The 72,089-nt window shown below is 40.5% G+C and overlaps 1 long non-coding RNA gene across 1 annotated transcript; it reads left to right on the top strand.

Annotated features, from left to right (window-relative positions):
• Positions 1 to 41,998: 41,998 nt before the first annotated feature.
• LOC308547102 lies at positions 41,999 to 67,243 on the top strand. Its single transcript, XR_013997446.1, has 4 exons — positions 41,999 to 42,290; positions 57,962 to 58,060; positions 58,570 to 58,705; positions 64,931 to 67,243. It is a non-coding gene; the product is annotated as an uncharacterized lncRNA (long non-coding RNA).
• Positions 67,244 to 72,089: the final 4,846 nt, after the last annotated feature.

Genomic DNA, 72,089 nt, shown 5'->3' with positions numbered 1-72,089 from the left:
ACAGCAAGATTTGCAGTCTCTGCCTCCTGGAGTTCAAGGGCATCTTTTAATTAACCAGTTTAATAACTTGCTACAGTACTGAAAGCCAGATTACTCTTCAGAAACAAATTGAGCCTGACATGGCTCTGCTTTAGCCCCACTGGACTATATTGCTGGTCACCGAGGCAGAGGAAAGCATTCCAGCTTTCCATGACCTCAGTCAGAAGCGATGTGTGTCGCTTTTGTTCACATTTGGTTCTCCAGAACTGGAACATGTTTTAACTGAACTGAAAAGGGCCAGGAAATGTAGAGGAGAGATGGAATTTTTAGCCTTGCCTTTTTTGCCACACACTCCGAATGACTCCTGAGTACTTTCTGACCACAGGTCTCAGCTTTTGCTCTGAGTGATCCTGCAGTTGTTGGTGAGCAGGGAGGTGGGTGAAATCACCCCCTGGATGGACCTCATGCTGCACAGAAGAGCTTGGGTTGGCTGAGACACTCGCTCATGGCTTGGACTACAGTGGGCACAGGGTGCAGAGAGCAAAGAAGAAAGTATTGTACAAAGAGAAGAAGGATTTTTGTGTTTTGCTGAGACATTTCCCCTTTATCCCTTTGGGCTTGTCCAAGAATGGAGTTCCCCTGTGTTACAAAGTACAATTTAAAAACTGGGTGAACGTGACATCCCAGGATCTCATGATGGTGAGTCCAAGCACATGTTTGTGCGTGTGTGCATGCGAGTGTGCATGTTCACCTAAGCATTTAAAAACAGATGCTGGGATTCCTGCACTGGGTCTATTATTATACCTGCTGTCTAGAAAAGATATTGAAGTTCAGAGACATAAAGCAACACTTCGAAAATCCACAGCTAGAAAATGTCAAGATTGGAATTTGAACCCAGGCCTTCCTGACTCTCACATGGGAACTCCTCTCGATCACCCTCCACTACCCTCTCCACACCTGGCACTTTTTTTCTTTTTCTTTCAATCTTTTGTTGTTGTTGTTGTAATATATCATATGCTAGAATGTTTTATTTCCCATTCCTCATGCTCAATACCCAGTATCCTACTTTATGAAAAGAAGAACAATCTGATCTAGCATAAGCCTTATGCTGGTTGAAGTTTTGTATTGTGAGTCCCAGCAAACCCCTGGGTGTGAACTCTGTAGCAGAGGATGCCGTGTATGTGGTATCTCCCCCGGCACAGCCAGCCTCCTGCCACATGAAGGTGAGTGGCTACATCCAAAACCAACCTCTTCTGAAAGGTGGCCTGTGCGTTGGGCTGAGTGCCTCTGTTTTGGGACACTGCCCAGTCCACAGCTGAGCTGACCCAGAGAGGGCATTCAATGTGAGGGTAGCCTGGCCAGAGACTGACCAGAGCCCCATAAGGGGTCCTGGTGCTAGTCTTTGGCCAACCGAAGCTTGATATTTATGCAGAAAGACAATTGGTGATTTGGTAGCAGTTCTGCAGTGGGGGTTGATGTCTGAAAAGAGGGCATCATGGGAATCAGCTGAGAGGTCCAAGTGGAAACTGTGAGGGGGTGGAAGCCACCGAAGGGGAGTGGGCAGAGTGCACAGGGCAGGGGTCAGAGGTGAGAGAGCCATTGAGTCCTGTTAAGGGTGGACACGAGGAAAATTATCTATAAACACTGAGCCTGCTTCCTATACTGTGTGTTCTAGTTCTTTCTATAAAATCTGGTGGTCAGACTTTTCCTGGCTAACTCGAGGCTGGGCACGTGGCTGGCATTTCTGTCTGCCTTGTTTCCACATGACATTGCTCTTCCTATGGGCAATCACACTGCTTCTTATAAACAAGGCCTAACACTTAATTTTTTTTTTTCTTTACAATTACCAGCCCCCCCCAGAACTTTGAAACAGATTTGTTTTGAAATTTAGCAGCTCACCTTTATATTAACTTGCTATAACTGCATTGGGGGCAGGGGTAGGGATGTGGCCCATATTTATGTCTCGGTTATTTCTGAATGGAAAAAAAAATTTTTTTACAAAAATAAAAATAATTCTTTAGTTTATTCCAGCAGTTCAGCTAACTGTTTCTTAGTGAGAAAGCAATAGGTTTTGCTTCTGGTGCAATTTTTTCTTACATATCTGTGGAAAAAGAAACTCTTTAGCTCTCTTTTCTCCAACGTATACTCTGCCAGTAGTATCCTTTCTTTTCTTTCCAGATAGTGGACAAAGACAGACTTGCTTTCCACTACTCCAGGGGTCTTCCCCATAAAGAAAAAGCAGACGTAAAAATACCGGGGAGTGAGTCTTTACACTCGGACTGATAGTAAGTGGGATAAGACTTTAGCTTATCTGCCGACGTTAAGCAACGCATTGGCTTGGGGCTAAAAAACAACCACCTTCTGCTCTTCCCTTTTCCTTAACGCTGGTGTTCAGCAATTGCTGAACAATTGCTGGATGAAGTTATTTTATTCATATTTTATAGTAGAGCTCTATTGTAATGCTGGGATCGTGGCCAAGAAAATGAAGGTTTTCAGGAACACAGAGTTTGACTCACACCAGACGGGGCTGTGTGTGCAGCTCTGAGAGGGGGCCTTCAGCTGATGGCACTTGCACCCTAGGCTCGAAATTCTTGGTTTTAAATTCTTACCCCAGAATATGTTTATTGATTTGGAGAGAGATAGAGAAACATCCATGTGAAAGAGAAACATCAATTGGTTGCCTCCAGGACGTGCCTCGACTGGGGATCAAGCCCACAACCTGGGAATGTGCCCTGACCTGGAATCGCACCCGTGACCTTTTGGTGCCTGGGATGACGCTCCAACCAATTGAACCACCTGGCCAGGGCCGGGATTCTTTTATTAAGCTTAGATTTTTAGTAAATCTGACAGAAGTATGAGTCATATTTCAACTACTTATCTATTTATGCCAAAAGACTGCAATCTGATTGCCACCGTAACGGTAGCGAACACCCTTATCTTACGGCAATGCTCGTTTCTGTTTTGTGGACACAACAATTAAGATCTAGTCTCTAGTATTTTTTTTAAGTCAAGTGTCCTCAACTGGGCGGGAAGAGGGTCATAAACTCGTGATGAGGCTGCCATAGTCTCATCCCCCCAGTTTAGAGAAGGGACTCTGGAGCCCAGACAAAGTGATGTGTCAGGATCACAAGGCCAGTAGGTGGTGTTTTACCTAATAAATGAAGAAGTGGAATAGGCTTGGAAGTACTTATTCCTGACCCAAAGCTTACCGCAGTGAATGCTCTAAGTTTCCCTGCAAAACGGGGGGTGGCTATAACACATCTTCAGCTGAAATTTGTTCAAGGTTCACATTGGTAGACTTAATTTTTTTTATTGAGGTATAGCCGGCCTACAATATGGTATTAGTTTCAGGTGCACAACATAGCGATTCGACATAAGCACTCACAGTGTGATCACCGGGATAAGTCTAGCACCACCTGCCGCCGTGCAAAGTTATTGTGCGGTTATTGACTATATGCCCCGAGCTGCACCCCGCATCCCCGAGACTCAGTTATTTTATAACTGGAGGCCCGCACCGCTTACCCCCCTTCTCCTTTCCCACCCCCTCCGCCTGGCAGCCGTCATGAAAGAACCACTCCTGGCGTAAATCCCCTGGGCTCAGGTAGAATGACATCGACTTAAAACCATCTTCCAATGAAACATGAGGGACAGCGGCTGACTAGTGACACCGTGCAGGTGCGGAGCCGGGACAGGCTGGAGCAATGGGTGCTCAGCTGAGTCAGAGGCAATTAGCACGCGCAGCTTCCTGGGCGCCTTCAGTTAGCACCTCGGTGCGCCCGGGCTGTCCTAGTGGGAGGATGATGTTTTGGTATAATTAGGAAGTGAAGTGCGAAAGGAGATTCACTGGCATGAAACTTAAGTAATTCTCATGAACTTCTAGATATTTGGTTGACTATCCCGGGATCTTCCTAGCCAGCTCCACCCAATGGGTTTGTTCGCAGAGCTGGACATATTCTCATGTCCAAGCTGGTAGCCACGAGCCACACGTGGCTAATGGGGCCAGCACGGAAGAACTAGTATCTAATTTAATCAATTTAAGTAGCCACATGTGGACAGTATAGAGCAACTTGTTCAAATCTTTGGAGCTGCCAGATTAAGTCACTTCTCAAGTGTGAGAAGAAAGGGGGTCCTGCTTGGATAGTATTTTACACTTGTATAATGGCTTAAAATTTATAACATTTTCAAAACAACCTTGTGATTTCTGTTATTGTTTTCATTTTGCATTTGACATAATGGAGGCCCTAACGGTAGGTCATTTATACAAAGCCACCCAATTCATAAGAATATTTTTATTTTTGGTTTTATTATTAATTTTAGCTTTACTGCATTTTGATCAGAGCATATTGCCTGTATTATTATTATTATTTTTTCCTAATCCTCATTTGAGGATATTTTTTCCATTGCTTTTCAGAGAGTGGAAAGGAGAGAGACAGAGAGAGAGAGAGAAACATTGATGTGAAAGAGACACACACAGTTGCCTCCCGTGCGTGCTCCGACTGGGGCCGGGGATCAAGCCTGCAACCAAGGTACATGCCCTTGGATGGAACTGAACCCGGCACCCTTCAGTCCACAGGCCTATGCTCTAACCACTGAGCTAAACTGGCCAGGGCTGCCTGTATTATTTTAACATTTTGGAATTAATATGATTTTCACTGTGACCTAATCTAATGATCATTTCTATGGTGGCTCTGTGTAAATATAGATTGTGGTTTTCATTTCAGGGAACAGAGGTTGATCTATATTTATTTAGTCCTCTTTATTGTCATTTAGGTCTTCTATATTATTGTTTATTTTTTTCTTCCTGATCTGTCAAAGACTAAGAGAGGTGAATAAAATTCTCCACCTGTGTTTCTTTTTACAACTCCTATAGCTTTTGTTTTGTGAATATTTTGTTTTGCTATATCTTTTGGTGCTTTAAAATCTTCACTGTGAATATCTTTCAACATTACCGTTGACCCTTGAACAACATGGGGTTAGTGGTGCAGACCCCTGTGCCGTCGAATATCCATGTATAACTTTAGACTCCCCCCAAACTTAATTACACATATAGTGAACTTTTGTCTTATTTAATTTTTTATAGCATGAATTAAAACTGACCTGGCCCTGGCTGGTGTGGCTCAGTTGGTTGGGCGTTGTCCTGTGCATGGAAAGGTTGCTGGTTGGATTCCTGGTCAGGGCACACACTGGGGTTTCGGGCTCGATCCCCAGGCGGGGGTGTGCAGGAGGCAGCCGATCAGTGTTCAGCTCTCACATCGATGTTTCTCTCTCTCTCTACTTCTTCCTTCCTCTCTCTCTCTACAAATCAATAAAAATCTTAAAAAAACACACCTGACCTGATATTAAGTTACAACCTACTCTTTTCTTCCCATCTTGGCAAGCCTGAGAGCATCTTTAAATATGGTCAGCCTGTTCCAATTCTCAACCAGTTTGCTTGCATTTTCACCATTTCAGACATGTCTGAGTCCACAAGAGCCAAAGGTGACACTTTCAGGGCAGCCGTATGGACATGTCAGGGAGGACAGGGAACTTCATCCCTGCACTCAGCCTCCTGCTGGCTTTTAGAAACTTTTAGAATTTTGCTAATTACAGACATCCACATGGCACCCAGCCTCTGGCAGTTAAACACAAATTGAAGCAATTTGACAAAACCCTGATGTTAAAAATTCATCTATCTTTTCACATCTTTTTCTTGACTGGAATTTGTAACATGCTTCAGTGGCGTGTTAGGAAAGTCAGACGAGTGCTGTCAACATTTGCAAGGAATTCCAGCTTGGACGTGATTTGCCAGTGACTCCGTTCTCATGCTGTTCCTTACCTTTCCAAATAGTTCAAAAACAAAATGCAAACTACAGAGATTAGTCCCTTGAAATCTGTTTCTGGGAGTCAGCAAAAGTAATTACTCTTTAAAGGGGCTTTTCTTGAATTCCCTGTACCTCCTGATCCTTGACCCATTTTTTGGATTCTCTAAGTGACACTTTAAGAACACAAAAGGTTATAATTTTTTTTGGATTTCCCTTTTTTCCCTTCCTATTTCTATATTTTTTAATTTTTCAATTACAGTTTACATGCAGTGTTATTTTGTATCAGTGGTAGTGATTAGACAACCATGTACTTCACAAAGTGGTTTCCAGAGGTTATAATTTAAATACCAGAATTTTTCTTTTTTCCCCACATGTGTGACACACTCCACTGTCATCATAAATATCAGCAGCAGCACATAGTTGCTCTTTGGGGACAGAGTTTTAACTGAGACCAAACAAAGAATGTTCTGAACTAGCTTAACATCATGATTAAACCAAGCTGATGAATTTTATTTGACACAGAACCTGCAAAGAATGTAATGATGTCTCCTTTATGATATTCAGTGTTGCACAAAATGTTTGGATCAATACTCTGTTTGAGCTTTCAAAGTTTTCCTATTTTAAGTTTTTTCAAGGTGCACATAGATCTCTTTATTCGCCTCTGACAGACACTTGGGTGGTTTCTGTATCTTGGCTACCGTGAATAATGCTGCATTACCATGGGAGTGCAGATATCTCTTTGAGATCCTGCTTTCATTTCCTTTGGCTGTATATTCACAAGTGGGAGTGTTGGCTCATATGGTAGCCCCGTTTTTAATTTCCATGCTGGGTGCACCCAGGTACATCCCCGCTAACAGTACCCAGGAGTTCTCTCTTCTCCAAATCCTCCCCAACACTTGTTATCTTTTTTCCCTTCTTTTTGATAATAGCCATTCAGTCACTCTCTCAAACTAAAAAGCTTCTACACAGCAAAATAATCAACAAAATCAAAAGGCAGCTTATGAAATGGGATTAAATATTTGCAAATCATATAACTGATAAAGGGTTAATATCCCAAATATATCAAGACTCATACAACTCACTAACAAAACAAGCAATCTGATTAAAAATATGGCTAGAGGAACTGAATAGACATTGCTCTAGAGAAGACACACCAATAGCCAACAGGTACATGAAAAGATGTTCTTCATCACTAGTCATCAGGGAAATGCAAATCAGAACCACTGTGAGATACCTCCTCACAGCTGCTGGAATGGCTGGCATACTTGGAAAAATAATGCTGTTAGAGTTGACAGAAATCTAAGTAAATGGCAACGATGTTTTAAGAAGTATGGGCCTATTATCATTTATTATACAATCAGTATTGTTTCCCAGTTAAAGGATATCAAATTTTAAGAGGAACAATTAACTGAAGATGCTCACAGCTCCTAAAATTAACACATTTTTTACTTTTATGTTTTGCCTCCCAGTACATTTATATTTATTTTTTACTTAGTATAGTGGCATTTTCCATTCGCATTATTCAATTATTTAAGTTATATAACAAAACTAGCATATTTTCCATGGTGCTAAGTAGCCTTTAAAATTATTATTTTTAATAACTGTATAGGAGTTCATTGGCTTTCTAACACCGTTGCTTAATTGATCATCACGTAGATTGTTGCCATATTTTTATGAGTTTAAAAGTTTATGAAGTAAAAACCTTAGTACTTATAGCTTTTTTATGCTTTTAGTGCAGTTTCTTAGGAGAAATTCCCAGCAGTGGGATCACTGACTCATCGGATCTGAGCATTTTTAATCCTCTTGATAGGCGTTGCCAAATGGCTCTCCAGGAGGACTGTACCAATTTACATTGTCATTAGTGACGAATGAGTTTGACCTTAACCACAGTGGCATTAATATCCTATTATCTACCTCTCTTGTTTTCCTTCTGTAATTGAATGTGATAGATTTTAGATCATATTTGTCTTTGAAAAGTTCATGCCTATCAACAATTTTTGAACAAACTACAAACAAATCAAAAAGCAATGTAGCATGGAAGTTTTCTCTTTCATGACATCAAGCTACATTTATGGAACAGACTCTACGTAATCCCCTTGATGCTGAATCCGTTCTGAAATTGTTTTCTCTAGAAAAAAGTTTATTGCTGTAATTTAGATTTTATCCCCTGTGTATGGTGCCTGACATTTACCCTTTAGTATTGTTATTTGCAATTGTTTACCTAATGCTCACTTTATTTGTTATTTGTCAGAGGTGGATAGAATTTGCTAAATTCTTATTGAATATCTACTAAGGGCCCTAGTCTGAGGTTTAATGAAGTAATGCTGGCTGTAGAGTGAGAGGTTGTCCTTGCATATATGAGATTCTAGGGAGCTCTATAATTAACTCCTAAATACTTCAAATTAAGTTAAATTCTGGAGGCAGAGAATTCAGATTCAAATCATTGATTAGTCTTTTAAAATTTCCAAGGGGTGGGAAGTCCTACTGAACGGATACATTTCATGCAAGAGCAGTTCTCTTTTATCTAGGTAATTGAACTTCATTTTCTTAACTTGAAACTTTAGGAGGGAATTGTGAAAGAGAAAGGTGACAGCTCTTTAAGCATCCATATCAACTCAAATAAAACTGGAAATAATCAGTGCCATAGCTCGATAATCCCAGCACCTCAGTTGTGGTCATTTATTGCTGTGTAACAAATTATCCCCAAACCTAGTGGCTAAAACCAACCATGAGTTCTGTGGGTCAGTAATTTGGAGAGGACACAATGAAATCAACTTGTCTCTGTTGTGTGATGTCCTGGGTCAGATGAAATCTGGTATCACCCAAAGGCTCATTCACTCATTGTTTGGTGGTGGTGCTGGTTCTTGGCTGGCTCAGTCCCCCATTGCTAACATCCCAGAAAGAAGAAGCCATGTGGATATGTATCCTTATAAAGATCTACCCTTGAAGTTATATAGCATTATCTTCACAGTGCTCTTGGTCAGAGTGGACACAAGCCCCAACCCAGATTCAAGGGGATAGGGGACACAGATGACAGCTCTCGGTGGGAGGAGTGCTAAAGTCACTTTGGAAAAAAAACAAGATGAATGAGGGAGATATCGTTACAGCCATTTAGGAAAACACAATCTGTTACACTAGCGATATGAAAAATAGATTTGACATATGCTATTTTTTCTGAGCCTTGTAAAAACTAAGCTTGGAGGTGGTTTTTATCCAGGAATAGCAGAGCAATTCCTTTTGGGCCAATCCTCCTGCAAATAATAGTTATAAACTCTCCAAAGTATAAAAACCAGTATTTGGATATGGGAATGACGTTGGTTGACTCTGTGAGTACAGACCCTTGTTGGCATCATGCAGGATGGTTGAAACTCTGATAGAAATTTGCAGTCTTCCTGGCCTGAAAAGCCAGAGAATAGGGTGTGAATTGACCACAGAAGATAGAAAGTAAGGGGATTTCTGTCCCAGACAGAAGTGAGCCAGGGAGCTGATGACTAGCATTCTGCATATAAACTCACTTCAAGTCTCTGGCTCACCTCTGAACTATGTGTATGTGTGTGGATGCCAACCAACCCAGCTGAGGGTAAAAAAGCTTAATGTGATTTTTAGCCTCTACCCATAAAAGGGAATGCAGAACTGGGGGCTTTAGTCCAGCGAAGCTGTCTTCTAAAACAAACCAACCAACCAAATGACCAGCCAGTCAAACCAACCAACCAACCAACGAACCAACTAACCAACCAAACAACCAAAACAACCAATCATTATTCTTTTGGCAAAAATAATAGAATCCAGAGCCTCCATACATCTGGGTTTCATTCCTTTTGAACTGTAGACATATACCTCTGGAGTTGGGTCAATCTCTCCAGCTCTAGAGGTGTAAATTACTTTATAATGACTAACTCTTAGCCCTATTTCCCAAGTGACTTATTTCAGATGATAGATGAAGGGAGTCAACCCAGATGAGACTCACAGCACGCCCAGTTAGTTCATGGGCCCATCTTGTTGTCATTTCACTGGCTGCATTATTTAATTATAAATTCTTGGCACCTGGAAGAATTCCCACATGGCCTTTGACCCATGGGGAAGGACCACTGAGGTCATCTCTTACACTTTTATGTTCTTTTGCTCTTTACAAAGCTTCTCCATTCCTCCATGTTAGCATATTTTTTATGTCACATTTTCTGTGATATGTATGGTAGGAATTATCATTTCTGTATCATGGATGAAGAACCTTATCTTGACAGATTTTTTTTTTTTTTTAAAAGAGACATGAACTCTATTTTTTTGTTGTGAATATGGTTTCTCCTAAACATATACATCCTTTTGTTCAGATTCTCTCTTAAATCAGAGTTTTTTTAAATGGCAACATCATATCTACAATGGATTTATGTTTTTTCCTCTGACAGGTTTATTCATTACTCCTTTCCTCATTTTCAGCCATGGAAGTAATAGAAAATTGGAGTAACATAAAGCCTCAGCATATTTCAACTTACTTCAGAATGCAATAATGTAAATTTAAGAAAACTCTATGGACTATATTAAGATTCTCCATATCCTTTTTTAAAGCATAACAATTTCTAGGAAGTGAAATAAAATCCTTATATCACAATATGTAAAAATATTTTATGTAAATCTAGAATGTGAATAAAATTGTGAGTTTGGGCATCAAATACTTTTTAAAAAATCCTCACCCTGAGGATATGTTTTTATTGATCTTAGAGAGAGAGAGAGAAAGGAAGAAAGAGGAGAGAGTGAGAGAGAAAGAAATATCCACTTGTGAGAGAAACATTGATTGGCTGCTCCCATATGCGCCCTGACCTGGAATCAAACCAGCAACATTTTGGTGTACGGGATGATGCTCCAACCAACTGATCCACCTGGCCAGGGCTCAAGTACTTTTTGACATACACCATTGGGTAGAGACTTTAAAGATTTTAGTTCAGTCCTAGTCTTGGAAAATATGTTGAACTAATGATTTGCAATGACCTCTTAAATTTCTTACTTTGAGAGGCATACATAAACTGAGCTTGATTTAATTGTGTGTCTTATTTTTTGGGAATATAGACCCTATAACTTCATGCATAGCTCATCTATCTTTATAGGACTATGTTTGGTGGACTTTGAAATTACAGATCATGATCTTTTGCAAGAGAGGGAACCTCTCTTGCTCTGCACTGCCCTCTAGTGTTTAACATCCAGGGAGTGTGCCCTTGAGAGAGTTTCACTACTGGGACCTGTACAATGTACAGCTTTCCAGAAGCTGTAGGGAATACTCTGGGAAGAGCACACTGCTAAACTGAAGGTCCTGCTGAGCTGTCCCTCTGAGCTATGAATGCCAGATGACCACATTTAGACACTTTAATTGAACTGCTTCTGGCTTTCTCCAGGTTTTATGAGAAAAGGGACTTACATGTCTCAGAAGGAAGAACTATGCTGTCACCATGTAGTCAGAATGCTGGAAGTGAGTTTTACTCTCATGTGGGAATCTCTCTTAGCTCTGTTTAAGGTGGGTTTGTTTGTCACCTCAGATAGGGTCTTCTGGAGTCATTGTCTTCTGGAGACTCTGTTCATTTGCCCTGCTGATTACAGACTGGATTTGCAGTGAATGGCACCCATATAAAAACCCACCACCCTGATGTCTCTGCTCTTCATTGGAGCACTGACATGGAATGGGTGATTCTTCACAGCCACACAGTTTTTAGAATGAAATTGAAATTTCACACTAGAAACAGTTCATTCTTGTAGAATCTGCCCCTGTTGTATTGCATGTAGGAACTGACCAGCGTGGAGCTCACAGTTACCCCATAGCTTGTCCTATGTCAATAGATCACCCAGTTCACTGTGGTGATAAACTTGGACTGCAAATGCTACTGTGCTTTTAATCTAACACACTTATAGTTTGTCCAGGACACAGTCTTAGATTTTTCCCCCCAGGATCTTATGTGCATTTTAAAAATATTTAAGTGATATATGGCAACAACATTCAGTGTCAGCAGTTTCAGGAGATTAATCAGTTTGTGGAGGTAGAGTCTAATCTCTTGAAGGAATTTTTAATTTATCAAAATCTATTGATCTTCAACTATGTGCCATATACCTCCCATGAGGTGGTGGATTCAAATGATCTCTGTTTTCAAGGGGTCCAGTGTCTTGTTGTAAATAAATGTAAAATAATAATTCAAGGAAGATTATTAGTACAATAATAATCAAACTTCCCCTACCTGGGGAAATAAATAGACTTATAAGTCCAGAAAGCACAGAGAGCCTTAAACAAGAGGAACCCAAAGAGGCCCACAGCAAGACACATCATAATTAAAATGCCAAAGGTTAAAGACAAAGAGAGAATCTTAAAAGCAGCAAGAGAAAAGCAATTAGTTACCTACAAGGGAGCACCCATATGACAGTCAGCTGATTTCTCAACAGAAAACTTGCAGGCCAGAAGGGAGTGGCAAAAAATATTCAAAGTGATGAAAAACATGGAACTACAACCAAGATTACTCTACCCAGCAAAGCTATCATTTAGAATTGAAGGTCAGATAAAGAGCTTCTCAGACAAGGAAAAGCTAAAGGAGTTCATCACCACCAGACCAGCACTACATGAAATGTTGAAGGGTCTTCTTTAAGAAGACGCTAATGAACAAAAGAATCTGACAAACTAAATAGATCCAGAGACATTGACGCATGCAACAGATGATCATATTTCAGAAGGAAGAGGGAAGGGGGGTAGAGGGTGGGAAGAGATTAACCAAAGAAGTTACGTGCATATATGCATAACCCATGGACACAGACAATGACGGGGTGAAGGCTTGGGGAGGGGGTGGGAGTGAGGTGGAGGGGGTCAATGGGGGGGGGAATGGGTCACCTGTAATACTCTCAGCAATAAAGATAAATTAAAAAAAAAAAAAAGGACATATGTCAGGAGAGTGAATAGTTTTTTCCAGCTGGGAGTCAAATGGCTTCATGGAGGAGAGAAAGCATTGTTTACACAGTGTTGACTTTACAAAATCCTCAGGACAATGGTAGGGTCCCCATTTTACAGGAAAGAAAATGGGCTTAGAAAAATTAAAGATGTATCTAGTGTCACATACTAATGACAGATTTCAAAGGGGGGTGTGTGTCTCTTCTGATTTTAAAACCTCTTTCTCTTTTCAGTGAACCATTACCCAGGCCCAAAAGTAGAGATGGCAAACTATTCTATGAAATTGTGATTATTCTATCCCTTTTACAGATGAAAAAATGGGGCTGAAAATGTGTAAGGGACTTGCTTAGTATTAAACAGAGAGCAAAGAGTAGGTCCAGGATTTGTATGTAGGTCTTTTTTAACCTTTTTATTATGTGTAATTTGTTTTTGCTCTTTTTAAGAAAGAATTGTGGTTTGCACACTTACCATGAGCTTTTCCCTCTTATGCCCACATGAGTGGAGTCATGCAGTATTTGTCCTTCTGTGTCTGGCTTATTTCACTTAGCACAATGCCTTCCAGTTTCTTCCATGCTGTCATGCCTGGCAGGGTTTCCTTCTTTTTTAAGGTTGAATAATGTATGTATATTGTATGAATGTACCATTTATTTATTTATTTATTTATTTATTTATTTATTTATTTATTGTTAATTCTCACCTGGGGATATTTTTTCCATTGATTTTTAGAGGGAGTGTAAGGGAGGGAGGGGGAAGAGAGAGAGAGAAACATTGATGTGAGAGAGACACATCAATTGGTTGCCTCCTACATGTGCCCTGACTGGGCCTAGGGATCGTACCTGCAACCCGGATACAGGCCCTTGACCGGGAATCAAATCCACAACCCTTTGGTGTGGGGGTCAATGCTTTAACCCTGAGCCACAGTGGCCAGGGCTGTCAATAGTCATTATTGACCCACAATACCATCTGTTCATCACCACACTTGAATTCATTTACACTCCTTTACTGTCTGCACCCAGGAGCGTTTTGAAGCAAATCCCATACATCGTATCATTTCATCCATAACTATTTGAGTATGTGTCTCTAAAAAGAAAATAACTTTTGTTGAAGGACCTAGTCACAGTGCTGTGTTTATACATTTAAAAAAATCCCAGGAATGCCTTAGCATCATCAACTATCCAGTTAGTTTTTTCTTGCACATTTTATCTGTTGTGGATAGATCGAATGTTGCTAGTCTGTTTGAACCTGGATCCTAACAGGGTGCACACACTGATTCTCTTAGTAGGTCTCTTAAAGGATTTTTCATTTCATAGATTACATTTCCTTTTGTTTTTTAATTTTTACTTAAAATCGATTTGTTGAAGAAACTGAGTGATTTGTTTTGTGAACTTTCCTACTTTCTGAATATTGTTGATTGCATTCTCATTTTTAAAAAAAGACTTGTTCCTCCATGCCTGTGTGTTCATGTACTTGTGGTTAGAGTAAGAGGTTGCTCATTTTTAGGTTATAGTTTTAGCAAGACAATTTTGTAAGGCCTAAGCTTCCATCAATAAAGGTATAACATCCAGTTGTCTACTGCTGTGATCTTAGCAGTCATTGAGGATTACTGCCCAGATCCACAATTTGCTTAGGAGTTTGCAAAATGGTTATATTCTAATTATTTCATGACATCTTTATATGCTATCTGGAATACTTCCTTAGAGACAATTTTTTTCCCCTCACCAACTTTTTTAATACTCAGGGTACAGTTTTTACTGGAAAAACAACTTATGGATATGATTCTTTCTCTTTATTTACCAGTCTTTAGAATAATGAGTTGGTTTCCTAGCATCTTCCAAGGTGATCAATTTTTTTAATGATCATTGCAAATTCCTGGATTTTTAATTCATTTCAATCCACTGATGTGATTATTCTCATTGGTGCTCCAAGTGACTCATCTTTGTACAGTGGGAGCCACTTCAAGATGGTTCATGAACCCTTCTGACACCATTCCAATAATTTCCTTGACAATGGCAAAGTATTCAGATTCATTTTGTAAATTTCTTGTCTTTGACTTTTGTATCTCTCCTCTCTCTCTCTGTTCCTTCTCATCACACATAAGTGATAATTTTATTTAATTAAGCTTAATCTTTCACTGAGTGTATGTACACACATACACACACACACACACACACACTTCCTTTTCTTACATAAATAGTAATACAGTGCACATATACAAACTGCTTCTACAACTTGCTGTTTTCATTTAACAGTGTATCCTGGAGGTTACATATGAGAAAACGCTCATTTTTTTAAACAGATATGTAGTGTTCCACTGTAAGTATCTCAGAGTCAATTCAGTTCATCCTATGTTGATAGATATTTAGGTTGTTTTGACTTTTTACCATTTTAAACCATGCAATAAGTAGCTATGTGCATATATCTTTTGTATTTTACCATTTTATCTTTGAGATAGATTCCTAGAAGGAGGGCAAGCATAAATACATGTGTAATTTGCTAAATAGTGCCAATCGCCCTGCATGGCCTTGTAACATTTGCATTCTTGTTAGTAATGCGTATGTGTTTATTTCCCTGTAGCCTTCCCCCCAAAAATATGTGGTCAAACTCTTGCTTTTTAAATTTTTGGTCAATATGTGTGATAGAATATATCTATGTGATATAAATTTGTATTTCTCTTATGATGAACTGTTCTCTTATTTATGAGCCTCATATGTTTAAGTCCTATAGAATAGATATGATGACCATTCATATTGCCTTTTTAGAAACTGCCTGTTCACATCCATGGCCTCTTTTTTAATGGCTTTGTTGATCTTTTAATTTTGCTTATGAAGTTATATTTGCCATGACTTTTTAACCTGTATGTAGTCAAATTTATTAATTACTTTCCTTATTGCTTCCAGATTTTGAGCGGGAGGAGAGTTTCCCTTAATTCTAGGTTATAGAGAAATTCACAAGTATTTGTACTTGTGTAGTTTTATTTTATTTACATTTAAACTTCTAATTCCTTTGGAACCCTCACTGACTTTTGGTGTCAGAAATGAGTTCAATTTTTGTTATTTTCCATGTTACTCTCCAGTTACCCTGGTACCACTTATTTACATGCCCTTATTCCCCGCTTGATTTGTGACTCCACTTTTATTGAGCACTACAAACAATTGTGTTATTTCTGGATTCTCTATTTTTTTAAATCCTTACCCAAGGACATGTTTATTGATTTTAGAGAAAGAGGAAGGGGGAGAGAGAGAGAGAGAGAGAGAGAGAGAGAGAGAGAGAGAGAGAGAGAGAGAGAGAGAGAGAGAGAAACATCAATGTGAGAGAGAAACATCCATCGGTTGCCTCCAGTACCTGCCCCGACTGGGGACCGAACCTTCAGCCTTTTGGCGTATGGGACAATGCTCCAAACAGCTGAGCCACCCAGCCAGGGCTCTGTTCCTTTTTAATGACCTGCCTGTCTAGTCACAGGCAGCACCTGTTTTCATGATGGAGGCCGTGGGAGAGGCTTATGGATCCAGCTGGGGTAGCCCCCCAGCCCCCCACTGTTGCTCTTCCTTTTCAAGTGAATCTAGGTCTCTGAATGCCGAATGCAGTCTCTTTTCATGAGATTCTCCTAGATTCACTAGATTCTAGAATGTCACAAAAACAGAATGGTTAGACTCTTTGGAAACGAAAATAGAGAAGTAAAATTGTGCAAGAATTTGATGGCAAAATGGGGTAAAAAATAATTTTGTTTTTAGTTTTTGTTTTAATTAAAAAAGAAGAATGAAGCCCTTTTTCCTTTTATAGATTTTGTTAGAGAAGTGATAAGTGATTTTGACTTAGCAATCAAAATTTCCATTGCTTAATGAGCTCTGATAGACTATGAAGAGACACTGTGCTCAAAAACACTTGAAGAATTAGGATTTATTAGTGACAACCCCCCCCTAATCCCTGGTGGTGAAGCCCTGGATATTTCTGCGTACAATCTAAGGCATGGTGACATGGTTGCTATATTGGAATGTACTGGAGTGTGTGTGTGTGTGTGTGAGAGAAATTACTTTACCACTCTTTACTAGAATACAGTGGTCTCACTGTTCATGCTGTCAGTCTCAGAGCTCAATGATAATTTTTAACATGGTAATCTGAGGGGAGAAAATAATAATTATAATGTGTGGAAATCCTAAAGCCTGACAATTTTAGTTGCAAAGACTCTTGCTGAAGAATTATTTGTGCAAAATATAGGGTTTTCAGTTTGAGATCTACTGTCATAGGTGATCTTGTTTCCGAAAGCTTGATTGTACTTCAGCACAACATCTGTCTGATATAATTATTTTTGCAATGAGTGGGAAGAAGCATCCTTTCAGGATAAAAAAATACCAATGGCTAAAACACTTGAGGAGAAAACCCCCACATCTATTATTTTGGAATTGAATGTTGAAGCACTGAAGTGGTGTATAATTTTAGCATTTCACCCAAGCCTTTAAATACTAAAAACTGATTATTAAGTGCCCTTACCCCATGGCAAGCACTGCATAAGTCACTGTGGATATATGTCAGAGTAAGCTAGGGAGACAGAGACAGGTGACACACGAGTATAAGGTGACACTGTGTGGCCGTGGGTGTGGGCAGAACTTCAGTGCCTGGTGACTCAGGGAGGACAGCACAGTAGAGAGAATGTCTGACCGGATCTTCTGAGGCATTTACTTTGGAAATTTCTTGCATTTAAGGGACATTGCTAACTACTGTCATCTCATGTGGTTCTAGTGTGACTTTTATTTTTTAAATTGTGAGACTACTTCCTTTTCCCCTCCCAAAGCGATGGTCATTTCTTCAAAAACAACAATTATTGTAACACTAGCAGGTGAGATTTTTCTTCTAAAGGAAGTCGGCCCTGCCCAATCTGTCCCTTCCCTGTGTCCTGTCTCAGTGAACAGAGTCCCCATTTATGGCATGATCTGAGCGAGGCAACTCAAACTGAATCCAGCTCCTCTATGCAGAGGTTTTTGAAGTCTTGCTAATCTCTGAAATATTTGCTCCGTGTGTCCTCTGCTTTTCAACGCCAGCGGCCACTGCTCTGGTTTAGACTCCTGTCTTTCATCTGTATTATTGTAATCCGTTGAGCTGGCCACCCTATTGTTGCTGCCAGAAATATCAGTCTAAATTGTAAGGATCAAATCTTTCTGCGGCTTGAATCCTTCTGCACAATGCCCAGTAATGCCCTTCACAGCCCTCCCCCGTCCAGCCACTTACCTCTCCCTCAGGCTGGCAGCCCACTGCCTTCCACTCTCCCCAGATGACTTTTCTGCCCCCAAAACATGCCGTGTGTCGTTAGGGCATCGTGACTTTTAAATGTCCTCCTTTATGCCTGAAATGCCGTTTCCTCATAAATCCGCCCCTTAAAGTCCTCTTTTTACTTGATGGGAAGCTGAAGATTTTCCTGTTTGTTCTCTGCTCTGCTTTCTGCTTGCCTTCCAGCCCCACAAATACATTAGAGTATAAACTTCATGTCCCCACGGTACTTTGCACATACAACACTTATTATATTGAATTATAACTTGTGTTTTGTAGATAGATCTAGCTCCTTGTGAAGCCAGTCTTTGAGGAGAGAGACTATGGCACACACATGCACACACACGCACACACACACACATATTTAAAGGTACCGGTGTGTTATTTTTCCCTACATTTTGCACTTAACCCAGTGCTTAGTATGTAGCAAGGGCTCAAGGAAAACAATTTTAAGTGAACACTAACTGGGTTGGCTATGCGAAACATGCTGAGCTAACGGCCATCTCCCCATGGTCCCAGTGGGAGACCGAGGCACACTTAGGTGACATTCTGATGAGAATTTAATGAAAGGACGATTTACAAAGAATGGATAAGCAAATTAATGAGGGGTTATCAGGCCCCAGGTACAAGCCAGACTAGAAGGTAACTCCAGCCCTAGGCCTGAAGGGACAAGGGGAGGAAGCAGGGTTGTTCATGGAGCCACATGAAAGCTGAAGCTGCTGGAGGGGCCTCCAGCGGTGGCTGGGGAGGAATGGGACCCCTGTGAGAACTATGGCCCCAGCGCAGGTGACTCCGTGCTCCCTTCAACACAGTCTGGTGGCGCTGCCAGAAGCAATCAGGGGAGACTGCGGGGCAGGGTCTCCCTGCAAAGGAGGCCTGAGAGCTGGCTGCTGTTTTTTACTTCAACACAAAGATAGGTCGTTTTCCCTTCAATGAGGACACGAACGATAAAAATGCTAAGCGAACTTGCTAAGCATCGATTGCCTGGGAGGGTTTTAATTAGAAAACCTCAGCGTGTGCGTGCCCGTTGAAACAATAGAAGTGTAATTGAAAATAGAGACATGTTGGTAATTACATGGTAATGTAGAATAGATCCTTCTCTTTACAGGTTCAATTCTTTTTCACAGTGTGCATTAATAAAGCGTTCCCCCCACAGATTAGTGCACAGTATAGATAGGACGCTTTCCCCACTCTATCCACTGGAAGCTAGATTGGGTGCCATAGAACAGCGGTCTTCTCCCCTCTTTTCCTCCTTACTCAGGAGCTGGAGCTATGTAGGTGTGTTTTGTCTTATCTATGAGGACAATCTAAGCAAAAGGAAATGACTTTGCTCTTTTCACTTCTTCAGCAGCTGTGGTTTGGACACATTTCCTTTCCATAGAGGAAATTGAGCTTCACAGAGTCAGGACTGGTCCCTCAGGACCCTGCTCCATCCAGTCCCTTTGCAGGAGAGGAGGGGTGGAAATCCTGGGGAGGAGCCTGTGATGTGGGTCATCTGCATAGGGGTCATCTGCTCAGGACTCAGAGAGCACCTGCCAGGAGCCAGGCTCACCGAGCCGTCCTCTGTGACAGGCCCACACCTCTGCATTGCTTCTGGGCAGGAGCAGCCCGGACACCCAAGCTCCCAGGTTAGAAGGTTTTTGATAATGAACTTCTAAGTCCTTGGCACTTTCCATTCTTGGAGGAGCTGGAAAAAACAGCTGGGCTTACTGCTCTTACTGCTCAATTATTTTTCCAGGATGAAAGAGGAATGGGTCACCAGTTGGGAGGACTGCCAGCCAGCCACCCAGATGTTTTCCCGGTTTCTGAGTTTGACAGGCAGACGTTTGGAGATCTATGCATTTGTTTGGAGTCTAATCTCTGCTTTTTCACTTAGATTCTTACTTTGCTCTTAGAAACCCTGGTTACTCCCACCTCTGTATTAAAAAGCCAATAGAGTGATACTTCTTAGGTATATTAGTGCCTAAATTGTTAAAGAAGTTAGAATTATTAATTTAAAAATATAATTTTATTGTTAAAAAAACAACTTTAAAAAGACAATTGTTAAAAGGGTATTATCTTAGCTTTTATTCTCAGTATAATGCCCCATTAATTACCTTAGTGTGAAGAGCTCTGGTGAACTTTATTACAATTGACACGTTTTCAAGGGGAAGATGAATAATTCAGCTATTCTGGAATTTCAAAAGCACCATTCCTTGATCTCTCTGACTGTCCCATCATTTTCACTTACTATTCTTTTCCCCATTTTTTGGTATGATAAAGATGCCATGTCTGATGCCTCCATAGGTGGATATGGCTTGAATTTCTAATCGAAAGCCTTTCCTTTTACAATCATTTGTTTGCAAAGCTGGAATAAGAATGCACTGGCACCACCCACCCCCTTCATCTTTCCTTGAGCCTGCTGGTTCGCATAGTTCAGCCTCTGTCTTCCTCCCTGGCAGAAAATGTGAGCTTCCTGTGGCTTTCTGCCCACTCATCAGTTTGTAGGCTAGTGACTGGATCCTCAAAGCATACGAAGGAAACCATTGCCACGTTTCAATCATTTTTATTTAAACCGAAATTAGGACAAATTGCTGAATTTTCAAAATGAGCTCCTGTATCCAACAGATTGTTTCAAACATGTGATTTCAGCCATGCAGGCGATCACACTGGGAAGCAGTGGAGGAGAGAGTTGTCACTATGACACACAGGGAGGCGAGGAGAACAAGCCCCAGGGTGGGTATGTCCTGCAGGTAGATGCTCTAAAACACAGAGCACTTTACGTGATGGTACCACAATATCCTGAAGGTGCTTCAGAAGTGAAAACTAATCATTTAAAATATTTTTTCTCTCACCTAGAATAACAGAATTCTGAATATTTGGGGAAAATCTAGAAGTTTTGTGCCAGTGCATAACTAGCTTATTCCCTGATCAGTTCATTCCCTAATATGACGTTTGGTTTCATAAAGACTATTAAGACAGAAATCTCATTATGTTTCTGCTTTAAAGGTAAGCAGCTCATTTTTAAAACCAGTTTTAAAGAAGTTAATCTGAATTTTAGGGCAGGAAAGCACTTTTAGACACCTCTGCAATGAATTTTCTCTTGTGGTCTTCTGTCTAGAATAGTTTGTTCATTTGAACATTAAGTGTGATGAATCTGTGAGGCTCAAGGAAAGGACTAGAAATTGACTTGAATGGTGGGTTTCTGAGAAGACAGCTTTTGGACCTCTGCAAGTTCTTCTGTTTAAACCATTCCAAAGTGAAGTGATGGCAGGATCCTGGGATTCTAGGTTGGCACGCTAGGACATTGAAGAGATTATCCTGTATCAAAAGGGAGTTGGTAGAACTATTTCGGCTTTGTTGGTTTCCTACTGGTGGTGCCCATAACCATGCCCAGCTCAGGGACACAGGAGCCATGTGAGGTGGCCCTGGGGCCACTGAGAGCTCCTGCCCTTCCAGGCCAGAGGACACCCAGGCAGAGGTGACTGATGCTTTCATCCCTGCTCTTCTTTAGTGGATGAATCCTTCTGTAAGCAGCAGCTGGGCTCTTAGTTTTTTGGGTGTTGATCCTGCCACATCTTCCCTACTGATGAAAGAGAAATTTGATTGGGTTGAAAGCCCAGGATGGTATTGTTGAGGCAGGGCCAGGCATGTCTGAGGACTGTGCGGAGTTAATGAGACTCCCCTCCAGTCTGCCCTCCTGGGAGGGAGTGTAGTAGCTGCTTAGCGGTGCATAAATGCATGACTTAATTTACCTTTTTAAAGCAGAAAAAGCAGAAAAGGTCAAATGCATTTAAAGCCATAGGGGGTGGGGATGGAGGGAGTAAGAGTGTAATTTCCCCGGTGGCAGTTTGGCCATTTCCAATCACATGAAAATTGCCATAGGATGCTTAATGGGTGTGAGGGGTTCACAACTGAATTTCACATACCTCCCAAGACCCAGCTTACCCGGCAGAGTCCGGACTAGGCACAGCTAAGGGCCTTCCGTGTGGTTTTAATGACAACACGTTCTCTCTGATGTTTTGAAAAGAACATGGCTTCTGGATTGGAAGGATCAGCTGTAGGAAAAAAGACAAAGCAGTAAACTGACATGTGGTCGCCTCAGCCCCAGACCAAGGTTTCCCACACCCAAAGACCACACCCAAACAGTGATGGCCACGACGGGCACTTCTTTGGCTTGTAGGATCTGATGAGGTCACGGACCCAAGGAATATAGCCACGAGCAAGTCAGGCCTTTATGTGGAGGGACTGAGCTCATCAATGCAAATGAATATTTCATGTGCGTGGCGTATAGTCCAAGCAATTCTTTCCTGAATAATCCAGTGATTTAAATTCCTGGGAGACCTTTTTGACTTTAAGCATGCTTTAAGACAGATTTTTGTTTTCCAGGATTATCACTGTGTCAGAAATTTGTCAGACAGGTTTTCAGCAGTCTACCCCTTTGAATTTAACATGCATTTCCTTTATCTACTCCTCCCTGAGATCGCAGCTGTCCCTACACTTCCCACTTGGAAGTAGCAAAGTTACAAACAATACCAAATTTTTCGGCTCCTCTCTATTATGAATAATCTTTAACACTGAATAGGTGTTTTTTTTGTTTTGTTTTTTTATAGCATGTCTTTCACAGGTTGTTATCATTTTGAAACATACTTTAGATGTGAAATGAATGCAAAATAATAAAACATAAGAGCAAAAGCCTTCAAAGAGGTTTCTTAGCAACAGCAAAATATTTTATATCAAAATATGAATTTGTTAATATCCGTCGAGAAATCAGAACAGTCACACATTTGCTTCAGTGACCCTGGAACTACCTGGGCAGGGAGAGCAGCAGTAGGCTGGTAGGTGAGTGTGCTGGGGGGTCCTTGGCATCCCTTCTCCTCTGTATTACAGGGGGGCTGACTCCTGTAGTCCACGCTCCTCAGGTAGAGGGCGGGAGGTGACGTTTCCTTACCCATCTCAGCCTTAGGTGGCTTATTTGGTGGTGGTTGAGTCTCCCGCCTTGTTCCACTTTCCATCAAGTGCCCGGGGCCCCTGGGCTCTAGTAAGGCTCCCTCTTCCAATTCCCACACCTATAACCCATTCCCTGCACCAAATAAATCTATGTTTTAGATACCGTGTACTGTCTTCTGTGTTCCCTGCCTGCTATATCAGTTAGGCCTTGACTGACATAGTAGGCAGGGAATGAGGTAAAGGAAAGTTGGATGTATGATCCAAAATTTAATGCTATTTGGTTTTCTCCAGTAAGAACGTGGAGTTTGGGAAATACCGAGGTATGCTCAGATTCATTCCACTCAACTCAAGAGTAACCAGAAAACACTAAAATATTCAAAAATCTTTTTGAAAGGTCTCTTTCTCCTCTCTTGCATTAGTAAGCAAGACTGAATTTTGCTTACTGTTTTTCATGCCTTAGATTCTTGTAGTGTTTCTCAGGATATCTATGACCTACCTATGTATAGAATCAATAGATGGTTGGACTAAAGATGATTCACCTTGAGGACGCAACTGTGAGGCAGTTTTTATAAGCTGTCCCTTCATCAGCCTTGTGTGTGCATGTGCATGTGCGTGTGCATGTCTGTTTCTTATGAGATATATCATAAAATGAGAACACATCTAGTCTTTTGATATTTGTAAATATTGAATCAGGTATACTAGGTGTTTTATCTTAAATGGAGCAATGATACCAGGTCAGTTGGTATTCAGGAGCAAAATTTATTTTTGCGTGGCCAAGGAGAGACTGAACTGGCCAGGGGGTGAACTGAGCTGTGACCAGATTGAGAGAATGGTATCAGTTCCAGACTCCAATCGTGAATACCAGGACTGGAAGCAGGCAGATGGAGGACATGATCATCTAGGAGACCAGAATGCCGTGCTCAAGGTCACTGTGTGTCCCCCGTTTTCACTGTTCTTCTCTCCCCACTCGTACACCAGCCTCCTTCTTTCCAAGCTGAGCTGAGGGAGGCAGAGGGTACCTGAGACACCGAGCTCCCTCCCCACTGCTAGAGAGAACTTTGTCGGGGGGACTATTAGTTACCAGGTCAGGCTAGGTTTACCTAGGTCAGAGACTCACTGAAATTTTTTCTCTCTAACCAGAGGATCAGGGCACAAGTGGAAAACTATAAATAGCATCCCCCCAAACCTCGCTTTCTCTGTACAGTGGTACCTTGGTTTCCAAATGTGATCCGCTCCCGAAGACTGTTCAAGTTTTGAAACTTCTGAAAACTGAGGGATCAGCAGCCAACAGCTGGGCCTCGGATCTTGCCCTCAGCGGAGGCTGTGGGGCATGTTCGACTTCTGAGGCCTGTTCGAAAACCGAAGCGTTTACTGCCTGGTTTACAATGTTTGTAAACTGAAATGTTTCTCAAGGGAGACGTTCGGAAACCAAGGTACCACTGTATGCCCAAATTGTGTGAGTTAAATTTTTGACCCCCATTATGCCTCAGCTACCCCTGAACACCTCTAAATTGAACTTGAAAGAGGGAGAGAGAAATGGTCACTACTGATTGGCCACCTGCAGTTGACCGACGCATGAAGTTAGTCTCAACTTTCCACGTGGGCAGGGGCTTATTTGCACACACAAGGGGCTCCATTACTTTTCAGCACAGTTTTTATGTGTTGTCGTTAAAGTCTACTTTTCTTGCAACATTTTAAAAACCCTGTTGGTACCGAGTCACCACTGGTTTGACTCATGTCCCCTTCTTGGCTTCCTGGCTGTGTTTTCAGTGAGAGCTGAGCAGAAAGCCCTGCCCATCCTTTGCTGCTCATTGAATATGAACGTAGGTTTTCCGCTTTCCCAGGTCTATTACTCCTTATGCTTCTGCGCTGCAGAGCTCGGGGATCTGATGCATTCAGTAATTTTGGTGAAAATCATTTTTAGTATTTTACTGCTGGCAGCTGAGCTGAGGTGAGCAAACTGTTTGCCTTTAGGCTACTGGTGGCAGGTGCTCATTATTTTCAAGAAGACTCAGGCTGGTTGAGATTTAAAAAATTTTTTCTGAGACTTTATTTTACCATTGGAGTTACAGGAAATTATATTAGTCATGGCTATGTTATCTATTTATTTAAATATTTTTGGGAAGCAAGAGAAATTATGAACTTGGTTTAAAAATGATGCTATGGTCCCGACCGGGTGGCTCAGTTGGTTGGAGCATCATCCTGTACACCAAAAAGGTTGTGGGTTCGACTCCCAGTCAGGGCGTGTACCCAGGTTGTGGGTTTGACCCCCAGGCATGGTGCATACGACAGGCGACTGACTGATGTTTCTCTCTCTCTCTCCCCCATTTCCCCTCTCTCAAATCAATAAACATCCACGGGTGGGGATTTAAAAAAAATGATGTTGCCCGGCCGCGCGTGGCTTAGTGGTTGAGCATGGACCTAGGATCCAGGAGATCTTGGTTCAATTCCTGGTCAGGGCACTTGCTGGGGTTGCGGGCTCGATCCCTGGCAGGGGGTGTGCAGAAAGCAGCTGATCGATAACTCTCTGATCATTCATGTTTCTCTCTCTCTCTCTCTCCCTCTCTCTGAAATCAATAAAGATATATTCTTAAAAAAATGATGCTTATTTTTGGGTTAGTCTTGAAGGTTTTGTTTTGATTTTGTATAAAAGAGCACACCTTCTCAGACCACAACCTACCACACAGGGGCATCAAGACGTCTTTCTTATTTATTACCTTAATTTATCATTTATTAACCATTGTTACCTCAATAACTGTCATAACACCATATAGCACATCTTATTGACTCCCATAGAATTGCAGCACCTGTTTCGACTTGACTCTGTTATCTTCATACTGTTCTATGTGTTGGTTCTGACATGAACAGAAATTCGTTTTTCTAATCTTAGAAATAAAAGTAACCCTAACTCTCTAAACATTTATATTGTTATTTTATTTGCAAAAATAATTCAGCGTCTTGAGTTTGCTTTCAGCCTCCGGTCCCACAGGTTTTATTAGCTTTCTTCTCATGATCAATGTCACACCACAGAGTAACACGGGGCTGAGAATAACAGAGCAGAGATAATTAAAGTAAATCTCTCAACTGTACATAGAAATTAAGGCAAAAGTGTGTGCATAAAAATAGGCTACTAAATGTTTCATGCTTGCAGCCAGCCTTTTGTAGTTTATCGATTCTCTCTTCCCCTCATTAGTGCTGATAAACATCGAGGAATAAACATATTGAACAGCTGAAAAATATTTCAGTATATTTTAATACATATCTTCTTTTCTGTAAAATAAGGCTAAATAGATACTGATTTTGCAGAGACCAGGATCAAAATATTTTTCAACTGGACATTCTTACACATATTAATAATTATTTCCTTCTCTCCCTCCCCTCAGCAAATTCCAGCTTGTGCTCTGAAGTGTGCTCATGGTCTCTGCCTTGGTCACTCAGATCAGCCTTAGTCCTAACGCTCTTCAAACATCTCCCAATGTACCTTTTTGAAGGAAATCTTTTCTAGAACTCTTGAAGATGTCTATATTTGCATAATCTGGCTTTCCACTGGGGTTCTTATTCTTTCTGTCTAGGTGTGTGTTGTATTATAAGGAAAAAGTTTGGACTATTGTCAGAATTACTTGGAAGATTCATGAGATGTCTTATGCCAAATTTGAGAAATAATTTAGAATCATTAAAAATCATTCAGTTGTTGATCCTGACATGTTGTCAGCAAAACTCGTTAAAAAATGACCTCATTTTTATTTTATTTTATTTTATTTTATTATTTTATTTTATTTTTTTAAATATATCTTTATTGATTTCGAGAGAGGAAAGGAGAGGGAGAGAGAGAGACAGAAACATCAATGGTGAGTCATTGATCAAGCCCACAACGGGGGCATGTGCCCTGATCGGGAATCGAACCCCGATCGCCTGGATCCTAGGTCGACGCTCAACCTGAGCCATGCCTGGCAGGGCAAAATGACTTCATTTTTAAAACTAAAGATATTTTATTGACTTTTAGAGAGAGAGGAAGGGAGAGGGAAAGAGAGAGAAACACTGATTGGCCTCTACATATACCAGCTCTCTACTGGGGATCAACCCTGAAACCAGGGCATGTGCTCTGACTGGGAATCAAACCAGTGGTTCATGGGTCAACACTCAACCACTGAGCAACACTGGCCAGGCAAAAATGACCCCGTTTTAAGTAGGTCTCATGTGATGGGAGTGATGCTCCATAGGGTGAGGCTGATTTGTACTCAGGCAGGAGAATAAGTGATTTGGATGTGAGACTGACCTACAGAAGCTTGTAGCTTCCAGAAAGTCCCTTAATGCTTTTCAGTGGAGTATTTTCATTAGTTCTATGTGAATGTGTCTTTAAATGTCTAATGTGATATATATTAAACATAAAAGCGTGTATACAATGTGCAAGCACAGTTTTCACAGCAACAATAATAGGAGAAAAGAATGACTATTTGGACATCAATGATCTATTTAATAAAAGAACCTTACCAGTTCCTTTGAAACTCCTCAACTTTTCTTCTGAATGTGTGTCTATCTCACCCACAATGAGCCACTGTCCTCAATTTTGTGTTAAACATTCTGTTCACTTTCTCTTTTATTCAACCACCTACACTTATGTCTCCAGTTGCCTTGTCCATTTTTGAACTTTATGTACTTTCCATCCCATTATGTCTGTTCTCCTGGAGTTGGCTTTCTTTAAACTCTGAGTTATGCTTCTATTTTTTTCTTTAGCTTTCCTTTAGCTTTCCATCTTGAAACATGATTAGACATGGGTTGGGCTTTTTCTCTCTTCTGTCTTTAATCTTTCTGACATATCTTATATCTCTTCGTATTTCTCAACAATTTCTTTGGAAATATTTTCTAGTTCAAGAATTCTACCTCTCTCTTCTAAACTACTGTTTAACTGATCCATGGAACTTTTAACATCAATTATTTTATTTTTATTTTTAAATGCTCTAGTTGGTTCTTTTTCAAGTTGCTTGATCAAATTTAATAGTTGCTTTCTTATTTCTTTCAATTTACCTGTTATTTCTGTGAATATATTAAATATGCTTAATTAGATTCTGTGTCTGCTGTGGCCAACAACTAGTCTTTGCCGGTCTGATCCTACACTTTGATTTTCCTCCAGACTCTTGCCCGCAGTGTTTCTTTGTGTGTTTGCTGAGTTTTGATTGTGAGCTTAGATCCCTTTGAACTTTATAATGTGGGAATCCTTTTTTTAAAAATCCTCACCTGAGGATATTTTTTCCATTGTTTTTCAGAGAGAGTGGAAGGGGGAGAGAGAGAGAGGGAGACAAACATCAATGTGAGAGAGACACATCAATTTGTTTCCTCTCGTACTTGGCCTGAATGGGCCGGGATCAAGCCTGTAACTGAGGTGTACGTGCTCTTGGTCAGAATCGAACCCAGGACCCTTCAATCTGACACTCTAGTCACTGAGCCAAACCAGCTAGGGCAATGTGGGAATTCTTTGATATTTGCCATTGAAAGCTGATTCCTCCTTGAGAGAGGAAGATTTTTTTTCTTATGGGTGTTGAAAAAGTACAACAATCTAGGATCACTTCTGAGCGTACAATCTTCCTTCATTATCACTGACTTGTGGTCCTTATTTCAAGAATCCCACGTTACTATTATGGTATCTAAGCATGCTGTCCATTGTTAGTGGGAAGAAATAGTAGGAAAATGTGATAATATTCAGCTTCAGAATATTGAGCACTATAATTGACTATTATTTTATGATTTAAAGATGTTCTGACATGCATTATCATTTAAAATCTAACCAACAACTCTGGGAGCTAAACATGACTGGCACCTCCACATTACAAAGACATTTAGAGTTAGAGAAATGAAATGTCTTGTCCAATATCATAGTTGGTACATAGCATTACACTATCCATAGAATCAGGGTTCTAATGAAACTCTTGAAATTGAACAATATTTTGCCTAGAAATCAGACATCTCATAGGGAATATTTTATAGAGTATGAGGAGCTATGCCATTAGAAAGAATTTTGAGCCCTGGTTGGGTGGGTCGGTTGGTTGGAGCATTGTCCTGTACACTGGGGGTGGGGGTGGGGTTCTGTTCCCAGACAGGGTAGATAGCTGGGTTTTGGGTTCGATCCCTGGTCAGAGCACCTGTGAGAAGCAGACAACTGAGGTTTCTCTTTCGCACTGATTTTTTTTCTCTCTCTCAATCTCTCTCTCTCCCTTACTTTCTAAAAAATTTGACACTGGGAGTGTTATAAGCTAATATGAAAATGGCCATGCTGATAAGTAGGTGGGGAGGTAAAGAAGAAAAAATTCACCTTTCCCTCAGTTTTGCTGCTCTGAAGACCAAACCTCCCAAAACTTAGTCTCTTACAAAAGTGACACTTGACAACTATTGGTCTTTTGGAAGCTGTGAGCTTCATGCCATTGGATGTGTTTAGAAAGAAGTCAGAAAACCACTTTTTCATGATTTGACAAGGATGCATTTGTGTTGTTTAGAAATAGTGACAATATCAGTAGTTTCCAAACTGGGGCTTTTGTACACATGATTGGGCCCTTCTTTCCCTGGAATCAGGGGTCACTGAACCCTAATTGGTGAGTTGCTTTTAAGACTTCTTTTAATTCTAAGTTTGTGGTTCTCTCTCTATATTCACTATTAATCCATTTTTGAGAGCTACTAATATTTTCAATAAAGCATATACTTGATTTTCAAACTATTATGTTTGTTGACCTAGTGAGCAATCACAGAGGGAATACAGACCTGATATTCCCATCGAACAAACTAATATGGCAATGCATATTCCTATAACCAGAGATTTAGGGGGAAAATGCCTTATGCTTTCAGCTACTGTTCACTCTATAATAATCACCCCTTACTTCAAGACTTAGTGCTTTTATTACATTTTGATATGCCCCGGGGGGTGGGGCTCAGGACACCATTAACCATTCATCCTTTGCTCCAAGGTTTTTTAAATTACCTGCCTGTAAATTTCAATGTGCAGCTGCATCCAGTTCCCATGGCAACCTACTTGATGTCAATATTTGTTTGAGTGTATTCAGGTCACTTGAAAACCAAAAGATGCATCTAAAAGTGCAATAAATAAAGCAAATGCAAAGTGGATGTTCTAGAATGATTATTTATTTATTGTTAGGCTTATAGGCTACAAGAAAAAAAAAATCGATGGACAACAGGCTTGAAGAGATCTGCTGAGGTCTGGGCTCAGGTTTACAAGCCTAGAATGAGAAAGTAGATTTTTGATCTCTGAGATGACTAATCATTGAGTCGGCTGCTGCCGGAACAAGAAGTGCTCTCCTTGTTTGTGACATGTTGAGCTTGTCAGACTCTTTGTGATGAGTGGTGTTCACTAAACCAAAGGCAGAGGCGTGGACAGGCTGGGCTCTGCCTGCTGGGACCTCAGAGACCACAGGAGGCAAGGTCTCTGTTTTGGCCATGAACTTGACAACGCGGTTTTCCATAATGAACTTCTTAGGAGTGGGCTTGGATATGGGTGGACTGGATACACGCGTACCTAGAGCTGCAGTCCCTGCAGATATTGAGAGGAAAGGTGTTTTTAGAATACAGCTTTACACCTTTTCATCTCTCCAGAATGTTTATTAAAACCAAAATATAATTTGCATATAGTGAAATGCACATATGATAAATGTAGTTCAGTCATTTTTGAAAAATGCCTCTACCCATGAACACATCACCTCACATGAGATATAGATCATTTCCATTTTCCAGAAAATTCACATGTGCCCCATCCCAGTAAATGTCCTCCTTCTGGAGGCATAGTTTATTTTTGCCTCTGCTGGAACTTCATATACATGCAGTCACACAGTGTGTATTCTTTAGGTGTGGTTTCTGTATCTCAGCAAAAGGTTTTGAGGTTCAGCTGTGTTGTTCTGTGCGTGAGTCGTGTGTCCCACTTAATTGCTGAAGAGTATCTCGCTGTAAGAATATGCCACCATTTTATTATTTATTCTTCTACTGAAGACCATTTGGGTTGTTTCCAATTTGGGTCTGACATTAATAAAGTTGCTGGAAGCATTTGTGTAGAAATGTGCTTTTGTTTCTTACTCACCCAAGTGGACTTGCCAGGCCACAGCAATTGTGTAGCCTAAGCATGTACATCCTTGTTCAACATTAGAAGACACCACTGCCAAACACTTTCCAAAGTGATTGGACCATTTGAGACTGTCAACAGCAATAATTGAGAGTTCTGAACACCTCTCATCTTCATCAATATCAGGTGTATCTTCCTTTTTAAATTTAGCCACAATAGTGGGTGTCTTGTGATGCCTTCGGTTTTCAGTTGTATTTTTCTGATGACTGATGATGTTGAGCACTTTTTTGGTATACTTATTGGTCATTTGTAAATTTTCCTTGCTGAGTTGTCTGTTCAAGTCCTTTCTCTATTTTAATTGGCTTGTTTTTTGCGTTTTTTTAAGAAAAATAGAATTGTAGGAGTTCTTTATAGATTCTGCACACAGAATTCTTTTTCAGGCATATGTGTTGTGAATATTTTCTTCCAGTCTCTGCTTTGTCAATTTGTTTTCTTGAGAGTGTCTTTTGATGATGTTTTAGTCCAATTTATCGATTTTTAAATTTTGTTGTTGGCAGTTTCTGTGTCCTATTTAAGGAATCTTTGCCTGCTCCAAGCCAGTGAAGACATTCGTTTATGTTGTTTTCTAGAATAGCACTTTCCAATAAAATTTCTCTTTGCCCCATCCAGTGTTATAGCTTTGAGCCAAATTGGTTACTAAGCACTTGAAATGTGGCTAATGTGACTAGAAATCAAATTTTAAATTCAATTAAATTAAACTTAAATTTAATTTTGCATGGACGAATGTGGCTATTGTAGTAGGTAACAGTTCTAAAAGCTTTATAGTTTTTAAAAAATATGATCTTATTGATTTTAGGGAGAGGAAGGGAGATGAATAGAGAGACAAAAACATCAATGAGAGAGAAATATCAATTGGCTGCCTCTTACATGCTCTCCACTAGGGATGGAGCCTGCAACCTGGCATGTGCCCCGATCAGGAATTGAGCTGGTGACCTCGTGGTTTATGGGTCAACGCTCAACCACTGAGCCATGCCAGTTCTGTGTTTATGTCTACAATCCATCTCAAATTATTATATTGTTAGTTTTATTATTTGAGATATTGGTAGAAATTCATTTTTTTCTTCATTTGTTTATCCAATTGTTGTAGTATGTTAAATTACATTATCACAAACAATTGACTATTATTTTTTTCTGGATCTTTATTCTGTCCTATTGATTTATTCATCTATCTTTATATTCAAATACAGCATTGCCTTGATTACAGCAAGTTTATATCTATGTCTTAGGCTCTTGTAGTGTAAGTCCATCAAATTATTTTTAAGGTTCTTTTGGCTTTTCTAGTCCTTTGCAGTTTTATATAAATTTTAGAATCAAGTTTTCAATTTCTACCAAGAAAAATCCTTCTTGAATTTTGATTGGGGAAGTCTGTATCCATAGATGCTTTTAAAGAGACATTCTAAGAAAGCCTTTTTATAGTCTCCATTCCAACTGCTGAATTAGCCAATTTGTAATCAGTAAGATATTAAGTAAAATTCTCTGGGTCACAGTCAGGGCTCGGATTTTAACCTATATTTATCTGAATCCTCAACTTGCACTTTCATCACATTTTTACTTGCTTACGTATGAAAACATAATTTGTTGTAAATGATCAATTTCCTCAGAAGTATAATTTCAAGGGAGGTTTTACATATAAAGTCAGTTATTCATCCTCTTGAGATATCTATAATTTTATCCCACTTTCCCATTCCATATAGCAGCATAATTTCATGTCCTCCCATTCAGAGACAATTTGAACTATAATTCACAATTTTAAGTTTCTCTTCCCTATACCTACATGCAATCATATATAATTACCTTTCCTTTGATGACTTTCTGCCTGTCTTGCCTCATTCCCACTTGCCTCTACCTAACAAACACACACACACACAAATTAGATTTCAGCAACATTCAAAACTTTTTCTTTTCAAAATACACTGTTAAAAAAAGACATAGGCAAACCATAGAATGGGGAAAACTATTTGCAAAACATATCCAGCAAAGACATATCTAGGATATGCAGAGAACACCTAACTGTTCATTAATATGAGGACACACATACCAATGAACTGAAGGATTTGATAAATAAACAAAAAAGATTTGAACAGTCACTTTACTGTAGAATATACATGTATATAATATGCATGATGACATGGTATACATAATATATGGTTCATCTATAAATTCTGTGGTATATATGTAAATTCTATGATATATCTAAAATAAGCACTTAAAAATACTCAACATCTTTATTTCTTAGGGAAATGCAAATTAGAGCCAGAAGGAGATACCAGTACACATTGATTAAAATGTTTAAAATTAAAAAGATTGACAATACCAAGTGTTGAGAAGGATGTGGAACAACTTGAACTCACACGCTGTTGGTGATGATGTAAAATAATGCAACCACTTTGGAAAACACGTTGGCAGTTTCTTAAAAAGTGAAGCAAATGTTTAGCCATTGCCCCCCTAAGTATTTACCCAGGAGGAATCCGTACATAACTCGTCATAGCAGCTTTATTTGTAATAGGTAAAAAAGGGACACAACCCTAATGTCGATCAACATGTGAGTGGATAAACATAATGTGGTATTTCCAAACATTTCCCACTAACATGATTTTATGATCTACAGTTTAAACTACAGAGACTTATATGGCTTGGTCAAACCAAAGCCAAAGGTGACAGACAGTCCAAGTTTGGGACAGCTCTCCTGCAGCCTGGCAAACTCTCACAATATATTTCTTTTTTTTTTTTTTAATAAAACATATCTTTATTGATTTCAGAGAGAGGAAAGGAGAGGGGGAGAGAGAGAGACAGAAACATCAATGATGAGAGAGTCATTGATCGAGCCCACAACCCGGGCATGTGCCCTGACCGGGAATCGAACCCCGATCACCTGGATCCTAGGTCGACGGTCAACCGCTGAGCCACGCCCGGCCGGGCTCACACTATATTTCTGATGCTGCTTCGGCATCTCTTTTTGGCAACATCCATACTCTTTGATCCCATAACAAAGCTGATTACTACTTTCTTTTCATGGAGCCCATTTAGTAAAGTGAGTGACTGGTAATTTTCTAACAAAGACTATATCTTCTTTATCCTTGCTTTTATTTCTCCAACTATAAGAATAAACATATAAATGTATGAACACTTGTAGAAACAATCGCCTAAATGTTCTATAGGTGGGTGTGTGGCTGTGTGTAACTGACCTGCCCCTGCTGGGCTGCTTAGCTGGAGAGTTTGACTCAAAGTTTGCAGAAATGTCATGGATTTAATTTAAACAGAAGATTTTCTAGAATATAAGATATTGTTTCCTTGGTACAGGAGAAAATACTAACATCAGAGTAATAAAGAATTCTGAAACACTAGAGGAGACTTGCAGAATGTCCAAGGTGGTAAATGTCATTTAAAAGCCAGCTTGTTCCTGCAGCCTGGCCCCATGAGCTATGTCTCCTCAACATAGCCTGTGGAATCAAGGGCTCTGGTTCTTTTCCATTGATACAGTGGGTAACTTTATAATTTGACTTCTAGTTTATTAGGACACAAACTGTTCTGAGAACCTGATGAAAATTAGGGAGCTCCTTCTTAGCAAAAGATCTACCTAGGTACACCCACGATTTTATATGTAACATCGGGGACTTTGCTCTTCTACAGAACATCATGATAAGAACCCTCTGCCAAATATTAACAGGATGATATCTCATCAGGATAATTAAGAAAATTTAGGAGAATTTATAAACAAGGTGTATTAGGTTCTAGTGGCTGATGTAATAAATTTCTACACACTTGGTGGCTCAAAGCAAGAGAAATTTATTCTCACATCTCTAGAAGCCAGATATTCAAATCAGTACCACTGGACTAAAATCAAGGTGTCGGCAGAGTCACACACCCTCTGGAGGTTCAGAGAAGAATCTGTTCCTTGCCTTTTCCAGCTTTGGTGGCTGCTGGCATATCTTGGCTGTGGCTACATCACTCTAGTCTCTGACTCCATGGTTGCAGTGACTTTTCTTCTGTCTGTCATAGGACACCTGTGATTGCGTTTAGGGTCGGCCTGGATAATTCAGGATAATCGTCCATCTGAAGAACCTTAATTTCATTATATCTGCAGATACTTTTCCCTTATAAAGTAACATTTACAGGTTCCAGGGACATCTTTGGCCCTTGTTCAGCCTACTACACAAAGGGAGTATTTACAAAATAGGCAAGCCCTAGTAGGAGAGCCATACGAGACAATGCAGACACCGCTTGTCAGGAGTAGAGACTCTGCCTCCACCTTTAGGCCTGAAGGGACAAGTGGAGGTGTGGTTACTGGGACCAGAGAGGAGACAGTTGTGGAGAGAAGGCTCCTTGAGAGGAAGAAACTACCCCCCTTTTAAAACAACACCTTTGGCTCAAAGCAACTTTGGAAGGAAGGAACCAGGGAATATATACCCTGACCCCCTCTCTTCCTTCTTCCCAACCCGATGTCCCATTGCTGAAATCCACACAGGTTAAACTATCATGGAAGACAGCAGGGTAGAGAAGGGTAGAGAGAGGTTCTGCAGGGGCAAATGAAGGCAATGAACATTCAGTCATTGGCTCACGGAAGCATCATCCACAAAAAATTTTAAGGCAATTTCTTTCCTTGTGGAAGTGTCAGCTTTGAGCATCTTAGCAGTTGAAAAGCCATTTCTCTCTCTAGGTAGCCCCTCAAAGTACCTGTCGCTGCTGCTGAGACAACCTGGCATTGTGTGAGAGCAAGGTGTTTGCCTGTGTTTTCTACTGATCTATCTCCAGATCTAACACAACTCCTGGTACATAGTATATTGTCTATAAATACTTGCTATATAAATGGGGCTGAAACAGTCTTCAGATTCCCAATGGTCACCCTCCGTATCGCTTCATACCCCCTACCAGGTAATGGTTTCTCCTGCCTCCTTGGCCCAACACAGCTGCAGTTGCTCCACAAGACTTTGTTGCCTACCCTCCAAGGAGATAGTGATTTGGTAATGGCACAACCCCCTCTACACTCTTATTCCTATCGTGGGCCCGGTTCTTTTAGTCCCATTATGTGGAACTGCCCAATTCAGGCAGATTTAGGTTCTTTCAGAATGTTTGCACAATTAGAATCAATTCCATTAAACGCAAACTTTGAAGGCAGCAGAAAGGAAGCAGCTTCACTTATAGGGGTTTGCGTCTCTGGAATTTCGGTGAGGAATGAATATGGGAATTGGGTTTGTTTTAGTTTCTGGGCAGAAGCCTGGGAGGGAGATTCCCATGGTACTTACATGGAAAGGGACCCAGGAAAGGTGCTGCCTTTCAGGGACAGAGTTTAGGAGCTCAATCAGGATGCAGCAGCGGGGGTGAGGTGAGTGGTGAGAAGAAAGCTGGGTGCTGCAGGGTCTCTGCAATGCTGCTCCTCCTCTTCAGATATCTGGAGAATTTGAGGTCAAGTGTCTCCATCACCCACTTTGACTTCCAAGGGGCCGCAGACTCAGAGTTGGAGGATGGGGACCCCTTTCAGGAAACCTCACTGCCTTCACCATCAAGATACAGGTCTTCAGAATATCAGAGACTTAGTGATCCATCCCTTTTCCACTTCCCTGGCCTCCTGTACCTTTACCCTATCCTCCAACTGGGATACATTTCTCCAAATTAGGCCAGTATTCGGTGTTACTCAGCACTGTGTACCTGTGCTGCTTCCCTCTTCTGCCTCAAAAGGGGTATCTGGAAACTTCTGCCTCAAATGGGGTGCCTGGCAATATAGTTGGGATGATGATTTGATATCCAGGATATTGAGACAGTCCCATCTTTTTTCTCGCTCTAAATCAGGGGTGGGGAATGTCCAGCCAGTCGGCCCTATATGGCCCTCGAAATAATTTGGTCTGGCCAACGCCTCACCAAAGAGAAGCAGTTCCAGCCATCACGTTAGGGGTGAGTTAATTAAATGTTTTACCAAACATAGCAGGCTAATTTTTAAGTTGGTAATTTTGTATGGCCAGCGAATGATTTTATAAATATCCAAATGGCCCTTGGCAGAAAAAAGGTTCCCCACCCCTGATAAATTAACCAAAAAGTTTCCATCTTTATATGACCAAGCAGCATATTGCAGTAGACACACATGCCCAGGGACACACATCTGAGTTTTACCCAACACCAAGATGTACCCTGTCCTTAAACATAATTCACATTTCTGTGATTTATCACTTCCCTTAAATTTTAATATCATCCATAACCCAACCCTGCACCTGTCCTTTCTCCTGACACTCTCCCAAATCCTAGCCTCAGCCTGTTCCTGAGTGAGTAAATGGATTGAGGCAGAAACGAAAAAACTGATTGCCAAGCCTAAAATTCTACCTGGAATGTGACCACCTTTGCCAGAGAGGCTGCTTAGCTGGGCTCACTGATGTAGATTTTGGAAACAAGTTTTGGACGGATAAACGGGTAGGACTTAGCATTAAATGCAATAATTTCTAGATTTAAAAGAATGTTTCCTTCCAAACAGGACAAAGTTCAAGAAGAGTCAGAGCAGTAATACCTTCCTTAAACAGAAAGGTAACCTTGAAAACAAATCCAGATGAACTGCCACTCGGAGGTTAACTTAATTACTGACATCTGCCCATCTTACCCATCCAAGGTCACTTTCCAGGACCCACTCCTTTATCTCCATGGGGAAGTTGCTCACTCATACAAGCGTTCAATTCCTTTTGTTTTCTTGCACAATTACAATCTTCCTCCGTTTTTTGGACCTCAGAGCAGTTACATTCCTTGGAGGGAGCCTCATCATTTCTTGCCTTGGCAACTCACGTCTGCTTCTATCCTCTCATCCCCTGGGCGGCCATTCTGTTCAGTAGACATCTGTTTTTGTTCATGCGTGCTCCTCATTCTGTGTATTGTTCAGTGCGTGTGTTTTTAATGTATATAAGTAGTATTTAGGAAGATGCACCTGCCCCGGGTTACACAGAGGCAGGGAAGTCGCAGAGGCCTGGGATTTAACTCAGGACAGTCTAAGTCCAAGCTTCAGCCATTTTGCTGTGCTGACTACTCAGGGTTCACACTGTGCAAAGCCTTTTATGCAGTTAAAGACACACACACACAAAGCATTGTTATATATACATGTTTCAAGCTGTATGGAACATGGATATATAGATACCAAATTTATGATAGTGCTTGTCTAGAAACAGAGAGCGAAACTTAGGATCATGGGATGACTGGGGCTTTGAATGTGCTTATTTTCTTCTATAAAACGAAAACTTGAACCCATATAACAAAATAATTGTCAGTTTTAAAATTTATATATATTCTTTTAAAATTGATTTTTAGAGTGAGAGGGAGAGAACCATTGATATGAGAGAGAAACATCAATCGGTTGCCTCCTGTATGTGCTTTAACCAAGGAATACAGCCTTAACCTAGGTCTGTGCCCTGATCGGGAATGGAACTTGCAACTTTTTGGTGTATGGGATGATGCTCCAGCCAATTGAGCCACCTGGCCAGGGCAGTTGTAAAATTTTCTATTAAATTAGTTGTAGTTTCTTTTTTTTAAAATTTATTTTTATTGTTGAGAGTGTTACAGATGTCCCCCATTTCCCCCCACTTGCCCCCCCTTCACCTAGATCCCACTCCTCAAAACTTCTTAAAATAAAAATTACAATTGGCTTTAAGTAAGTTGCAGAGCAAATGTATAGAGTATGATCTTGATTTTGTAACAAAATTCATATAAAGTACAAAGAATACACAGTGGCCTGTTGGTAGTGTGTTATTTTCAAGTGGTGGGATTACAGATAAGCATCTTTTTGTTATGCTTTCAACAACAGTAATTACAAAATTAAGAAAATTACAAAAAATAGTGATGAAGTTATGTTTCCACAAAACACGCTGCTGGAAAATCCAGGGAGTCAGACTGCAGAGTGCATCACCTGAAATGCTGTCTTCTACCATCTCCTGAGTGAAAGGCTCTGAATCTTTTCTATCTTCATTCCCTCCCCCTTCTCCCTAGTTCAGACTCTAATAACATCTGCCCTGGAGAAGGACGTGGCCATGTAAGTAGTTTCCCCATTTCCAGCGCATTCTTTCCAATCCACTCTGCACACCATTGCTAAATTGTCTTTCTGAAGAGTCCGCCTCTTCATGTCACTCCACTTCCAAAAATCTTCAAGATAAAGTTCAAGTTCATCAGAAAGTGCACCAGCACCTCCTTGGCCTTCCTTTTGCATTAATCGTTTGCCTTCTCTCTCCTGCAGCATCCCCCTCACCTTGACTCCTTTCTCCAGACAGAAGTTCCCCTGTGATATCGTGGTCTCCGTCCCTGGCCCTTCAGCCTAGCTCCTTGCCACATCCTTTGCAGATTTGTCCTTTATTGACAGCATTTACCGAGCTATCCCCAGCCATCCTTAGCTAGGAGAGTGGCAGCTCTTCTGTTACCCCACAGCCCGTGTCCACTCCTATGCATAGCCCTCTGACACCAGTCATTGATTTCCTGCCTGTTTTGCTGACCCAAGATTAGGTAGCAATAGAGCAGGAATCTGGTCCTAGTACTTGAGTACTTGATGCTAAGGCAGTGCTTAGCATTTTGGGGAATGAATGAATATATGCTGCCTGCTGCTACCTCCTTAGGCTGGATTTAGAAGAGAGTGGCCCCCTGAGCTCTTGGTCCAGGAACACTGGGTGGTCTTGCCTGGGAGATCTAGCTGTGAATGGCTCAGCGTCTGACCAAAGGCTTTGCTCAGCTTTTTCCAGTTTCTGCAGTAAGCACATGGGAGGAGTGACCTACATTCAGAATCATTTCATAATTCAAGAATTAAGCTGGAATGTGTAACAGGTGGGGAGCTTGCTGCAGTGTGGGAAAACATCAGTTTTCAGACATCTAAGATAATGAAAATGAAGGATTAAAGCAGTAAGAACTGCTGACAACAACAACCCAGGAACTGGGACAGTTTGTACAGTTTCTTGGAGGAGAAGGGCATTCGATGACTCTGGAACTTTCTACCTTTCCCACACAGAGCTTTATCTAAAAATGACACTCGTGAATCCTTTTTATCATCACGAGACTATTCCCTGCTGACCACTGAACCTCCAATCCCCACCACTGACGTGGAGCTCAATGGTGAGGAAGTGAGGGTCCCCTCACACATCCAGTAGCTGAACACATTTAAAATGCCATTCTCAAGTTCATTCTTGCATTCATTTAGGCTTTCTTCCTTCATGAAACATTTATATTTTAAATATATAAATATGTATATTTACATATATATTTTAAATATGTTTTTACTGATTTTAGAGAGAAAGGAAGAGAGAGGGAGAGAGAGAAACATCAATTGCTGCCTCCTGCACACCTCCTACTGGAGATTGAGCCTGAAACCTGGGCATGTGCCCTGATAGGGAATCAAACAGGTGACCTCCTGGTTCATGGGTCAATGCTCAACCACTAAGACACACCAGCCTGGCCCCATTGGTTTTTAACAGCTCTTTCAATTTACAAGACTTATTCTGGGGAGAGTGTGTAGTGATCAGTGAAATCACTTAGTGAGGATTTGGGGGGTCGGGGGGGTTGTGTGACCAGGTGAATTGATCCAGGGTAGGTAGAGTCTGAGAACCTAGAGAGGGGTGACAGGGCGTGGCAGGCTGTGCTGAAGTATCCAAAGCTGACTGTGGAAGAGTTGGGATGGCGGAAGGTAGAGAACAGGGGAGTAGTCAAGGCAATGGTCCTTGGTCTGACCAGAACTCTGTAAATCAGAGACCATGAGATGAGTCTAATCCTGGGGCTGAAGCTTAATGTGTTGTGGACACCAGGCAGGAGCCTAGACTAAGGTAAACAGACTCAGGTAAACATGCAATGACTGAGTAGTTTTCCAAAAGAAAAGGTTCAGTTAGCAAAAGCAATTGTCATGTTATAGATGCTCGATACATCATATTACCTGGTGATTAAAAGCATGCTCTGGCTCTGGAGCCAGATCACCCTAATTAGGATCTTGCCACCTTGCCACTGCCACTTGTTGGCCTGTGACCTTGGGCAAGTTACTTAATGTCTCTGTGTTTCATTTTCCTCATCTGTATAAAGAAGATTATAATAGTAACTACATACAGAATTTTTAAGAGGACTGAATACATGTAAAGCTCCTAGAAATCACCCAGAACATAGTAAGCACTCAATGAATATCCACAAGAACTAAGCAATGATTCTTTCCAAATATAGTGGATTTATTTTGACATCAAGCTATTTAAGATAGGGATTCTGTGTTTTGTGTTTTTTGTTGTTGTTTTTTTTTTAGATTATGTCTTTATTGATTTCAGAGAGAGGAAGGGAGAGGGAGAGAGAGAGATAGAAACATCAATGATGAGTCATTGATTGGTTGCCTCCTGCACGCCCCCTACTGGGGATCGAGCCCACAACCCAGGCATGTGCCCTGACTTGGAATCGAACTGCTATCTCCTGGATTATAGTCAATGCTCAACTTCTGAGCTACACTGGCTGGGCTAGAATAAGGATTCTTAACCCAGAGTATTTATAGATGAACTTCAGAGAACCTGTGCACTTGAATTTGCATGCATTTGTGTTGTCTGCATTTTTCTGAACTCCTGACGTTCATCCATTCCTTGATCTAATTCCAGGGGAAAAAAGGAAGAGCTTTTTAGGGCTTGTGTACTCGAGAGGGCCTTTATCCCTTCGCCACTTGCCCTCACTCTCCATGATGATTTTCTTACAGTGGGGTTTGTACTCAGAGTTTGTGTTCTGAGGAATATAAGAAATTTATTTTCCAGAAATTAGCTATGTCCCTTCAGTTCTCTGAGCCTCAGTTTCTTCATCTGTAACCTGGGGGTGTTGGACAGGGTGATGAGAGAAATAACTCTGCAAATCTCATGTACATCATGATCCTGACACCAATGATGTGCTGTGGCTAAAATGCTCACTATGTAAAGGGCACTGGGCAGATTAAAAAAAAAAAAAAGTGCAACCAGTATTGCTTATCAAGCCTCTTTATCATTAAGTAAAGAGCTCTTGAAACACAGCCAGTCTCCCAGCACAGAAGCACTGCTCGCTGCTTAGCAACCGCCCTGGCTGCAAGGTGCAGGCAGGAGGCTGCGGGACAGCGGAGCGGTTTCAGGAGCGGCCCACAGGGCAGCCCGGCCTTATCTGCAGCAGGAAGGCTCAGGCTAGGCCGATGCAGCCGAGGGTGGGCGTGGGCAGAAATCTCTGTTAGCCGCCCTGGGAGTTCACCGTTACCTGAAGTCGGACATCCTTTCCAGGACAAATGAATCGGGAGAATTTGAATCTAAGATTCATGGTAAATATGGACATCTCTGCCACCAACAGCTGCAGCCTTAAATATTTACACGTATGTGGTTTTCATTATTTTTGTCACAAAATCTTAATATGTAGCAACAGCAATTCTTTTTGAGCCCAAAGATCTAGAAAATGTGTTTTTTAAAGATGATAAATTTAAATGGAAAATTGCTTGAGACCCACATCCTTAGTCATTTTGTTGAAAAAGAAAATATTTCAATTTATTCTTTTTCTTCGTACTTGTATATGCCTGCATCATCTTTTTTCCATGGCACACTGTATTCCTTAAGAGACCATTTTTTTGATTCCTCCTAACAGTTACAGATATTTGGAAGTAAAATCCATCATGTTGTAAAAATGCAGAGAACCAATTATTGTCTAATCCAGATGAAATATGTAAATCTCATAGTGGCTGGACGTTTATATAATTTGAAGAAAAAGAGGGGAAAATGTCTAGTTTATTCACGACCACTCTCATGTTCTCACCATGATTTTGTTCTCAGCTAATATTACTGACCCAGATATTTCTAGGGGACAGGCTGCTGGGTCTCAGACAGGGAATGTAAGTTGCTTTCCTGTGACCCTTTGAGTCAGGAGCCACGCAAATTCTGAAACTCTGCTTAAGATCATAGATGATGTTCACCTTTGGCTTGTACGTACTATGCATTTGCCTTTCATTTGACCTCTATTCCTGTTAGATTCAGAATCTCTTTCCTTTTTTCTCACTAGCACTAATAACAGCCCCACCTTGCTAGTAAATATCAACCATAAGCCAACCGCCAGGATCTGAGTAAACAGGGTACATGTACGGTCACCTGCCAATGCCCTGAGTCTCACACGTTTCTTCAGTTTCTGGGGTGGAAGCGAGAAAAGGCAGAGCTCGTCTTTTACAACACAAGGAGTGCACAGAAGTAAGAAAGTCCCCAGTGAAAAAATGGGTACCAGCTGTCTTGGTTAAATTCCTTCCCTTGCCTCCCCCCAGGCAATGGGTCAGGTGGAAGGAAGAAGTTGCCTCCAAAGACTTTGTGAAGTTCTCTAAGTAGTGACCAAAGTGACTTTCCTTTCCCCACATGGAGGGTCTCATGCACAGGCCCCTCCAGCAGCACACGTGGCATTTTGTGGTGGACGTTACGGGAAGGGCACGTGCAGCGACCTCTGTTTGCCCCTGTACTTCAGGGCTGTACAGGTGACAACGAATGTACCTAGAACGATGAAGATCATGACTGATGGCTTAAGGGTTGAGTGGTGAGTCGCTGGAGAGGGGAGAAACAAGAATCGTTTGCAAGAAGCACAACGGCTCTGATTCAATGAAATGGGCCAGCCTGGCTCAGCCAAGGGACATAAGAGCGGAGTGGAGAGCAGAGCTAAGCAGGTACTCAGAGCAGGGGCCGTGGGAAGGAACCAGCGCCCGGCCTGGCTCGGGGGGTGGCGGGTGGGTGCCGCTTACAACGGGTGAGCAGGGAGCCCACGGACACCGTTCAGTCTGGAATGCGGACTGAATGCTTCTCAAGTAACATGTCTGCTTAAAGTAAAATCCGAAATGGAACATCCTGTAGGTTCTGGGGTGAAAAAATCTATCAAATTACTGACCCAATTCTTTTCTTTGCTCCTTTCCAAGAAGGAGAAGTACTGAGTTAATAGTCATGTTTCAGGAAATTGTTTGAATTCTACTTAGGAGCGGAATCCCTGAGTAAAACCCAATGGTTTAGGAAAACTGGCTGCTCACAGGGGCAGCAAGTCTGCCAGAGTTTCCTTCTCGTGAATTTCAGGTAAAAATTCCACCTGTTGTCCTTTTGAACAATTCAACATAGGTTTGTGTTAGGATTGAAATGACATCACAATGCCCTTTGATGACCAAGGAAGCCCCCAAATATCTGAATTCAGTCCCAGGACACAGCCATGCCTCCTCGTAAGGTCTTTGCGAGAAATATTTGGCAAAGAAAGTCAGCATAACAGTCAACTGTTAGATGGAGCTTTTACTGGAAATCAAAATGCTCTGCATGGTCAGGCTGGATCCTGAGTCTGAGGGCCTCAGTCAGGTGCTGGGGACCACTGCTCTATCACACAGCACTGAATGAATTTTTATTTATCCACATACTACTAATCTACTTTTGCTGATCTACTAGTTACTCAGACAGACTTTACTAATCCCGTTGTATCATATGAATTGGTTTCAGTGACCAGGAGCTCCTAGAAGGGTGGCCTGGTTTTACACATGTGCAAAGCTCTGGGCGTGGCAGTTTCTAGCAGAAATTAGGCCCTGGGAGAATGAATGATGGGCACATAGGTGAAGAGACAATGCTGCTCTGGGGCCTGGCTTGTTCCGAAGCAGACATGTGGATGTAGGTGTGGAGACAAAAGGGAAGGTGTATGCTTCTTACACCTGACTCAGCCCTGACTTAGGTAATGGAATTTGCCCACTACTCCCAGGGAAGCAAACGTGACCAAGAACAGCAAGGGGTGTTCGTTTCAGCCCCATATTTATATAAAGTACTTGCAGACAAAGAGTTGCTATGGATAAAGTCGCTCGGAGCCACTGATGAGAGATTCATCAAAAATACTTAGTGTTTTCATTATGTTAACAAAGAGCCTCATGACTAAAATATACTGCATTTCTCTGTAAAAAGTCACCTTAATCCTTCCCTATTTTTGAAATGTTTCCTTCTAACTTCATGCAAATGATTTCCTCTCTCTTTTCCCTGTTGTATTAATCATATTTTTTATTTTCATTATCTTATGATGTTTTGACATCTCAAAAATTGATCATACTGGCTGGGGAGAGACTGCCCCTCCCAGGGGCAATTCTTAGAGATGGCAAAGAGCTTAGCAAGGAGCATGCTTTTCACATGCGGACCACCAACCCTGAGTTAGCACTCCCAACGATCCCTGCTATTAATTTACACACCTAGCCAATATTTCCCCTGTCCTAAATCACACCAGAATCAGGTGCCAGGTGGCTAGAGACTGCTCCTGTAGCATAACATCTACCACGGTATGCGCACTGGCCAGTCCTAACTTGTTCCCCTGGCCTGCCTTGCCTTCCAGTGGAAACCCCAATAAAGGCTGTGGCCAGGGCTTTCCCCTGGCTCCTGCTCCTGCTCCCTGACCCACAGCACACTGACCCTGGTGCTGCTCAAGTGGCCCTGTATGGAGTGTCCCCTTCTCTCGAGAGATGTAAGTAACAAATTCCTTTAGTAGCGCTGGCCTCTCTGTGTTGTCATTCAGCCACCTCCATAAAGTGAAATCGCAGGGGTCCAAATGAGACACACCTGCTTCTCTCTCACTTATTTTATTCTTTAGTTGTTTTGGACACATGTCCTTGCCAGAGGTGGATTTAGAATCCACGAGAAAGTCTTTCAGAGGATTTACAACTGTGTTCGCACAAAGAGGGGAGGGCCTTCTGGGACATGGGTAATTGAGCAAAACACTGGTTGTGGGTGATGAGAGCAAAGACCATACACACTACGTAAACATTCTCATAAAGTACACTCTGAAGGCATCAGAACACCGCATTGTGACCCATGTATCTGCTATGTGCTGGACGGTTTTCCTGTCCCATCTCATTTAATCATGGTTAGTACACAGATGAGATGCAGAAAGGCAGGGAACTTGCTCAAGGTCACACAGACAGGCTGAGGCTGGATTTAAACCCAGAGCCCTCTAGGGCATCATGCTCTCATCCCCACGCCACACTCTCCCCTTCTAGAAGATCTAACATCATGAAGAAACGAGTGAACCAAATGTGCTTGGAGACTGCAACATCAGTCACGGTTTCTGATTCTGGATGCCCAGTGCATGACATTTTTTAGATAATAGTATTCAGGGATGAAGAACATGGGGAAAGCCATAGGTTTTATTTATCAATGATCAGGGTACGAAGAAAAGTGATTTGGGGTCATGTGAATGACAGTGCCAGACACTGAGAGCCAAGAGATGTTTCTCCTACTGGGAAAGGAAATATTCAGGCTCCAGGGGTCCACCCAGAACACTGGCCATAGCTGGAAGAAGTCTACATGGACGAGATGGAAGCAAATAGCTTCCAAAACCAGCAGAAAGAAAAGAGGCAAATTGCATCATTTTTTTTTTTTTGGCAACTTACGACTCCATGGTCTAATTTATTAATTTTCTCAAGTCTATTATATTAATGCTATAACTCAGTCTGCATTTATGAAATTTTCATGGAGACAGAAACTCTGATACTTTAGAATTAAGAAATGTAATTTGGGGGTTTCCTAGGCACTGAGTGAATATAAGAGGAATGCAGTGTAACAGTGGAGCACTCGCCTTCCATGGCCGCTGGAGAATCATGAATCATGCAAAGGTTTTTCTTTTGCAATAATATATTTTATGTCAAAGCATTTTTCACACAGATAAATGAGTAGATAGGAAGAAAAGGAGGGATATGAATAATAAACACCTTGAAAAGCAAAGAGAACTGGAGCTTCCGGAATGTTTAACATATCGTATTAACAAAAGTGTAAGAAATTGCACCAAAAAGTATACATTACTGGAAGTTTGGGATTAAGTGGAAAGTAAACATTTAATTTGATTTTCATAAGTGATTATTAAAGTTATTTTTGCACTAAAATAGTTATTTATGCTTGAATAGGTTCTGATTGCAGTCACTGATGACATCCTTGACTCTCCAGATCATTTCAAATGACATTTCAAGGTGACAATTTCCCAAAGTTGAAATTGAGGTATAATTGGGTTCCTAATAGTTGAAAAGTGCAAATTAAACACTTTGAGCTGTAGAGAAATGAGGAGAAGATGAAGTGACACAATGCGGGTTTAGCAGAAAGGTTCTCTGTGTGGCCCCAGCTACGGCTCTGCCACATGACTCCGTCCGCGGAGGCCTAGACGGTAGCAGCTACCTGACGGGAAGGTCCCCACACTGGGGGAAGCAGCACATGCTGCAAAAGTGACTCACTGCCTCTTAAAAGCAGCTATTTTGGTCCCCTTTTACATATCTGTGTATCTTCCAGATTATATAGTATGACTTCTAGATGTCCCGTTTTGGGAACAATTTATTCCAGAACAGATTTTGTTTTCGAGTGTCTTTAAAATGGGTAAAACAAACAAGGTTCTCTAAATATAGGGATAGCAAATAAAGGAGGGGAGACATGTAGGAGAAATTTCAAAAGGTGAGTCAATTGGTAGTGAGCTTCAGGGAGGTTGGTAGAATTAGATCAGTTCTCTCCGAAATATCAGGGGCAAGACTGTGATAGCATAATTAGAGCTCTGCAGTAGGAATGGGCTATAAATTTGGTCTTTGCCAGGAGACACTTTTCTCCCTCGGGCTCAGTCTTCTCTCTTTCTGGAAAAATATTCAGATTAAGGCTCTCTCTGGAAGGATCCATTCTCTCTCAATTTTTTTTCTTTCATCTGGAATGGAGGACTTTTAGGTTCTGAAGGAACAGAAAATCTAAAATATGTGAGATAATTTCCCCCCAAAATATTGAATGTGAATATAAAAATCTGAAAAATAATAGAATTCCTTTTGCCTAGAACATTTACTGTTTTTCGTGTGACCCCTTCCTTCCTTGTTTCTCACTTTACCCAGGACGGTCATTAAGCAAAATGAAAACAGAAGGGCAGAAAGACCTCTCCTACAGCATAGCGATGGTCTTAGTTTTTTAAAAAATGATGGAACCTTCTTATCTAGTTATTTGTGCTTTTTCTTACTGGGTTGGAGCTTCTTGTATATTTTGGGAATTAACCCCTTATCAGATATATGACTTGCAAATATTTTCTCCCATTCTGTAGGTTGATTGCTTTTGTTTCTGTGCAGAAGCTCTTTATTTTGATAATAGTCCCACTTGTTTAGTTTTGTTTCTGTGCTCTTGGTGTCATATCCAAGAAAAATGGCACAGCAACTATGGAAGACAGTATGGAGTGTCCTTGAAAAATTAAAAAAAAATAGAGCTACCTTATGATGCAGCAATCCTACTTCTGAGTATACCTGCAAAAGAATTGCAATCAGGATCTTGAAGAATTATTTGCATTCTTACATTCCCTGCAGCATTATTCACCCTGGCCGAGGCATGGAAGCATCCGAGTGTGCACTGACAGATGAATGGATAAAGAAAATGTTATTATATATATATATGTCTATAATGGAATATTATTCAGAGAACTAGCGACAGCTGAGGATGAGCTAGACCTAAGAGCCCCTGCAGCCAGGAAGCATGGATGATGCCTAACAGGTAGACTGTTGGCCACGATCTAACGGGAATCAGCTCTTACCTGATGCCTGGCCTCCCAGGCCACGCATCCAAGCTGGGCACTATGTCATCTCTCCAAAATTTGTGTAATCTTAGTGAAGACTCAAAGTATGAACTGAGTTTTTAAAAGTATAGTTACATTTCTTCATGATCAAATTTTTGGCTCCAGTTTGTGCTCATCGTGGTAGCTTTGTCAATATGCCTGTGGGATTGGGGATGAGTATACTTAGAGGAGGAAGGGATTGTCTCCCCTCTTCTCTCTCCTACCCAGGACACTGGGTTATCCAACGTGGAGCCACTTCCTCCAGTGTGCTGCCTTCTTTCCCCAATTGCCCACCAGTGTCTCTTTTCTCCATTTCTTGCCATTGGAATCAGAGACAAAGCAGACAGAACCACATCCTGGGATGTGTCTGAGGACACCGTCACCCTCAGAGGACACCTGTTTCTCACAGAATTCTGCAGGTATCAGAGCTTCCATCAGCCCCCAAACCCACTTACCTTCTTTTCTGAGGCCCAAGTTATTCTGGAGGTAAGGGTGCAAAATGTTTAGAGCTTAGCAAATAGCAAATGTGTATAGAAAAGAAAGGGATGGGGGAAAGGGAAGATGAAGAAGATTTCAGAATTTAGATGAAGAGAGGGGAGAAAGTGGAAGCGTGGCCACAGCTTTTCTTGTTGAAGACGTGTACCTGTTGGCTTCCCAGGCATTTCCCTGCAGGGTGGAAACTTTTTTTGTATGATTGTGCTGAGTCTAATACAGGCTTCTTCCAGAAGCGTTGGTGTGGACCTCAGGGCATTTGGGAGCAATGCCTTATTCTCTGGGGGGATGAGAATATTTGCTTTTTGAAAGCTATTTTCCTTTGTCTGGGCCCATGCTGTCACATAGAGCCCTTGCTCTTGGCCACTGTTTGTCAGAGGTCAGCAGAGAGCAGAGCAGGGGGTCATTTCTATACTCAGGGCAGCAGGAGTAATTATTGTGATGACAGCGAGAAGCACTGTCCACCTTGGGTGCTACCCCCCTGTTCCCAGGTGCTGTTGTTTTTATTGTGGAAGAAAGTCCTCCACGGGAGGCCCTCGTTCCCCTCCCCTGAGATTTGCCATGTGTTGTGGCCACGCTCTCGGTGGAGAAGGCCCGTGGACAGCCTTCCACACACCACGCACGGTCACAGGGGAAATCACCCTCGGTTGGTTTGTGTCTAAGGTCGATGCTTGTCTCTGAACCAAAACCACAGCCCCGCTCAGAACAATTTAGAGCGATCGATGGCGGGCCCCGGGGAGGGCGTGGGAGGGAGCAGAGCTGTTGCCCCACATGCCTTCGTGGGAGCGAGGAAGCCAGCTCAGCACTTCTCTGCTCCGTGCTGACTCAGGCTCCCGTGACGAGTTTCTCCCTTTAGGGAGCCAGGGCTTGGGGGTGGGAGAGAAGGGGACAGACTCATCGACCTGGGATAGGATGCTCTGACTTCCGTTTGCTCTTGGTCCCTGCTACCCACCCTTAGTGTGCAATTACTGTCCATTAAATATTTGTTGAATGAATGAATAAATATTTGGGGGTGAAACAGCTGATTAGACTACAGCTGCTTTCTTTTAGATTTGTAAGTTTATGCAGTTGAAAATATTTCTTTTCCTTTTTAGGTTTTATTAAATTTATTGGGCTGACACTGGTTAATAAAATTGTACAGGTTTCAAGTGTACAATTCTATGATACATCATCTGTATATTGCATTGTGTGTTCACCACCCAAAGTCAAGTCTCCTCTGTCACTGTGTCTTTGACCCCCTTTTCCCCTTTTTCTACCGCCCCCACCCCCTCTCTCTGGTCACCGCCAGGCTGTTGCCTGTGTTTATGAGTTTTTGTTTGTTTGTCTTGTCGGTTCATTTGTTGCTTTCAGTTTTATATCCTACATATGAGTGAGATCATATGGTTCTTGACTTTTCCTGACTTATTTTTCTTAGCATGAGAGTCTCATGATTCGTGCACGTTGTCACAAATGGCAGTGTTTCATCCTTTCTGATGGATGAGTCGTGTTCCATGGTGTACGTGTCCCACATCTTTATCCAGTCCCCTATCACAGGACACTTTGTTTTTTTCCATTTCTTGGCCACTGTGAGTAATGCTGCAGTGAGCATAGTTTTACGAATAAATGTTTTCAAATTTTTTTTGGTTAGATACCCAAAAGAGGGATTTTGGGGTCATATGGTAGCTCTACTCCTAATTTTTTGAGGAATTCCTAACTGCTTTCCATAGTGGCTGTACCAGGTTATATTCCCACCAGCTGTGTACAGAGGTTCTCTCTCACTCTCGTTACCTCTTGTCTTATTGATGACAGCCTTTCTAACAGGTGTGAGGTGGCACCTCATTGTGGTTTGAATGCTTGTTTCCCTCACAGTTAGTGAAGCTGAGCATCTTTTCATATATCAGTTACCTTTATAATTAACTTACTGTCAATAATGGAACTACAAGCATTCTGTCCATTTGTTGGTCATCTGCAGTCCCGTTCTTTTTATGACCAAAATGTGTAACATTGCTAATAACTCAGCCAGGATGGTTAGACAGAAACCTAGTTGATATAAATAATCATGGGTTGAGCAACTCTGTGGATGTGTCTCAGCATTTCTGAGAACTGGACCTTAGGCCCCAGACAAGGGGATCTGTGTGCAAGACCACGTTAACCAGCACTCTCCCCCCTCCACCGGGAGGCACTGGGAGTCCCACACATCCACTTGGTGAGGTGACTGTACTATGTGTGATCTGATAGCTCAGCAGAGCCCTTGCTCCTTTATGCGAGATAGAGCGCTCTGCACCTCAGGCGGGGCAGGCAGGAAGCAACAGTCCCGAGCACAGTGATGTGAGGCCTCATCTCTCAGAGTCGGAGGAAACCCTGCGATTGGGCAGAACGAAGTCTGAGGTGGCAGAGTGCGCAGCAGGCAAGAAGGGATAAAGACCGCAGCAGCCTTCCTTCTCGTTGGGGAGGGTGGGAGTGGGGGCGATGGGGGAGAAGATGAAAGTGTCACTGGGGAGGGGAATGGGCTGCTGGGGAGATGGGTACGGAAGCAAGAAAATTCCCATGTGGGGGTTTCTCTAAGGCCCTGAAGGAGGAGCTGTATCTTCTGACGCTTTTGTGTAGGTTGAAGGGCATGAGTTATAAATAAGTTTATGACTTTGGCCCTATGTTGTACTCTTTTTGGATGCTTACTGGATATCTCTTCAAAATGTTATTCAAACCTCTGTTGGAGCTCAAGGTCAGGAGCCCGCTGTCTCTCTCATCTCCTCATGGGCCACCAGGCAGCAGATGCCAACCAGCCAACAACCCCAGAGAGATGGTAAAACCCATTCCATAACCATCCCTCCCAAGACAGGCTGATGGTGGGCATTGAGTCACTCTTCCAGATAAAAAAGGTTTCCTGTTCATTCTAGTATCTAGGAACCTTTCAGCCACCCTCTCTGCCAAAGACTAAGATGTTTTGTGGGCCAGTAATCCTACAAGTCAGAATTTTTATTGCTTTGTGTTTTAAAGGAGCCAGGGTGCAAAGAAAGCATTAGCCTTTCATTTTTCCATCTAAATTGCACCGTTAAATGACATTCCTTAATGAAAATTTCTAATGTCCCAAAATATAAGAAGAAAAATGAGAAAAATAAAAGCCCATTTCTTCAGGCTGTTAGAATTTCATTAGACAAACTTCTGTTTAATTAGACTTATCTTCATTTCATATACATTGGGTATGTGGCTTATTTTCTGGATCCCTTCAACACGCATTTTGTGGACATTTAAGCCAGTGCATTTTCGGGTACATATTTGGTGCTTTTTTGTCTTTCTAATGGGAAGCTACATCTGTTATACGTATTATATAATTACGTGTGGCATTGCTTGGATATTGCAGATGCAATTGGCAGGCCCTCTTCTATTTGTTATCGTGCCCGAACAATGGAAACATGAGAACAGTCTGTTATTTGAGTCTAGTTCCTTCTCACCATTAATCCTCTTTTGTAAGCAATTGATGTTTCCTTAGCAACCATATTAACTTGTCACTCAGGGTCTTTTCTCAAGGTGAACTGGATTCATTTTCATGGTTTTTATTCTTTCATAAGCTTGTTCTGTTAATTATCACCCTCACCTTAAAGTACTAGCTGTTTTGGGTGTTGCGCTCACTTGCACAATTTTCAGGGAAAAATAAACTTTTAAGCTTCTGGAATTTCTTCTAATGTATGTCATGGGGTCATTTGGCTCATGGAGGGGACCCTTTTTATGGTACCATCAAATATGATTCCTAATTGTATGGAAAAGCCTCCAATATTTGCAAATCTATTTCTTGTTCCCAATCATCTTGAATTTAATGTAGTCAATAATTAAGTAGAACATTGGGGACAGAAGACTTTTCTTATATAGCAATAAATGGGTTGTCTCTCAAAATTAATCTGATGAAGTATCATTTAGCAGATTAAGCCATTCAATCAATCAGTGAAATATGGGAGATTTTCCATTTGTTTTAATTTTTTTGCAATATTAAAATGCCTGATAATTTATTATAACTCATAGGCCAAGAAAGAGCATTAGGAAACTTGAAGGGTCTTCTTAAGAGTGTAAGGAGAGAGTGTAAAAATGGAATTCACAATCCTACAGACACATTTTTGCTCATTATAGTTTGACTCACTATAGCTCCTCCAGATGCCTTTCAAGGTGAGAAACCAGAAAGGAGTCTACAAATGTGTGGAGTGTTACCTGCCTCCTGTGGTCAAGCACTAAAGGAGTCCCAGGTGGGAGAGGTTAAGATAGAAATGTCCCTGCTATTACAGGGGACCCAGACACCAGTTGTTTGTACTATGAACTTTGTCTCTATTGTTTGAAAGGTGGGAAAGGAGAGTTTGAGGGTCAGGGTATCTAAGTCACACACACACTCTTCATATGAATTATATAGTATAGGGGCAAAAAAGGTATAAACTTGTAAATATGCTTTACCAATAAACAACATTTAAATAGTTTTTCCTGATTCTAGTAATAACCGGTGAAATCCTCTTGTCTGGGAGGTCAAGAGGACAGGGGTGGGGGCAGATATAGACCATTGGATGGAGAAAGTAAGATTACATTACATGTCATCCAGCTCCAATTACTTTTGCCACCCATGAGGTCAGAATTTCAAGAGTAAAAGACTATAAATCTCATCTTTTTTTATTGCTTTGAGTCATATATACTTGCAGATTTGTAAGTGATTTGTAAGCCCGAAAGTGATGAGCAAATTGCAGCTGCCATTATTACTGTGTCTGTTTTCTTCCATGATAATCTGCATACATTTATAGCTCACTGAATCATGTTAGCTCAGGGGCAATAATCTGCAGTTGATTTCCAGTGTAATTGAATTTTCTAAAAGAGGAGGATGCCATAGTTATTTTGCATTTTAATAAAACAAAAGTGTTGAAGTCCCTAATGTATTGCATGGAAGAGAAGTAAAATTACTTCAGAAAGTTTATAACTATGATCAAAATACAGTTTGAATAACTGGGTAGTAACAACATTCTAGAAACTTCTCTTTGTTTTTAAAAGGTCCAACTAGGAATCAGAATTTATAAGCAATACGTTCCTTTTCTGCTTAAATTATGTAAATATTCAGTGCTATGAAAATAAAACACCTAGTTTTATAGAAAAGTATCAATTGCTTTTCTTAAGTGACATTTTGATATTATGGAAAATTTTGAAGTAACAGAAAAGTTTATGAAAGAGTTAAATGAGTTCCCGTATGTATGTCATCCAGCTCCAGTGATTCTTGCCATTCATGAGGTCAGAATTTCAAGAGTGAAAGACTATAAATCTCAGATCTCTTTTTATTGATTTGAGTCTGATATAGTTACAGATTTTATATGCATAAAATTATATATATATATATGTATATACATATACATATATATATATACAATATAAATTTTGTGTTTTGAATTCTTGTCCATGTGCTAGTTTTTGGCCTCTCTTTCGACCCTGCCCTAAATCGTCGTGCTCTGCAATGGCAGATGTAAAACCTTCCCTCCAACTTCAGTAAATTTGGGTCTACTGATTCCATCTCAAAGAGTAACTTTCAAAATTCTCCCTGCCTGTACTCTTACTTAAGAAACCTTACAACAGTCTGCATTATGGCTTGTTGACACCTATCACCATAGGTTTAGTCTCCAGAATAGATGACCATGAACAATGTATATATCTCCCCATCCCTGCTCCACCCATAAGCATTAATGGGCTCTAGCTGGGAAGTATAAGAAAAGCCCGTTTCCCCATTGAACTGATATGCTTCAGGCTAACCCAGCGTGCGACAGGCCAACTTACCTAGTGCCACACACATAGAGTTTGGCAACCTCAGCAAGGAAAAAAAAAATAGCTCGGGCAAATAGATAACTGAGATGTGGAAAAGAACACACAATGAGAAACATCAAACATAACAAGCATTTGGCTAAACTCCCCCAAGTGTTGCCTTTGTTTGTGACACAGCTGGTAAATATGAGAAAGGATTTCAAAATCCCCTCCCACTCCATTAACCTCCACCTCGAATCTCCTGCTGATGAGTGCCAACATCAATACAATTCATTTTTCACTTTCATACAGTAACTGAGAGTTTTGTTTCAGCTTCTTTCTCTAGTCTAAACCAGGGACAAATCTGTACTCTTAGGGGCTGCAATATTGTGATTTATGAGAAAAAAATATATGTGGTCATTCAGATGATCAAAATATATTTCTTATATATATTTGGTCTTAGTCCACAGTTCCTGGCTCACAGCTCCCAAAAACCCATAGAATTTAAGTGCTGAGTGTGATAAAGGTGCCTTTTGTTATATTAATAAGGTGATTTTTGGACAGCACCCAAGGATGGGGCTGGATGCCAGGGGAACCAACCAGGTAATTAGAGGATTGAAACTTTCATTTCTAACGCCCTGATCTCCAGGACCTGATCTAACTAAGTAAATTCTTAAAAGAGGTAAAGAGATTGAAAGTGAGGGATGTTCTTATGCTGCCCTTGAAAGAGCAAAGGGCCATGTGGTGGAGAGGGCCATGTGACAGGGAAGAACAGGTGGCCTCAAGGAGTTGAGAATAGTCCCCAATTTATGGCCAACAAGGAAACAGGAACCTCAGTCCTACCACACCACAAGGAACAGAATGCTGGCCAAAACTCGAATGAGTTTGGAAGAGGATTCTGAGCTCCAGATGAGAACACAGCTTCATTTGCCACCTGGATTTTAGTCTGGGGAGAACCTGATTATGACCATTTATGAGCAGAACCAATTATGACCATTCACAGTCTTCTGAAACTGTGAGATAATAAACAGATGCTGTTAGAAGCTACTGAATTTGTGGTAATTTGTCATACAGCAACAGAAACCAGATATATCTGCTATACAAATTTTACTATGAATTTTAAATCTAACAGTATTTGAAGCCAGTTTGAAACTGAAAGTAAATTTTTGATTCCATGTCTGTAAGTTTGTCCAAATTTAACCAGGATTGAAAAGTTTAATGAGAGATTAAGTTATGTCTGATCAAACTCTTCAACGGAAAATTTATTCTGATATCTGAAGCCAGCTGCCTGTGGATTATTTTTCATAAATTTCTGGTTGACTTATAAAGGGTTTTAGAGTTTATTTAAGCTGCTTTCTTTAAAAGATTTTGTTTCAAAATGTGTGAAAAAAACCTCATAGACCATATGTTTTATGTTTGCTAAATACCGAGGCAGATTTCTCAGCTCTCCAGCTTGCTAGATATTGGGCATTTCAGAAAACTTTATATATTAAAAAAAAATATCCTTTGGCAACATCTTTTATTCACCAAGTCTGTGTAAGTCAGAATCAGTGGAAGCCTGAAAAGAAAAAGAAGAACATCTCTTTTAATGGTTAAATAGCACAGAGATATTTCAACCCAGATCTTAGATATTTCCAGAGAGGCATTGAAATCAGTAAAACTAATTAATGTCTGGTCCTGTGAGAAGACGAATTCCCACCCTTGTGTTGGCTTTTTGTCTTCGAAGCTTTTTGTTTTGCCATACACATCCTGCTGTTAGTTCTTGTTTATGTTTCATGATGTTGAGATTGTCATGTTTTTTAAATTAACTTGAGTGCTTTATTTTATTCCTTTTACAGAAGAAGACTACAATGTAAGGTGAATTTACACTGGACTTTAATCTTTTGGGATGGTTGAGAAGACAAATGAACTTGAAATGTAACAAAGGCCCTTCTAATCTGAACTATGTTACTGAGATTTTAATTTAAAACTCTTATTTTTCTAAGAATTCTAAATTGGTAAGAGATTGTGAGTTACTTTACCTCTATCATGACACATGATTTTTTCTCCTTTTGCAAATGTCCTTTTGTTAAAAGGCTCATACATTCAACACCCTTCAAAATAAATTTATTCCTTATTTAACTTGAAAGTAAATGTTTGAAATAACAGCAGAGGAAGAAAATTGCTAAAGTAGTGAGGATAAGCCTGTGGATGATTGAGCTTGACAATATGACAGTTGATTAGCTCTGATGTTTTTGTGTATTTGGGGAAAATAGCACTGGTTCCGATTGCTTTAATGATCTGTTGTTTTAAGTCAACAATAGAAGTGTGCATTTGAAAGAATATTTTCTCCCATCTACTTCCATTGTTTTAGGCTCTTAAGCAACACGAAAGACTGATTTGTAATTTTATAAGCAGCAATGGTCTTTAAAGGAAATTGATGGAGCATTTCTCTCCTTCCTCTCCTCCAAAGCAGCTTTTTCTACAAAGGCTTAAGAAATGAAATAGTTATTGAGGCTGCCAGTGGGTTCCATTGGTTGGACTGCACCTGGTGGTTCACTAATTTGGAGAGGCTGTGTTTTGTTGTCGTTAAGGATGATTCAAAAGAATGCTTTAATTATCTGCATGCATCGATTGTGGTTGCTCTTCTTAGGGTTTTAGCAGTAACTGTGTTGTACAATATCTTTCTTCTGGAGTTGCTTCTACTACTTGACATTTGTTGCTGATGGTCATTCTATGTCAGCAGAAAAATAGAGTAAGCTAGCTTTCCTGCCTGTCACTTGGAGAAGATAATTTACAGATCTTTACACTCCTACTTCATCCAACATATTGGAGATGAACACTCAGGACACTGCAGAGGCTGCTGACCTTCTCTTTTGCAAAAAAAAAGACACCATCTTGGGTCATATCTAAGTGCACCTAGTAAGGGCAATGTTCCTCCTGTCACATGAAATTTAGGCAACTTCTTGTAAATATGTGGTATCATACAGCTTGACGTGTAGTCACAGTAACCCATTCTTAGTGCTGTTAGAAGTTAACTGACTCCCTGTTTTGAGGGTTTTTCTTCCTTTTCTTGCTTGTTTGTTTCTAACTCAGCTGCATGTGGCAGAGAGTTAAACTCTTTCGATCACACCCAGAGTCTGCCTCACCTCTGGCATTGGCCAACATTCTAGTGATGACTTTGGAAGAGCACATGTTTGACTGATCTCCACCAGATAGATTTCATCAGGATCTTGTCTTCTTCCATGATAGGGTGGAAAGCACGTGGGCTTTGGACTACTTAGACCAGTCGTTCTACCACTCCTGGCTGCGTGACCTTGGGTTGCTGAGCTTCTGGGTCCTATGCATAAGGTATGCATATCTACCACTCAGGCTTCTTATAAAGATTAAGTAAGATTACTATAAGGGCAATATGTGTAATATAGCAAATATTTCTCTTTTGCAAGAAAAAAGACACCATCTTGGGTCTTTATATATATGTTTATATATATATAAACTGCATGACACACAGTAGGCCCTAAAGTATATATCATTTTCAGGAGGACACTCTTCTTTTTCATTTTCTAAAGCAACGAAAAGCATCTTTCACAACATTATAGAAATTGTCAAATGCACAAGTGAATGGGGGGTTCCCGCCATCTCTAGCTCTCTTGACAGAATAAACGTAAAAAATTATAATGGGGTTCCTGTGAGTAGTCAGAGTTTTATTACTACAGTGGATTTATTTAGAGCATTGAGCTTTTGTTTAGGATGAATTTAATGCTGAAGATGCATGTAACTGAAACATTCCATTCTTTATAGTCTCCCAGAAGAGAGGATGATTTGCATTTATTTACTTTTTTACTTTTTTTTTTACATAGCTGGAGCAGAGCTGGCTAGATGAGTATTCCACTCAGAGTTCTCTTGATTGTCACTTATAACAATCTGTGACCATTGGGGATGTGACCTCTGGGGAATGCCAGTATCAGACAATTCAACCCTGAGTTCCCACATAAGGTATGTTAATTCTTTATTACACAGAGTTCCATTCAGTCTAGTAGAGTACTTAGCATTTTTTTAGGTGTTTGTTGTTTAGTAATAAAGGTCCATGCAGTATACTACATGGCACGTTCTTTAAAAAATGAGTGAGAGTCAAGGAATAATTTGAGCACATATTGTCGTAAGCACATATACATGAGGAGGGAAAATGTTTGAGGAGGAGGAAGGGAGAGTGGATGAAAGGTAGAGGTCTCTTCTGCAGCAGTGAACTCAAGATGGTTGGTGTGTGCCCGGCCGGGCGTGGCTCAGCAGTTAAGCATTGACCTAGGATCCAGGCGATAGGGGTTCGATTCCCAGTCAGGGCACATGCCCGGGTTGCGGGCTTGATCAATGACTCTCTCATCATTGATGTTTCTATATCTCTCTCTCTCCCTCTCCTTTCCTGTCTCTGAAATCAATAAAGATATATTAAAAAAAAAAAAAAGATGGTTGGTGTAGGGTGAAGCATGGAGGGGCACCATGTCTGCCATTGAGGCAGGGGATGGAATTAATGCCCACACTCCTGTAAGACAGGCACCAAATCCCTTTTCCCACCCCGCTTGATGAGCCGTTTTAATAATGTCTGCATTAGACAGAAGGTGTTATGAAAGCATGTGGACTGTGTGGGAGGAATGTTGGAATATAAAGAAGAATTTGTCCCCTTTGACCAGAAAACTAGAAAGTGTCTTGAGGGTGTAATAACTTGGAGAGCTGGGGAAGCAGATGGTTTCGAGCTCCGATCAGCCAGGAGTCGCTGGTTCCTGTCCTCAGGGCAGCTTCAGAGTGCTGTGTGGAGGTAAAAAACCAAATGGAAGTACTTCTGCCTTTGAAGGCCATGTTAACCCAATGCATTCGGGTGCAAACTTCTTAAATTTGGAAATGCTATGGTTCTTTGAAGCTCCTTTTCAAAAAGAAGAATAAAGTAGCAATAAGCCTGAAAAGCCCATCTCTCCTATGCCAGCCCCAGGAATGATGTATGCTTATTTGGACAAAGGAAGTGATGAAGCGCCTCATCACATTCAAGGTCCATCTGAAGTCAAACTAGAGATATTCAGGCATTCTAGTGGCAGAAACTGAAATCATCCTTTTGCTTTATTTCAAGCTCCCCAAAGACAGACATGGTGTATTACCCGCTCACCTCCACCTGCTGCCTAAGCCCTGTGCCAGTCTCAGGGCTCTGCAAAGACAGGTGCTCGATCCAATAGCATGAAGAACGCAGTGTGAAGAAAAATGTAGGGTCAGAGCAGCTGCCCAGCTATATCCAGTCCAAATCAACAGCTTCATTTGGGGAATTAAAAAAGCAGTTTATATTTGAAGAAGTGAAAGTACAGAAGAGGAGAAACACACTTATTTGGGTTCCTGCGGTCAAAACGAGGCATGGAGTACATCTTCCTGTTCTCCAGCCCCTGCCTCCGGGAGGAGTCAGGAGGGCCTGCTCCCATTTCCATACCTGTTAATGCAAGAAGTGTTGACATTGGCCTTTTTAGGTCCTCTTGTCACCTAATGGTTTCCGGATCTTCCAAGCTGTTTGTCCCATCGAGGGAATGAAAGACGTGATGGGAGTGACCCTCTTCCCCAGAAGTTGGTGAGATACCACCTGCCTGTTTCTGCCCACCTGACTTAGCCTGGAGACTTTGTTATCTTACCTTCTGCTTGTTGGTGTCTAAGATGGGGCTGGATTACAGATTTGCTGGTTTATAATCTAGGATTTGGGCTGAAACATGGAAATAGTCCCAGATTTGACAGTACATTCATCTTTGTCGTTAGTAATTCTAAGACACTTCAATTTTGGAATTTATGTATTTGCTTTCTAAAAATTTGTCTAACATATCTGCTTGTCTTTTTCTCCAGATTTTCTCATGGAGAACTGGTGTAGTTTTCAGTATACCCTCCAAAAAATGCTCATCAGATTCTCTCTACCCTCTTTGTGTTTGTCCTGACTATGACCTTTGGCCTGCTAAATGCTTTTAGTAGGCAAAAGGATATTCCAGAAGTGAATTTTCATTGGTTGCATTTTCACCTACCTCAGGTTAATGCATCTTTATATTTTAAAACATTGCATAATTCCAGTTAATATTAGACATCAGGAGGTTATACAAATAGTTTAAGCACTGATTTGTCTTTGGAGTGTGAAAAAAAAGGGACTTAAAATTTATTATATTCCACTAAAAATAATTTTGAACAAATACAGAATTTTCAAAAGCTGTTCTACCCCAACATTCCCACCCACCCACAGAGTTTTAAAAATTCATATATCTTTTGTTAGTAATAAGGAATTATTTTAGCCCTACCAAGGAGCTGATGCAGTAATTCTGACTAGGTAGCTGCTCAATGATTGTGTCAGGCCCTGATGGTATAGTTCTCCCAAAACTCATTTACAGTCATCTTCCTGGTTATCAGGACTCCAATTTTATTCAGGTATTGAGGGGTTCATATATTTCAGGCAGTGAAAGAAGTACTTTAAGCCAATGTGTAGTTTCATTGTCTTTGCTAGATTGGACATGGCTTGAAATTCTGAGCAATCACAGGGGAGAAGAAGTTTCTTGGGAAAGTTACCTCCATTCCTAAAAAGATACTTAAGACACAGCATATGTCTTTATTTTTTTTAATTTGGACTTTGTTATGTGAGGACACAATGGCTGGGGATACTATCTTAATAAATTGAGAAGTGAGCCTATAGTTGTCAAAACAGCAATTTTGATATTAAAATGCTGACTTAATTAATGCTCTACTTTGGGACTTATTATACATTTATTATTTTGTATTATATACAAAGTTTTTTAAACAGCTTCAATCAGTGTTAGAAATGAGGGTAGCCTTGTGTAGACTGTGTTCTCTGTGATTTTGCAGTTGAATAAACTCAACGCAGGTGTTCATTAGAGAAATCCAAAAATATTTAAAGTCCCTTTCTTCAAGGCATGTTGTAGTGGATACAGAGTATGTGTAATAAACGTATTGTTTGAAATGACTGGAATTTGGAGATTGTTACTCCAGCGTAACCTAGACATCGGAGTGATAACACACAAGTAAAACATTTGTCTTTTTTGTTGACTGACTGATTTTAGAGAGAGAGAGAGAGAGGAGGAGAGTGAGAGAAATCAATTTGTTTCACTTATTTATGCATTCCTTGGTTGCTCCTTGTGTGTGCCCTGACCAGGGATTGAACCCGAAACCTTGGCCTATCGGGATGATGCTCTAACCAACTGAGTTACCCGGCCAGGGCTAAAACCTTTGTCTTAAACTTAAAATACAGGAGGGTAAGTGTATTTGCCTATATTTTCATAGGCATTTTCTATGAATAAGGATTCAGTGGTTACAGGTCTGTGCCATCTTTTTAAAATAAATAAACCCCATAACTCGTTACCTAATATCCAGTTACTATTTCTCTGAAAATTGAGCGCAGTCAACCTCAGAGCAGGATCCTTCTAGATTTCCCCCTTTATTTTTGTAGTCGTATTTCATGAATATCTATAATATTTCCTTGAGTCATGTAATCATAATACAATTATAACAGACAAATGGTTTGAAAGTAAATACAATAAACTCTTAATAAGTATACAATTCAACAGCAAGAGGAAGCATTCAGGCACACTAAACGGTAGCTGAGGATTGGAGAGTGTTTAGTGTGCTGTGAGCATCTATCTGCATTTAGGTTTTACATAAGAAATGGAAAGTTTTAGTTAATATGAAAAATTAATTAAATGGTGGTTGGTTAGGAGAGTTTCTGCAGAAATTGATAAGAAGGTAAGGTTAGGAGGTCAATACTCATACTTTGACACAATTCTCCAACTTCAGACAGTGTGCAGTATTTTAAATTATACCTTATACCTGATCTGCAGTGGCTTTGTTAACCTTTACTTTCTGTTCTGTTTCCTTTGTTTTACTTAAATTCTGGTGGGCACTATACACATACTATCACGAGTAAGACTCAATGCAATGGCATAAATGAGAGAACAAAAAACTTTGCATTATCAACAATTTAATCTCTGACTCAAGGTAGTAAAAAGCTATAAAAAAACCTTGCATTTGCATGTTAGGAGAAATGAATATAGCCTTCTCAATGAATGGCTGACTAGAGTGAAGAATTAAGCTAATTAATGTTTGTTTCTAACAAGCAGTTGTAAGGGAGGGCCTTGATTTACTCGTCAGGGCCAGTTCTCTTATCACTGTTTTCTTGTCACTGCTAGTCTAGAAATTGGCACATGCCTAATCACTGCTGTTTAATTTTACTGCCAAGCTTATCTGTTCTTTATTTTATTACCTGAACTAACAAATTTTGATGTTTCTTTTGCAAACTCTCCAACAACTTTCTCATAACCTCTTCTGTAATCTGCTTTTTTCTCTCAATAATACTTTGTGACCATTTTTTTATGTCAGGAAATATAGAGCTAAATCATAATTTAAAAAAAGTCTTTATTGTTGAAAGTATTGCTGATGTGCCCTTTTTTCCCATTGACCCCTCCTCCTCACTTCCGCCCAACCCCAGGCCTTCACCACACTATTGCCTGTGTCCATGGGTCATGCATATATCATATAAATTCATATAAATTCTTTGGTTAATCTCTTCCCCTTTCCCTTCCCTTCTGAGAACCATCAGTCTGTTGCATGCTTCCATGTTTCTGGATCTATTTTATTCATCAGTTATTTTGTTCATTAGATTCTACATATAAGTGAGATCACGTGATATTTGTCTTTCTCTGATTGGCTTATTTCTCTTAGCATAATACTCTCCAGGTCCCTCACTGCTGTCTCAAAGGGCAAGATCCTCCTATTTTATAGCTGTGTAGTATTCCCTGGTGTAAATGTCCCACAGCTTTTTTATCCACTCATCTACTGATGGGCACTTGGGCTGTTTACAGATCTTAACTATTATAAATAATGCTGCTATGAACATAGGGGTACATAGATTCTTTCCAATTGGTGTTTTAGGCTTCTTAAGATATAATACTAGAAGTGGGATCACTGGGTCAAATGATAGTTCCGTACTTAATTTTTTGAGGAACGTCCATACTGCTTTCCATAGTGGCTGCCCCAGTCTGCATTCCCACCAGCAGTGCACTAGGGTTCCCCTTTCTCCACACCCTCGCCAGCACTTGTTGTTTGTTGATTTGTTGATGGAGCCATTCTGACATGCGTGAGATGGTACCTCATTGTCATTTTAATTTGCATCCCTCTGATGATTAGTGACTGAGCATTTTTTTCATGTCTCTTGGCCATTTGTGTGTTCTCTTTGGAAACGTGTCTATTTATAAAGTACTCACTCAACTCAACAAAAAGAAGACAAACAATCCAATTGAAAAATGGCCAGAGGACTTAAATCATAACTTTTCATGAATGCCTAGTATTCTGATATGTGAGTGTGTGCATCTACACCATAGAATATTTAAAAAATTAACCAGTTCATTCTTGGTAGAAGGGGTTGGAAGTAACCACCTGACTCTGCCTCCTAGCTCCTGGCAGTGTTGCTGATTGAAACAGGGGTGGAAATATTGATGTCCTGAAATTTCACTATATATATATTTCACATCTATTTTCATTTAACTTGCTTAGCATTCAGTGGGTCTGCTCAATATAGCAATGACTTTTTCCCCTTGAAAACTGGTGACTTTTATCATATTCCTGTCCTAATTTTAAAAATAATTTTATTTTCTGTTTTTTCTCTTCTTTCTTTATGGGACTCCTATTAACAGGAACTTGGGTGCTCTTTTTCTCAGTTACTATAGTTATATAAGAAATTATCCCCAAGCTTACTTCCTTAAAAACAATCTTTTAATTTTGCTCAGGATTTTATAAATTGGGGTTTTTGGAAAGACCTGGTGGGGCAACCTTCACTTGGGGGCTCTAATGCTATTACAGTAGGTTTCAGCTGAAGGCTCAGCTGGGTTGGGCAGTGGAAATAACTCACTCATCAGGTAATAACTGATGCTGGCAGTCGGCTGGGAGCTCAGCGGAGCTGCCCCCTGGAGCATCTACACTGGACTTCCTCCTCTGTCTCAGACTCCACCTGATTTCTTTCTTCAGAAAGGTGTTGACTTTTCTAAGCTCCTGATGATCTCACTTCCTGTGTGGTGGTTTTATAGAATGTCTTTTGACTAGCCCTTTGCCATCATGTTTTTGTAAGTCAACATTTCAGGGAAGCATAATGTAGCTACAGAAAACGTGAACAGGTTTTTCAGCAGAAATTTTATTTTTCTGTTTTTAAAGCCCACAGGGCAAGAGGACAAGGAACCCAATTCTGAGAACAACCGACACTCAGTGAGGAGCTGAGCAAAGGAAAATGAAACGATGGAGGACATTGCTCTTTGATGAATATCCTTTACCTGTCTCTTTGATCTCATGTCTGAATATTTTCTTCAAGTAAAGTCCTAGAAATTGCGGTGGCCAACGTTGAGAATTTTTTTTTTTTTTTAATCTACCAGAACCTGATTTTTTTAATCTAATCTGATCTGGAATTAATCAGGAAGACAGCATGAATGGCTTAAATCCAGCAAATCTTTTGATTTTAGCTTTTCTTTCTTAAAAATAAAAATTCAATAACTTGTGTTGGCAAATTACTTGTAAAAAAAACTAGTCTTTGTAAATGGAGATTTCTTCAAATACATATGCATCTCCACATGTCCTTTCTGCAGATTTATTTATTTTTATTTTAAATGTTTTATTGAATTTTTTTGAGAGAGAGGAAGGAAGAGAGAGAGAGAGAAAAGCTGATGTGACAGCAAAACATCAATCAACTGTCTCTTACAAGCCCCCTACCGGGGATCCAACCCACAACCTGGGCATGTGCCCTGACCAGGAATCTAACGGGCAAACTTTCTTGGGAAGAGGCCCAACCAGCTGAACCAGGGCTCTTCAGATTTCTTTATAAGTAACACATTAATCCCATCTTCTGCCCATGAGGCCAGAGACCCAGCCCCAGTGTTTCAGGGAAGGACATCATAAGTATTCTCCTTGGTCCTTTAAAGAAAATAAATTTATTTAATATACAACAACTTATTGAATGTGTTAGGCATTGTACAATGTTCTGGAGACTTGTGCATTTTAGACAAATGATGTAAACACAGTTCATTTTAAGATATTCCTCTCCATCGTAAGTGGTAATTTAACAGATCTTGAAACCAACAAGCTTAATTCTTCTAAGTGAAGTAATTGGTTATTATTATGGCTGGAATGTTTGTGTCCCCCCAAATTCCTATGTTGAAGTCCTAACCCCCAGTGTGGCTACATTTGGAGATGAGGCCTCTCAGGAAGCAATTAAGGTTAAATGAGATCATAAGGGTGAGACTCTACTCTCAGAAGATTGGTGGTTTTATGAGAAGAGACACCAAAGAGCACTCTCTCTCCATCTCTCTGTATCTCCCTCTCTCTGCGCACAGAGAAAAGACCATGTGAGGACACAGCGAGAAGATGGGAGTCAGGAAGACAGTCCACCCCAGAAACCAACCAGGCTGCCCTGGATCTCAGACTTCCAGCCTCCAGAGCTTTCAGAAGATCAATTCTGTTGTGTATACCACCCACTTTCTTGTCTTTTGCTTTGGCAGCCTGAGATTAATAGTTATTAACCTAATGTCAGATCCTCAGAACACAGAGGAGTCATTAGGTTTCACCTGTTCACCACCGCAGCGAGAGCAGGCAAGAGACTCTGGAAAAGGACTTGGCCTCTGGCGTGTGGAAATAAGGTCAGTTAAAATAAATGAAAAAGAACAGGACAGAAGGTTTAACTGAGCCTTTTCTGAACTTAATTGATTAAAATGCATTGTGGATATTCTGAAAAAGAAATCAAATTCTTGAACCTGAAGCCCAGAGATTTTAATTTTGTCAACTGGGACAGGCCCTATGGGCTTTATGTTTTTAAGTCCTCACAAGAGGAGTGAGGATATTTTTTCCACTGATTTTTAGAGAGAGTGGAAGGGAGGGGGGAGGGCAAGAGAGATAGAGAGAGAGAGAAACATCTATGTGACAGAGACACTTTGGTTGCCTCCCACACTACCCACCAGGGTGGGGGTGGGAATCAGACATGCAACCCAGGTACGTGCCTTTAATCGGAAATTGAACCCAGGACCCTTTGGTGTGTGAGCCGATGCTCTAACCACTCAGCCATGTTGGCCAGGGCTGTGCTTTATTTTTTATGTTAAGAAAGCATCCCAAGTAATTCTCACGATTAATTGGGTTTTGGAACCACTAATCTAAGTATTACAGTGTTGTTGCTGGCTTTTTTTTTTTTTTTTTTACTACTTTTTAAAGAAAAATGCTATTTATTTTGTACTCTTTCAAAAGTGAGTATAACAACATAACACGCTGTGGCCACCTGAGTCACAGTGGAGCCGTCTCCTCTTATAATTAAGAAGGAGTTTAATGAAAACTTGTGCTCATGTTGTCTCATTATTACCTCATTCTTTCTAAATTCTCTTTTGAGGAAGCTTGCCTCTAAGCATGACTCAGTTTTGTATCTAGCTTCAAAAGAAAACGCTTTAGCTGTGTTTCATTTCCAGAGAAAGGTTTAATTGCTTTAGAGAATCCAAAAAAATAAAAATGAAACAAAATAAAAAAGAGTCATCCTTCCCCCTACAGGAACCTTTCAGAAGAACAGACCCTGACTTCATTTGTAAGCTTTTGTGCTATTCTTTGTTCTATTTTTAAAGAAAATTTTCTTTTCTTTTATTCTTTTTGTCTTTTTACCACCTTCAACTATTTTTGGAAACTCTCTAATTTTTGTGTGATCTTGTTTTTGTCATTTGGAATTTAATCAAAGTTATTGAAAAGGAGCAGATGCTTCCTGGAAGACGCTGCGGTGCTTTGTCTAGAGTGTCCTGATTTAGTGTCATGGATTTCTGTATTTCTCCCAATATTTACCATTGTTTATGTCTTAGTTTGACTCAAAATCAACTAATATTGACTCTTTGAACCCACTCAAAGTCATCATGAGGCTGCCATTATCTGTTGTATTGAATCACATGAAATTGCTCTTTGAGGGCAAGAAGCAGCAGTTGGATATTGATGACTTCATACAATCCAGCCTAATATACGAGGTGGTTGAATGAACCAAATCTCAGACAGATTAAATGATTTTGCTCAAAGTTACCTAAATGTAAAAGACAGAATTAGTTTCCATGTGCTTTTACCCCTAAACAATCATAGTTGTTTCTCTTTTAAAAATATTTACCAACATCTGCAACCTGTTTTCTCAATTGAAAATAATTAGATCTTAAATTGTTATTTAATGTGTACCTCACATGCATATAATTCTCATTCAGAGAGCATAAGTGTTGCACTTGTATTATTTTAACATCAAGCAGTATTCTATGTTGCTCTGTATATGTACATGGTTATGTGCGAATATACCTATTTAGGTGAGAAATAACTATTATCATTTATAGAACTTAACATTACAGTATAAAGAATTTTTAGATAGGATTGCTTTTGAGTCATACTGGAGAAACCTAGTATATAAAGCATAAAGATAACATGTTATTTTATTTATGTGATACCTATTATGTCTAAGAGGCACTGCAAATAATCACACCAAAGGGGAAGTAGTCATAGCAACAGGATCTAAGTCCTGAGAGCTTGTTCTATTAAGATCACAAATAATAAAAAATATTATTTCAGCTTTAGAAGAAGGTCTTTATCAGAACAAAGGTCTTGAACTCATAACTATTGAGGTAGATTTATTGTTTTAATATCCCAGGCCTTCCTACCTTCCTGTAATCATACCCCTTCCCATGTCATGTTGCCACAAGTGGCCACCCTTCCTCTTGACTCAGTCCATGTAACTGGTTCTGGCCAATAGAATGAAGTGGAAGCTATGTGCCAGCTCCAAGCATCGGGCTGATGACTCCTTGCACGTGCTCCAGAAAAGGGGTTCTCAAATGAGGGTGATTTTGTCCCCAGAAGATTTGGCAATACCTAGAAACAGTATGAGTTGTCACAACTTGAAGGATTCTACTGGCATCTAGTAAATAGAGGCCAGGGATGTTGCTGACCACCCTGAAATGAACACGAAATCTCCCACTACACCAAATGTGGTGGGCCCATTAAGTGTTCCCTTTTTTGTAAAAAGGTGAATTTACAAGTGTGGAATGTCAAGTTGTCATTATTGTCAGAGGATGCTCATTACTGGCTGAGGAGGTGTTTTTCCCTGGGGGCACACATAACTGTCCCCACTCGAGAGGCCTTTTTGATGCAGACATTTGGTCTACTGCCTTGAAGCCTGGTGATATTGTCCCTCTCGTATCCAGTACACAAGGTTTTAAGACGGCCAACTGATTCAGTATGTAGGGGCCTATGGAAGTCAGTCGACATAGTAAAAAAGATCAGAATAAAATTCTTACAGCACTGACTATGTTTACCAGGTGAAATAATTACCATTAGGATTAGAGGGTCCCTTAAGTCTAACCTCTTCATTCATTCTTTACGACAGAAACTATACGTTCTGGAGTCTAATATTGCTTTGTTTTCCTTGAATCCTCAAAGACAAATTTTGCAAAAGAGTTTTAAAAATGTTTCATTGCATTATCTTGCCACCAACAAAAGAAAAAGTGCTTCTGTATTTGGATTTAATATTACAGATTTTAAAAAAATTGAAGTGAAGTATACAAGATGGCAATATGAACACATACTGACTCCTGCCTCTGTCTTCACATTCTTCTTAAAAGAGCCAGAAAGACATTAAAAAATAATGCCATGCTTTTCTGCAATTAATAAGATGGAAGGAAATCAGTAGACCCCAAAATCTGATAAGTGGTAACAATCCTCATTACTGATACTAGGAGTGGAGAGAGACTCCACCAACATTGCTGATCCATCTGTACATTTCTATAAAATAGAATAGAAAATTGATATACAATTTAATCCTAACAAAATAAAATCATTGGATTTTTAAAAAGCTTTTGTATTTTCTATAGGACAAGTATGTTTTATCTGTAAAAATTAGCTGTCAGAATCCACCCCTCCCGGTTTTGTTGCATTTTGGCAGGTCACTAATGGAAGATTTTTGGCACACGGAGACTAGTACTGCAGAAGAGTTGAGTAATGCCCGTCGAGACTCACAGAGAAACACTATAAAAAAGAATTCTTAATGGGAAGACACCCTGCCCTAAAGTTTTTTGGCCTCTGATTATTGCTACCCTTCAAGAATATTATTTTATACAAACAAATCTTGTTTATACATAACTTTATAACAAATCTTGTTAGAAAGACAAATACTGCTTCTTATGCTTAGATGTTTGAAAGATAAACTACCTTCAAAGCAAGCCACTATGTATTAGTTTTTGTGAAGACAATTTAATAAGAAACATAAAACAAACGGTCTTTATTAGAAATTAGCTGACAGGTTACCATCATTGTGAATGGACTTTCAACATTTTAGTGTCGTTTGTTTCACAGAAGTTGACCTTATTTAGTCCCTATTGAGCTACTGTGTGGGTGTTGGGCCTTGTTAAACATACTCTAGTTAGCACAAAGGAGATGTAATTCTGAAGATGTGCCTTAAGTTCTTGGGTACTCAAAATCACGTCCATTGAATAACTCTGAGTTTACAGTCGGTTAGCAGCTTTCTGCCTGTAGATACAGCCTGATGCATCTTAACATTCCACCAGCAGTTTTTCTTTGAAGCCTGGGGTTTTCATTGGATGAAAGATCTGAGAAGATGAATCTTGTATCAAGTTTTATATTGCAGAGGGAGCCTCTTGTATTGCTTTTCTGGGTGTGATGTGTGTCAGAGCTTGCTGAGCTGATCATGGAAGGCTAAGCTGACCTCTCTAACAAAGCTGTCGTTTCCCATTGACTTGGATTCAGTGCAGTTGGTGTGTACAGATGCTACACAGAAGGTTTGCAAACTGAAGGAGTACCTTATGGGGTCAGAGTTAGCACAGGGTTCTGATTACTCTTGAGACATGGTACCTTCCAAATAAAGCCACCTTCCCAGCAGTTGGAACCATGGCTCTTGTCCCAGAGGACAATAATACGAATGAGCTAGTGACACATGACAATTCTACAACCCTGTTTACGGAATCCACCAACCAGTGTGGCTTTTAATAAGTAACCTTAATAGTTAATTGATCAGGGCTTGCAGTTCTGCTCAACAAGAAACAAATGCTTAACATACCCAATTTTTATGTAATAGAAGATTGATTCACGATCTAGTTTCAAATTTGAAAAATCCTCGAGTAAGGGGTTCCTTCAGGGAAAGTGGAGAGACAATCTGAATAATAGACCAACAACTCACACTGAATTTAGGAATTGTGGGATAAGCCTGGATAACGGAGTTTCCATAAATATGGGTCACATCAGATAAGTGAGCAATGGTTCTAGAGTTGTGGCTCAATACCACTGAATAAACAGCGAGACTGTACATTGTATTAAATTGACCTAAACCAGGACCAACCAGTTCATCTCAGCCAGAAGAAGGAATCATGGTTCGAAGTGACAGCCAAAGGACAAAGCTGTCAAAGCAAGGAGAGAATAAAGATAAGCTCTTCCAGCACTTTCTAGGCCAAAAAAACAATAGATTGTTGATCTTTCTCTGAATCTGGTATAAAAATGTCAGTCTCTGACCAGTCTTTGCCTGCTTTATGTGAAAATGGGTGATGAAACCCGATGGAAGAGGCTCCAGGAAGGCCTGGGTCAGAGTTTGATATTCACATTCTTCTCACATGATATTTTAGTTGGATGTTTTATTTTCTGTGGATGTTTTATTTTAGAACTGATACTAGAGCTCTGAACCCAAGCTGCTATGTTGAAAAGGCCAAGAGTTTTAGAAACATTCTGAATAATTGCTAATGACATTTGTGTTGTGGGTAGAAATTCATGTGGGGCGCCCTCTCTGCTGAGCTTCAGGAACACTCCGCAGCTGCAAAACTGAAACTAGAGCAAATGCTTTCTAAAAAGTGACAATGATGTCATTATTAAGATGCCTTCTGACCTTGGAAATTTTACCTCTTTGTTGCCTTTGTTCTCTTTTGCTTGCTGTTGAGGTACTAACTTGCTTTGTCTTAAGAGTGTCGGTTTCCAGCTTTCACAGAAACTTCTTGGAGTCATGAAGAAAAAATGTACTTTTTGTGTACAATGAAGAAAGAGAACACTTCTCAGTAGCATGCAGCATACTGAGGGGAAATTAAAAAAACCCTCAGGAAATCTTCAAAGAATTCATTTTTTGGTTCAGATAAAGGATTGAACAGAGTTAATGCCCTCTGCTTTTCCTTTCTCTGGAATGCATAAAAAGATGTATTAGTTTCCTATTGCCGTTGTAACAAATGACCATAAATTAAGTGGTACAACATTTGAACAACTTAAGACAGCACACATTTATTATCTCACAATTCTGGGGGTCAGAAGTCTGAAATGGGCTCAAATCAAGGCGTTGGCA

This window comes from Miniopterus schreibersii (assembly GCF_964146895.1).
Source record: "Miniopterus schreibersii genome assembly, chromosome: 17".
Classification (NCBI taxonomy): domain Eukaryota; kingdom Metazoa; phylum Chordata; class Mammalia; order Chiroptera; family Miniopteridae; genus Miniopterus; species Miniopterus schreibersii.
Note: the sequence above shows the minus strand (reverse complement) of the source record. Positions and strands in the feature narration are given on the sequence as shown.